The 72,089-nt window shown below is 33.3% G+C and overlaps 3 protein-coding genes across 3 annotated transcripts; 2 read left to right on the forward strand and 1 right to left on the reverse strand.

The window, feature by feature from the left end:
• The first annotated feature begins 922 nt into the window (after nt 1–922).
• On the forward strand, nt 923–5,764 carry LOC148623619 (uncharacterized). Its single transcript, XM_088565062.1, has 3 exons — nt 923–1,136; nt 4,279–4,431; nt 5,594–5,764. Exons 1-3 carry the CDS (start codon nt 1,011–1,013, stop codon nt 5,762–5,764), a joined length of 450 nt encoding a protein of 149 aa, XP_088421188.1. The 5' UTR covers nt 923–1,010.
• Nucleotides 5,765–9,305: 3,541 nt separating this feature from the next.
• Nucleotides 9,306–32,358, forward strand: LOC148623620 (uncharacterized). The gene is made up of 18 exons (XM_088565563.1): nt 9,306–9,585; nt 9,900–10,109; nt 11,045–11,092; nt 12,441–12,608; nt 12,849–13,007; nt 13,183–13,380; nt 14,298–14,497; nt 15,398–15,530; nt 15,695–15,885; nt 17,906–17,990; nt 18,278–18,476; nt 18,750–18,931; nt 20,980–21,132; nt 25,779–25,921; nt 26,401–26,540; nt 26,962–27,059; nt 27,209–27,368; nt 31,333–32,358. Exons 2-18 carry the CDS (start codon nt 9,921–9,923, stop codon nt 31,398–31,400), a joined length of 2,514 nt encoding a protein of 837 aa, XP_088421689.1. The 5' UTR covers nt 9,306–9,585; nt 9,900–9,920; the 3' UTR covers nt 31,401–32,358.
• A 15,382-nt stretch (nt 32,359–47,740) lies between these two features.
• LOC148623621 (uncharacterized) lies at nt 47,741–70,320 on the reverse strand. The gene is made up of 30 exons (XM_088565565.1): nt 70,240–70,320; nt 69,877–69,918; nt 69,511–69,671; nt 68,963–69,211; nt 68,468–68,620; nt 68,060–68,255; nt 67,664–67,910; nt 67,348–67,513; nt 66,992–67,165; nt 66,613–66,762; nt 65,667–66,242; nt 65,138–65,481; nt 64,736–64,918; nt 64,271–64,532; nt 63,980–64,127; nt 63,474–63,731; nt 62,989–63,246; nt 62,282–62,516; nt 61,555–61,771; nt 52,556–61,288; nt 51,965–52,297; nt 51,490–51,652; nt 51,122–51,306; nt 50,667–50,917; nt 50,396–50,489; nt 50,029–50,116; nt 49,632–49,822; nt 49,012–49,333; nt 48,377–48,576; nt 47,741–48,158 (listed from the first exon to the last, which is right to left on the reverse strand). The coding sequence occupies exons 1-30, from the start codon at nt 70,289–70,291 to the stop codon at nt 47,868–47,870; spliced, it is 14,922 nt and encodes a 4,973-aa protein (XP_088421691.1). The 5' UTR covers nt 70,292–70,320; the 3' UTR covers nt 47,741–47,867.
• Between the last annotated feature and the right edge of the window lie 1,769 nt (nt 70,321–72,089).

The raw sequence follows: 72,089 nt of genomic DNA on the forward strand, positions 1-72,089 counted from the left end.
TTTTAACCACTCAATTCAAAGACATGTCAGGAAAGTGTAAGTTATTGTGTAATTAATGCTTACATAGGGACTCTAGTTCTCCTCCTGTATTTTAATGCCTTGCTTTTTAAATAACCCGGTAAGTATTCTGTTTCAAAAGTTTAAAAATAAATCTGGATGAAGATCTTGTTTGATCAATTATTAGAAATCTTTTATCAATTAATTTTCATATTATATGAAAATGGTCGCATTATTGTTCCTTTATCCGGTAGAACTAATTTATCAACAAGGAACGGGTCGGTTTTGAATATACATTTTACAGGATGTAAGATACAATTGGCTCTTCACAAGGCTCGTGCCATATGCTATTTCTTCTTTCCAGAAAGTGTGATTCGGAATAGGCTAGTTCGTAAGGGATATAGTTATGATATGGTCAAATCGTTTAAGATAGTATTTTTTTGTATTGACATTGATTCGCACATAGGGTCTTTACAAAGAAACTGACCCACTGTAGTTAAAAGTAGTTTCCGGCATGGCACGAGTTGTGTCCTAAATATATGACTTATGATGTACCGTGGTTCTTCAATTCTGCATGGAAAGAACTGGGATTGATATAACATACTGTCAGGACATATGGTGCTTGACCTTTCTATAAAGTGTAGTTAATTTCGATCATGCAGTCTAGGTGTTGCGCTTACAGGGTGCGTGGAGAGACAGGCAGACAGACAAACAAGGTAATCCCATTTTGTTTGCGAAGGAAATGTCATTTCTAGGAGTGATTAGGGGGTAGATTTAATTCTAAAACATTTTGTATTCAAATTCAATAAAGTATGATGGTGCAATCGATTCTTCCTTATTATGGAAAAAAATGTACAAGAATTACAATGGTTGATGAGATTGTTGTTATTCATGCCATTCTTTTTAAAAGTGAAGTATAACTTTTTTACTGCTTTGTAGTCAATAAATAAAAATCGTACACTTCAGTTTTCAAAGTCTTTGATGGGACAGCCTCAGTATATGATGTCAAACAGATGATTACTTGTTTGATGGATTTAAGCATAACTAATATTCCAAAAGTTATCTCAGCCTTCACAGACACGTTTTACTTGCAACATTTGGAGTTTGTTAAATATGCTGACATCATACGAATTTTATCGGTGAGTGATGAAAAAAAGCCGACATTATGCGAAGTCTATCGGTGAGTAGATATGCCGACACTACATGGGAGTAAACATGCCAACATTGTTCAAGTCCTTTCGTTCAATAAATATTAAGTGTAGTGAGTATAAGTCTAAATACGAAATTTGTATTTATATGCCCTTTCTGGTTGAGAGAGTTAAACTTGTGTCTTGTTACCAATTAGTTTTTCTGAAGAATTATTCGTCATTTAAATCTCATCATAAGCGAGTACCGAACAAGGGATTTTGAGGTTTTAATGCACCCACCTCACACACGGCTATATTATATATCTTTGGAGAGGTCTTTTATCGTACTTTTAGAATTGCTTGGTCGTAAAAATAGGAAGTGGTCACTGTTTTTTTTAAAAACTGCAAAACGCACAAAAAATGAGTATTTCAAAATCATATAACATAAAAAAAACGTCATTTATAAAGAAGCCATGTTATAAAATTATATCAAAATTGTTATTCAATCAAGTTACAGCTAACCTTAAATCAATTTTACGGTTACCTTCCAGAAATTCTCTAAAATTTAAGAAAACGCACAATTTTGTAATAACAAACATTAATTTTGGGGGTTTCCATATCAATTTTTTTTCTTATCTTGTAAACATAAAAAAACTTATGTTTTCGTCATAAAACATATTTACTACTTTTTTTTTAAAACCGAAGATCGTGGTTGATCCATCCCTTTTTTGCTTGAAATGCTGTTTTTCAAAACGCAAAATAGAAAACAAAACGCGAAAAAGGGTATTAAAGAGTTAACTTTTACGTATTGCAATTAAAGAAACAGTTTATTATATCCATTGCAAAGTTGCAGAGCTTTAATGTTTTTGACCCATTCAAGTGTCAATCCGTACGTCCGTACCGGCGTCCGTCATAACCTCTTGTGGCCTAGGTAACGCCTCCCATCTTTACCGATTTATTTCAAACTTAAGTGAATGATTACTAGCATTAATATCTTAGACGTTTTTCCCACTCATCGGTCAATGGGCAACCCTTTATTTGGATACATACAGGGTTGATTTTTTCTAAAGTTTGTAAATCTTAATGCGTTGGGTATTGTGAGCGTGTTTAAGATGACCCCTTTTAGTTAGGCAAACATAAAACTACAAATTTCTTTGTCGGAAACTAAACCAACGCAGAAAAAAGAGAGGTCAAGGGCCACTGGCAACGTCAGTAGGCAGATTAAAGCATGTCACGCAAGACGACAGGGGTCCATCGGCGAGGGGGTGCATATTTTGTTGGAAAGAGAAAAGTAAGGTAACATCGAGAATAAGTAATGCAAATGTAGACCATATATATCTCTTTATCTTCACTCGGATATCAATTAGCAAAACTTTTAAGGCTTCAAGAAGTGAGAGGCAAATTTTGATTATTCATTCTTAGAAATCTTCATTCTTTACCCGTGGTTGCTTTTTGATGATCTTGATTTTAATGATTTCCCTATGCGAGAGAATGGCTTACGCAACTATCGAACGTGGTATGCGGCATGTCCAAGCACCTTCAAGTATTTCAAGACATTCTTGTTACTTAATACAATCTCCAAATAAGAGCTATGGGACAATTTGGCATATAATACAACGATGCCAATATATGGGCTTTCATATGCGTTTCGGAGGCGGGGGTATGATTCAACTGGACTGAAAACCGATCATTATACGCAAATATTATGCTTTAAGGAATATTCCAATTTACACAATGAATAAAACGAGGCCGGGATAAACACGAAAAAAATCCGGAAGACAGCACCACTGTCTTTTATTCTATCATGTAAAGGCTTACAAAAATATCAATTCGCATCATTGATTTTGATTTAGTAAATAAATCGCTTAAATGTATTCGAAATATGATAAACAAAGACTTATGAAAGTTCAAATAGATTATTTTTGTAGGTATCTAAAGCAATATAATGTTTTCGTGCTGTTTTAAGGGGGGGGGGGTTGACAATAATGTCGTTGCAATTGATTATTTATGTTATAATATTGTTTTATCAAGATTTTTCTCTTTTTATGGCAATGATTGATCTTTTCTTTTTCTCACTTGATAATTTCAAGCTTTTCGACTTGCCTTTGATATCGCGAGATTTTTAAGAAACGTGACCATGGGAAACTTTTACGACCAATCAAACCTTATGCTGTGAAAACTACTTTCAATCCAAGTATCAAATGATTTAATATTTAAAAGAAATCCCACCTACCAGAAATAACTTAAGATAAAGAATACTCCAGACACTACGATCAAAGTCTCATATCTTCACCTACTCTTATAGATCGACGAGAAGGGAACATTATGAAACTTACATGTATACAACGATCACGATGATTTATTGTCTTGTATCTTCAACTTTCCTTACATTCCTTCAAAAGTTTTCATATCACAATTTATATGCTATGTTTGAATTTGCCGAAACTACGCAGACCTCTGTACCTTGCTCAACTTCTTATAGTCATGCGTCTGGAACATGATTATATTGCTACAAGATTAAAGTCTTCAACACAAAAATGTTATGATCGTCATCATGAAAGCGTGAATCGTTATTGTGTATCGATCTGCACCATGTGCATGAATTTTCACATGTAAATTTCACACGAGAATCACATAAATTTAGATTAATGTGCATTTTATATGCAGCTTCATGCGTTTTTTGTTGTGTAAGATTGATTTATTTTTTGACGCATCTTCATTGAAAAAAAAACTTTCTATGTCCCCTACTGCAATTGGTTGGTCAATATTAGTTATATTGATTTTTCTGATGGATATCAGAAGCTCTCTTAAAAGGGCAAAGGTTTTAATCAGTTTTCATTGTCTGGACATATTTCGCGTATTTGACCATTGAAGCAAATTATTAAAATATAACCAGAATATACACAGCTACCTACTACAGAAAATGAAACTTCAACCTAGTCATACAATAAACACTGTTGTGTATTCTATAGAAAAGATATTTCACTTCTGTGATCTTAAATTATTTTAAACCAAAACCTCTAGTGTTTGCAAATACAATTGATTCTAGAGTTTAAAATTGTAACAAAATTAAAATAAACCCACTTTATTTCGATTGTTTGTATAATTGATAGTAAATATATTGCTTATGAATAAGACATTACTGTAATTTCAGACCGATAGTTTGTCAAAGCTTATAAACAATATAGAGACCAGTGTCGCCTTGGGAACAATCTGTAGAAAACTGATTCATCGTTTGCCTTGTAACTTAAAGTACACTGTCTTGAAAGAGTTGAAAAAATCTAACAAAACTTGTCTTAATATTGACGTAAGTAGGTGCTTTGGTAATAAAAGAAATTATTACCATTTATTATTTATCAATATATTCTTAGAAGAAATGAGTTGATATATGCCACATCTCGATATCTTTGAATCACATTTACAGGTAGTCGGAAATTAAAGAAATGTAAAGATTTCAAGATATGTTTATCATCTTATTATAGTGTTACATCTTATTTCATATCTGTTATTATCATACAATACAGGAGAAGGGTGTTTGCCTCTGATTCAACTGCTTGTAAGATAATAATTGCTTATATAAAAGAAAGAGTTCTATTGGAAATCACATAATGAATTTAATGATCATGTTCTTGGGCTTGACCGAAAAGTAATAAAGTTTGATGTCAAAATTTTGTAAACAACAAAATTCCTGTTTATTTTACTGTACCTTTTCCAATGGTAAACATTTGTCACATAATGGAAGTTTGATAGATTGGTTATTACTATCATTACTGTATATTCAGTGAACAGTTAAATTAAGCAAAAGTCAAATCATGGGATTCGAGAATACCGTTACTTATACTAAATAGAGATCCAGTAACGAACTTTGTAGCGAGCTCGGAATTACTTCATCACAATCACGTATCTGCTTCATACACATGTCCCTGCAGTCATGGTCTTTTGGCTTTGAGATAATTTTACGTTTCTGAGGCATCACTTCTCCACAGTTCGATATATGCAAACAATAAACTATACCTGAAGGATGTGTCCACTTTGATGGTTTCAAATTGTTGTATTGACATTATAAATTGTCCATAATTTATAAGATTAGTAAGAATATGACATCATCAATCAAGTTTTAAATTACAAACTCCATGTGCGACATAGACACATATCCCTTTTGATATTTTGAGAGATAATCTTTTCAGCCTGTATCTAGTACCTGTCAAGATGTAATTTTTCTGAAAAAAAAAAAATGATTGGGTGTTAACATATGAAAACTTAGCCTCTAGTGAATGTTATCTTAAAACATAACACGTTACGACAGTTGAAAAGTCTGTTCAATATAACGGTAACTTATTTTTAGGATTTATTCAGAATTTAAGCGGATAATTATTTTTTCCCAACTATGTTTAGTTTTTTTATTTGAAATTTCCTGTACGAATCTTACATCTTTTTGACTGTCTCGTGAGCAGTGACTATTTTTACAGGATGTTCATACAAAGACGAAACTTGCAAACCTGATTGTGGATACCAAGTCTGTACCACGTATGTGGGAGGACAAATTATGGGTTGACCTGATATCTCTTTACATGGATGTCTTCATTGCAGAACAACATCTGCTGTCAGTTATACCAAATCAAATTCTCCTCAGAATGTGAGTAAAGTTCTACACAAAAACTATAATTTTATGGTTGCTTTTAGGAAGCTCAAATAGCTGTGATGGCATTACACGGTACGAACTATTTGTTGGAGGATTTCGTCGGAACCTTTAGTTTACCACTTTGATTTAGTGTAGTTGTATTGTTCAAAAACTATATTATGTTTTGTTTTTAATCCCTCTCAGGTGGATGAATATTACAAACCACTGTAAGGAATTCAAGGAAGGACAGCATGTACTAATGAAAAGAATAGAAGACGCTTTCGAAATACTGGATGCCGATTCGAAGCAAAAGTTTAAACCTATAATGAAAGAAATTGCGAAAAACTGCAGTGGAGATGCATCAAAGTATTCTTCAAAGAAAGAAGTATATGAACTTAAGTTGATTTTAAAATTTCAATATTTTTATTCTTTGTTTTTGTAGTTGTTTTGTCTGTTCAGTTTATTGACAAAAGTTTTAGTTTTCTGTGGATTTTTTACCTAATTGGGTCTTGTTTGAATGCATTCTCAGTATCAAGTTAGATAAATGTATATTTCAAAAAGGTTTGTAAATAGCCTTAAAATGCGGAAGGGTGGAAAATAAGACTGATCAAGTAGGCCAAATTCAAGTATATGACTCGAACGGGAAAACAGGAAACAAAGACAATCTACATACACAATGTATAATAAAAACCATATAAAAAGATAACGCATAGAAACGGATGATAAGGAAAACAAAACGTAACACAAAAATATCTTAAGCACTAGCAATATGAGGTAAACCGGGAGTTACTTCAGGTGATCTAGAAGGGTTAACATGTCCTGCTCCACCAGCGGTACTTGTCACATTACAAGTAAGTATAATCCTGTGATAGTCTAGCAACAATAATGAAGCCCCCCCCTCCCCCGACACGAGCCACAAAGTGGTCACATCAAAAGGAATTCACACTTGGGCAATATTGGTCAATTGAACAAGGTATTGTGATTTAATTAATTTCGGGAATGGTGTAAAATTATCCCAAGTAGACAAATACAATTGAGATAATAAAGAATTACCATAAAACATCGATCAATACCAACCATATATGTATAAAGGTCAGAACATTTGCTCAATGTAGTCTAATTGTTTTTTGAGTCAACTGATTTTTACAGAACTTGTTATGCATTGTTTCGATTACTTATTCTTTCTAATTTGCACCTTCACCCATAAAAATGATATGTTTATTTGAGCGATAAAACAGTCACTTACATATCATGCATACTCAAAGACTTATTTATTTCAAATAAAGGTTTTCTTGCCTAATGCATATGTTTAAACGCCTAGGAGATTATTCAAAAGATGCGTTTCTTTTAATTTCGGTTAGATTCTAATTAAATAGGTATTGTTTTTGACACAGTTGCATTTTTCATATCCTCATTATGCAACATGAAGAGCACTATGTTTTTCTATGCACAATATATTCGTAATCTGGTTAAATATACAATCAATATTATTACAGCGCGTCGAGGAATATAAACACGGAAGAAGTCAAATGTCTCCGAAAGAAAAAGCTGAAATTGCTCGGGATTTACCTGCAGTTCTAAATAAAACAGCATCACAGTATACCAAGGACGAGATTGTACAGTAAGTTTTTATAAAAAAAAGAATACATGTCGTGCTTTGTTATGCCATAGGATCATCATTATATACTTAAATAAAAGATTCAAACTATGTTGTGAAAAATATTAACGGAATATATTTTTTCTAAGATGAATATTTCACAATATAACAAATTTTGTAAAAGGTAGTCATGATTTGATGTCAGAAAATTTATTAGGCCGCATCCTTACTGGCGTTGTTTTTGTTTTTGTTTTTGTTTATTTGTATTTCATTGTTTTGTTTCTCTCTGTCTTTTTTGTTTACCTAGTCATTTACCGATTTCCGAGAACGTGTGTCCAATGGTTTATTGTTATATTAAGTATAATATCAGCGGAGTTCTAGTTATTTAATTTCACAAGTTAGTTATGTGGTTACCTAGGTAGACAAAGAGGAATCATAAGGGTACTGTATGCACATTGACCTCGCTTCTTTGCTTGAAAACTGTATTGACTCTCTTCAATAAACTCTTAAAAAATATTAGACTCCACTGCTTCTTTCTTCGTCTGCAGTTTATATTCAGATTCTATATGAATCACGCAATGCATATTCACTCGAAATTTTTTGTTTTGAAATACTTAATTGTCTTTCCATTTTGTTAAAACCTTCTATCTAATGTTTTATTGTTTTATTACTTATTTGGTGGAAGACATGTGGTTCTTTTTATCGAAGTCATGATCAGTTATGGAACAGTTCCTTTTTATCTTTCCTTCTATATCCTGAATTATGTTTGACGTTCCAATGATATATATTTTTTCAAATGCAAGATTCAACAGGTTTATTATCTTTTCGGATGGATTGCCATAACTATCTATGCAGTTTTAGCTGTCATAGGGATTTTGGAGTCCAGTAAACATTAGAATGCGAGCCAACTTAACAGTCCAAATTTTTGGTCTGTGGATTAGGTCTCAATTATATCTACAAACATAACAGAACTGTAAGTGATAATTCTCTGTAAGAATTCCACTCCTACATGAAGAATTAGTATGTGAAATGAGTTTTGAATATTCCTTATATTTTACTTTCATTTCATCAGGAGAGCCTATTAATTAGCAAATATTTTGTCTTGATCTTGTACATCCTTCTTAACTTAAGACTTGTGAAGTTAGCTACACTGTTGTGAATTGGCCAATCTGATTGAAGGTCTGATCATAGCTTGTAATCAATTTCAGTCCCACTTCTTTCATTGACAACAGTTTTCATATTTTATAATGCTACTATCTCTTTCAGGAAATGTTCCAGTTCATAACTCCTTAGGATGCAATAGTTTTTTCCCTAAGAATATTCGCTGCTTTGATAAAAAAAAAATAACAAGGATTGCTCTGGATTTTCCATAGGTGTATTCATAGTGGGTTTTATCTTAAAACCCTGGAGAAATAACAAGATTTTCATAAAAAAAACTTGTTCAAATATTTTTTAAGGTAAAATTATAAAAAAGGAAAGTGGGGGTAACTGGGAAAAATATTTATGCTATGGAATGGATAAACCAGAGGAGTCCAAAAATCTGACAAAAATTACTGATCATGAAAAGCAAACATCCTTAGGTCATAAATATAGAATTATAGAAATCTTAACTACTTCATTATACCTTCGATAAACATTTCAACTCTTTGACTGTTTATAAATCAGGGCGTCTGACAATAAATAAATGTCTCTTGACCAATTATATATCCGTAAAGACACAAAATGTCACAATGTACAGGAATATGTGAGATTGAATATAAAGAGGGCATTTAAGAGTCATCAAGATCATATGGAAACCTCAAACTTTCAAAGGATCTTCTTAGGATTGCAAATTTAACTTTAAATTTATAAATTATTTCGCGGTTTTGAAAACTTACTATGGGATAAATCTTAATTTTACTTTGACTATGAGTTATGAAATGTTTTGCTTTGCTTTTATTTTGTTTTTTTTAGCATCATTTTATAATATACTATTTAGATATTTTTCATTAATTTGTAGGGATAATCAAGTATGAAAAAATGTTGCAAAACGTCTACATATTTTTGGAAGGGTTCAGTATGATGCTTCTAGACCTTGCTTATGTAGCATATCATGAAGACGACGTCTATAAGGAGTTTCTACCTTTTTCAGATATATTGAATTCCTAACTTTGAACAAACGATTTGTAAATGAACTGAATGTCGAAGAACTGGAAGATGCAATATGTGATATTGGACGATTGGAAGACTTAAGCTACCATGTTGTGAGTAAAATGTTGAATAAGTTTCCATCTTTATCATTTCAAACCGGCCGCTAATCGGCTTATTCGACACTAAATGTAATGCAAAGAAACTCATCACCAAAAATAATGCCTTGACAATAGATATACATCGCCAGATTTTCAATATACTGAAAGATATAAAAATGCTGACCTTTGAGTACATTTTTAGTACAAAACTGTCCTTTTTCATATTTTATTAAAACGAAATTTCTTTGAGTAAAATGGAAATAATTGAAGCCTAAAAAAACCATGATCTTGAAAACGTTTTTTGATCACGTATAAACACTCAATTTTAGCTGCGAACAGTGGCATGGGTTATGAAAATGAAGATAATGAAGTACAAAGGTCCTAACGCTTTTCAATCACTTGGAGTAGAAGATATAAAATGTCTTGGAAATTTACTTGGTGTATTGTCCAAGGATGACATCAGGAACATTAATCGTAATGAGTTACACAAAGCCATTTCTGGTGGACTACTAAAGTCAATAAATTTCCAATGCACAGTGGTAAGTTTACACAATACATACACTTATAGATCTCCTGCCAGATTATTCCTAGATTATTTGAAGAAAAAAATTGCACGTACGTTATTAATTTAAATGAATAGAAAAGGCCCACCTTGTCTCCTCATCGAATTTTGATCTACAGTATAACTTTTTATATGCACATTCTGCGACAATGAATTTGTTGTTTCGCGTCTCATGGGCATTTAAATAATCATGTATGTTTTTTTAAACAAAGATGACTATTTTAGAAAAAAAAGATATTGAGTTGTAGCGTTTACTTCGCTTAAATTGGCAAAATACATGCTCTTACAAGGCCTTATTTTTGTTTTTCCAAGGTCAAGATTAATTAACCTCTAAATATGTTTAACATCACCAAAAAAAATATTTCGGATAACTGATATCCTTCTTCAGCATAAAACTAAAGTTCAAGATCGAAACAGATTCAGAAGCTGAATCGTGTACGCTGTGGGTGATTGTACCTATATCAAAGGCACACATAAGCAAATTAAAGGGAACCTGAATGAAAATAACAAAGGGGGTCTTTTTATCAAAATTAAAAATAAAAATTAACTGTGGAAAACAATTAAAAAAAAGTCAAAATATTTTTCATTTATGCAATATTTGCAATATTTGGAGGACCCAAAACACGACGTCAAAGGAGAAATTTACATATTTTTTGCCTTACCTGAAGAAAATTCCATTCCATATCACAGAAAAAAGATTGTACCCCTATACAGTATTTTTATTTACTGTTATTTCTAGTGAATATACTGATAGTGTGTGTATTGTATACAATGATTCAAAAAAGATTCCATCCATTATTTATAAAAAAATAATGAAAATGTTGACGATTTTACGTGTATATGTGTGCGTCCGACATCTTGACTTCTTTTGAACCTCAATTATTGAACATTACATCTTTTTCCTTATTATAGGCTAGAATTATACTGGAAAAATACAAGCAGGCAACACAAAACACAGAGGTGAGAATTTTTGCTGGCTATTTAGTCGTATCTATTTTGTTTATGTTTGTTACTGTTTGTTTGTTTATTTGGGTTTTGTTCAAGCACTGTACGTTATTTGTTTTAATAACAGAGGTTATGAAGATGATAATACTCACACTTGTACCATGTCGTTTACATACCTCGGTTTATAGTTTTAATATTTCAACATTTATCGGAACAGAATAATAATACAAAGCTTCTTTAATGAGTACATACTACTGAATTGAACTGGTACCTCACACGAAAAGTATCATAACATTTTTTTATCTTATAAATTTTATTAGTCATTTAATACGATTTGATCAAAACAATAGACACCGAATAGTTTAATTTGCTGCTAAATATAGAGATTAAATATCGAAATTATTATCAAGCGTTCTGAATTATTTGAAGGCATACGAACGGAGATAATGTGAACATATGACTTATTTGTATTCAGTTTCTTTTTTTTAATGTGGCTGTTTTTACTTTTATATTAATCATATCTTCTGTACTGATTTGACTTCTGGTTTTACAAACTTTACCCGGTGTCAATTTTAAGCTGACTATTCATATTGTAAAATACCGGAAATAATGAACAGTAATATAAGCGGGTTATTTTCTTAGCATGCTATAAAACCTAGTTTAACCCAATATTTCCATCGAAATCTCTGTACCAAGTCAGGACTATTGTGTTGGTGTGCAACTTTCCTATTTTGACCTAGATATTGTCATCTGTTAAATGAACGCAACTGTTTGAACATTCCTGTTTAAATTTGTTTCCTTTCCTGGTTGTCTACCCCGGACTTGACTTTTTATGAGCAACTCGGCGGGTGTTTATAGAAAAGCAGAGGACGCTTACGCTACCGGTGCACCTGGTCCAAGCTCCCAGTTTTTAGCGGAGTCCGAGTTGCTCATTTACTTTTGTTACGTTGTATGTATGATTTTAGTTACTTTATGTTCTTTGTTGTGTATGTCTGTTTTCCGTGTCTGGTCTTTGTCCCTGGATTACATTCTTTTGGTTATCGCTATAACCTTGGTTGCCTTGATTACTTTTGCCTAGATTTTCAGTTCGGGCATTGTGTTATTACCCTTCATTCGTTTATTGTGTGTATGTTTTGAGGCGGTATATATCATATTATTTCTTTTGAAAGCAAGTGCACCTAATTTGCACTTTAAACGCTTTGTTGAAAAAATATGGAATTATAACCCCTCTCGGCCATTCGTTAATCTCCTTTATTCTGGCTTAATTTCTCATTATATATCATTTTCATCAGGTATTAAAACTGTCATATATTTTCATGTAAGAACTTTACTGCAATATTTATACATTGTTTACTGTAAACAGGGAAACTTCAAGGCAGGTGAATTAATGAACTTTGGTCCTATGCTGAAATGTTTTAATGCTTCCGACTGGAAACAGTGTGAAATTTCCGTTGATGTGATCGATGCGATTGGTTCTGTATCTAACGACAAGGATTTGCCTAAGACTGTCATTGCTTCCATTTTACGAAAGGTATATATAAACAAATCAATCTTTTCTTTTATTTGATCAATGTAAATCAAGGGTACTTGCCACAGTATACAACTATACGTTATTTATATTACAAATATAAATTGCAATCCATAATATAAGGCTTAATTTCCTTAATTTTTTTATTTATTTTATATATTGTTTTTTTTTCTTTCATTTTTCACAATGTATTTGTAAATCAGAGGAAGTCTGTCTTGTAACCTCAAACTTATATCACATCAGGTTGATCAACAAGAAAATAAAACAAAAGTGATGGATAGAATTGCTTACTCCAACCTTGGCAAATATCTTGAAAGTCACGAAAAAGGAGAAATTATAGCAAACAGATTAAAAACTGGCCATGAAGTACCCGAACAGTTTTTGGAATGTACATGCATTGAGGTTAGTGTGAAGCTATTTGTAGCATATTTCGAATATTTTTGTAAACGTCGTAAGGAAAACAACTTTACCGACCTTTACTTACATTTCAACCTATAGTTTTAATTCTTTAAACTTTATGAAATATGATGATGTCAATTTAAATATAACAAAAATAATAAGTTCATATTTTTCACAGGCAAAACGCTGTTTTAATGGCTTATTGGAAGTGCTTGGAAACTTTTCCACGTGGGAATTAGATTGGATAGAAAAGTTGAAAGGTTCAACGTTATGGCATGGTATTAATTCAAAAATGTTGGCAGATCTTCCAGAGTACTGGTTGGAAAATTATGAATTGAAATATTTCGAATCCCAAAATTGCAGTTCAGTTAAACAGGTACCTCCCTTAAAAACAAGATGAAAGGTTGCTGTCGGTTCAAAAATTATCGACTGTTGTACTTAAAAATGAAGTTATTTCCTTATTAAATTCAGCTTTTTTGATAGTTTGTTACTCTAATTCTAATTCTTTCAATTCTTTTTGTCACTTTTGTTATCAAAATTTGCTTTACTTATTGTTGTTGTAAAGGTTTGTCTTCAACGTTCGTTTTAACATATCAAACATAATTTCACAACAAACGAAGTCGTTGATTTACGAGTATCTAAAGCCCTTGAATGATACTTTCAACTGAAATTAAAACTGATTGCACCTTCAGCTATTTTAATTACGCGACGGAAAGTTCATATTTAACTCATAGAATAATGTGACATTGAATTATTTCAATCTTTTATGAGCTTTTGATAATAGATACAATTATACTGTTACTAATAGGAACTTCAGTATTATCGTTTGTATTGTTATATTTCTTATAGGGTTAAAATTCACCATTTCCATATTCATCATGATCAATACTAATTATAATTTTTTTATTAGCTTCCTTAACTTTTATTTGAAAAGAACTATATATATCAGCACTAATATATATTTATGCATCTCATGACCTTCAATATGGCGTATTGGGGTAGGTAGATTTCCTGTTGTTCACCAATGGCCATCGGAAGTGAAGGTTTAATAAAAAGCATTGAATATTCCCGTATTGTTTTTACAAATAAGGAGTATATTAAAAATTTCATGAAGAATAAATTTGGTAGCTAAGTGTGATGAGTGTAGTAAAGCGAGTTTTTGTTTACAGCATTTCATTGAAAAAGCTTTTTTATTCGTATAAGACTATTGCTCATGCGTTAAATTTGTAATATGTTATCTATAAACATCAATAATTTCTAAATTGTTTCAAGCTTTTAATAATCTAACTTTAGATGGAAAGTCTGCGGAAAAGATATAAAGAGGTCAAAAAGACAATAGATATGGAAATGTTAAAAGATGAAAAGTCTGATGTTGCTAACGACGAATATGATTCAGCTTTAAATCGAAATGATAATGGAGATGACACGACTAGTACAAAACTGGAGGAGGAGGATGTACTTTTGGAATCACCTGTTACTTTAATCTACCAACCGTAAGAAAAATACAACCAGCTTTACATTTTCTCACCCGTGGAAGGCAGTTCAGTTCCCTTGCTGTCTTTAGAACTGTAAATGAATTATGGAAATATATTCCTATCTGAAAACATGGTCTTTTCTTCGCCATCGTAGCTCAATTAAAGCTGTCAGCTGTTTTTTTTTTTAAATTGTTGTACCGGAATACTACATATAAACCACTGCACTGAGATTTCTTTAGTCTGCTTGTAGTGTTTTACTTTGAAAAAAACTTCGGAGAATTTGTTTTTATAGAGAAAAAGACACCAAACCACGTCAACCAAAGTTTAAATGCAATTTAACGTACGGACCTTTCACCGTAACACAATAATTGTTTCACTTATAAACGTATACAAACATGATAAAATTATACCAAAACCAAAACGAGCAATTTGCAAAGCATGTTTATCAGATCAGTTGAACTTTACAAAGCATGTTCGAAGTGAGATATTGCTGAATCATATTGTGCTTCAAAGCTTTTTCAGAAACCAAATGCACCTCGAGCTTGAGTATTTACATCCTCATTAATCAAATTCTGTATCTTCAGATCTAAATATCTTGTTCGTATACGAGAAAAATCGTCATATTTATATAGAGTAAATGTCACGGCAAATGTCACGGCGTGCCACTAAATATTACTACTGATTAGGAAAGGAATATTTACAATTATTGAAATGCATTGAAAAATTGGTATGTCACAAATGCATTACATAAAATTGTTTAACTCGAACCACATACTTTTAAACAAGGTAAATGTGACCGTTTTCCAACTGTTTTTTTTTTTATTTCAAGCGTTCCCAATACCATTCAGAAGTTTTTTAAACCTTTTTTTAAAAATTGAAAGCATTTTTAATAAAAAAAAAAACCACTTTTTGTCTTAGCGTGGAGAGGTTAACATCGTCTGACGAGAAATCTCTAGTGGCAGCATGTAAGAAAATGGGTGAAGTCGATAGTAATCGAGTACCAAATGCAATAATCAAGTCTAAATTGGAGGCATGCAAAGATGTTTGCACTGTAAGTGAGTAATTGAAAACACACACCAGTTTAAACTAAAAAAGATAATTGGTTGTCATAACAAAGTTTGTTACTTTCGTGTTTTTGTATTTAAATCTGAAATAATTTTCATTCAAGGCATGCTTTGTAATCTAATTTGACGAAGTACTAGCGTTTTATTACAGAATGTCACAACTACTTCTGAACACTATGACGAATGTGGATCATTGCTGTGTGGAATGAAACCGGACAAGATAGCAACGATGGACGTGACATTTATACAAAACCACGCCACTGATCTATGTGAAAAGTGTGAGTGGAATGATGCACAAAAGAAAGCACTGTTAAAAAGAGGGCAGGAAATTGCAGCTTTCCAGTAAGAAGTATTAGTGTACCGAAAAACGGTTGGCTATTGAATGAACATGTCCGAATGCGTGTTAATATATTGCTGCAAACAAACCCGATGATGATACATACAAAACAACTTTTTAGTATTATTTACATGTTTTAGATTGAAGGCAGAAAAACTGTAGTTTAAGAGTTTTTGACATGAGCTTGCCTTGTCTAAAATCAAAATGTAGTATCATGACATCACTGTTTTTTTCATTTGATACATCTGTACTGGATTCCTAAACTCCACAAGAATCCATACAAACAACGTTTCATAGCTGGATCTGCAAAATGTACCACCAAACCTCTTTCAAAACTTTTAACTTCTATACAACTGTCAAAGAGGGTCTACAGTCCTAACACAATACTTGTTACTCCCGTAGTGGTATTAATTCAATGTGGATCCTGAAAAATTCGAAAGATCTTTTGGAGACAAAAGAATATAATAGCATTAAAACCTATGATTTTTCAACACTGTATACTTCTATTCCCCATACTTAGTTAAAATCCCGACTTAAAAACATTATAAATCGTTGTTTTAGGAAAAAAGATGGTACACCTAGATACAAATATATAGTTCTTGGTCGAAATTCCTCATACTTTGTAAGAAATAATTCCAAATCATCTACCAAATATACAGAGGAAGATGTTGGATTATTTAATCGACAACATATTTGTCCAGTGTGGTGTACGTGTTTCTCAACAAACGGTCGGCATTCCAATTGGAACAAATTGTGCTCCTTTACTTGCTGACCTTTTCCTTCACTCTTATGAATTTATAGCTGATCTGATCCGAAAGAAAGAATATCGTTTAGCTAGATCCTTTAATCTCAGTTTCCGCTATATAGATGACGTATTATCTTTAAACAATCCTAATTTTGGGGCTTTGATACATGGCATCTACCCAAAAGAACTTGAGATAAAGGATAGTACAGACAATGTGAAGTCAGCCTCATATCTTGACCTACACTTAGAAATCGATGGTAAAGGAAACTATTGACCAAACTTTACAACAAACGTGATGACTTTTCATTCAAAATTGTCCACTTTCCTTTCATCTGTGGCAACATCCCTTCAGAACCTGCGTATGTAGTGTCCATATCACAACTCGTACGTTATGCCAGAGGTTGCTGAAACTACGCAGAATTTTTGTATCGCTTTAGAACTCCAACAAATAGGCTTCTGGAACAAAGTTATGTTGCTACAAGATTGAAGTCATCACTACTGAAGTTTTATGGTCGTCATCATGAACTCGTGAATCGTTATAGTGTATTCATCTGCACCATAAAACTAATTTATTCAACGGGTCATAGTTTTCCTTTCCTTGTTTGTCTACCCTGGACGACTTTTTATGAGCAACTCGGCGGGTATTTTTCGAAAAAACAGAGGACGCTTACCCTACTGGTGCATCTGGTCCATGCTCCCAGTTTTTAATAGAGTCCGAGTTGCTCATTTGCTTTTATTACTTTGTATGTATGATTTTAGTTACTTTTTGTTCTTTGTTGTGTATGTCTGTTTTCCGTGTCTGGTCTTTGTCCCTGGATTACATTCTTTTGATTACCGCTATAACCTTGGCTCCCTTGAGTATTCTTGTAGCAACAAAACGCTGTTCCAGAAGCCTATTTGTTGGAATTTTAGCGCGATACAAAAAGTCTGCGTAGTTTCGGCAAGCTTTGGCATAACGTATGAGTTGTGGTATGAACACTTCAAACGAAAGCATTATTTCGGAAAAAATCATAGTACAATTTGTTGTTAATAAACTTGAGGTAGAAAAAAACCTAAAATTTGATTCCAACATTTTCTCTTGATTTGTATGAGCTATATCTCTTGAATATTCTTTTTTCATTGGATGATCTTCAGAAGGATGATTTAAAAAATTCTCTGGAGCGTGTTTAAGTATATAGAAACTAATGTCTTTAAATGCAAAACTTAAAATTGGAAATAACTGATACATGTATTCTGATATAGTTTTGATGTTATGAAATATGTTAAAGTTATGATTACAGATTCAATATGGACGCTGTAGACGTTTGTGCTATCGGTGTTTGCATTAAAGCCTTGACTAAAAATCAATTGTACAGCACAGCTGCAGTAAGCATCGTAAATTCTTCATATCAAACGTTAGGGTGACACAAATTTTAAAAAAAGACATGACGTTTTTACACTCATTTCATTTCAATTATAAACTTATGGTATACAACTTTAACGAATACTTACAATTATAACGTATGTAATCATGATGAAAAATGTTATTGTGGAATGCAAGTCTGTGACATCGATAATTTTGAGCATCAGTATTACGATGTCTCTGACTGTCAGCAATTATTTTTTTAAGTGGTAAAGCAGAAACAATGTGTGAATAAAAAAGTGTGTTTCAGGACGTACTTCTGACATCTAAAAAATGTGTTAGTGACAGTACTGAAACGAAACAATTAGCAGAAGGGAAGAAAGAGGAATGGGGATACAGACCTTCTAATCAACAACTAAACGAGTCCTTAGAAGATGATACAAAATACGGTGATAGGATGCTTGGGATATTTGCAGAGAACAATAGGAGGAGAAGAAAGAGATCTGAAGGTCTATTACTATGTTCCTTTTAATAGTTTGCTATACTGTCTGGAGAAACACGAACTGGATTAAAAAATATTGATGATCAAAGAAATATGTATATGTTTGATGTTAATATCTATAGGTTAGATATTAATAAAAAGCATTCTAGCTTCACTTTTATATCATGGATTTTAGAGTGAATGCCAATGTTTCAAATCAATTAAGTTCAGTTTTTTATTATAACATATAAGAAATCATCTGAATTTACATATCTCTTCTTATGTGTTCATTTGTTTTCAGAATTAACAATCAGTTGTGATGATTTGTTGTCTCTCAAAACCGCCGTTGTTGCTCTTACTGCAAACGATATATCGCTTATGCCAAATCGAGAATTGGAGGATTGCTTGGAAATGATTGGAGAAATAACAACATGGAAGACAGAGCAAAAACAAGCTTTTGTTGAAAAATTAAAAGGAGAAACGGTTTGTATTCGTTTAGGTATATTTTAGTAAATACGTTGTGCATATATACTGTGAATAGAATTTATTCGTGATAATATGCTGTCGTACCAGTATAACGGTTTGTTTAAGTAAATTAAAATTTAAATAAAAATAGCGTTTTCCTACTGCTTCATATATTAATTGTAGACTATTCTATTTTGTACATTTGTGTAATTTCTGATAAATTCTGTTTTTCCCGTTGTGGCTTAGATCTTTTGAACTGATTTTTAGGTGTAATGAATTGTGTAATATTTTTTCCACAGTGTACAGTTTTGTTCTTAAAGGGGGTTGTGATCACGCCAACGTACTTTAACCCCGCCATATTTTTTGCGCATGTCCCAAGTCAGGAATTTTTTGGCCTCTGTATGTCTTGTTTCGTTTTCACCTTTAGTTTATTTTTTATATCACTTGTGTATATAGAAGCAACTCTTTCGCTGTACCTGTGTATAATGATGTTTAAGGTCAGCTGCAGTTTGCCCTGTAGTATTAGGGTTGCCTAGGGTTGACATTTTCATCCCGGTGGGGTTGTTGTCTCTTTGACATATACACCATACCTATTCTCGTTATAGTTCTGTGTATTTTGTATTGCTTTAGAAATAAAATAGTTTTGCAACAATGTTTTGCTTGTCGCTATCTATAAATTCTAGTTCCGTTTTAAAATGTATCGTTCCTATATGCTATTGCATTTTGTCCTTGCTAAGTCTTGGTTAACGACAGTACATGAAGCTAAGAAACTCATAAGTTTCTCATGATTTGCAACCTTGCATCAATTCCAGAGTCGGGTCACAGCGGTACAAGTTCGAGTCCCGCGTAGGGAACGACCAAAAACTTGCATCGAAAATTTGATAGTTCTAACATCGTTGGGAATTTTTCAGACCCTTCTTTAAGTTTACGTAATCTTCCCTGTATCAATTTGATCCGATGGAGCGGTGTAGCGAATAGAGTCGTCACATTCTGAGACGTTTGTATAATATTGATTTGTTGTGACATGCATCATTAATTTAATCCTATATCCTACATAATAACACCAAGATGAACTGTCCCCTACTACAATACATCGTGTACTAAGTTACAGCCCTAGATTAATCCTACGAGGAGGAATGACCCGGCCAGCAAAAGCTATATTTTTTTTATATAGCCTAGCTGGCCGAGTGGTCTAGGTCGCTGGCCTTTGTGCAGGCGATGTTGCCATAGATGTCACAGCGGTACGAGTTCGAGTCCCGCGGAGGGAATGACCAAAAATTTGCATCGCAAATTTGACAGTTCTAACATCGTTGGGAATTATTCAGACCCTTCTATAAGTTATCTTCCCTGTATCAATTTGATCCGATGGTGCAGTGTAGCGAATAGAGTCGTCACATTCTGAGACGTTTATCCTCGCCGTGCATGCCATGCATCTACATAGTAATGCACTAGTAAGTAAGATGGTAGAGTTCCGACATTCCATTAGATTTCTCTAATGGACCTGGTGTGTTTGTGTACTGTTGCATGTCTGCAGATCATCTACTGTCTTACCTGATACCATCAGAGGTTGTCCTGTTCAGTTACACCATGTGCTATTCTTCGCGTTCTAGATTTAATTAAGACGAAATATCAATATGTTAACGTAAACTATATTTCATATAACCCAGTTGGCCGAGTGGTCTTAGTTCAGGTGGTGTTGCCGTAGATGTCAGAGAAGAGAAAGTTTTTGAATCCTGATGAGGGAGGACCAAATTTCAAACCTCGCATCGATTTACGAGTTGGTGTGTAGCTTAAACTCTTACATCTCAGAATGTGACGATTAATTTCCCCACACTGCTACATCGAGTCTTGTTTGATACAGGGGAGATAACGTCTCAACTATGTCAAAGTAGCAAGGCAAAGCAATAATTTTCGTTGTTGGCCCCGAGGTACTCGAACTCAAACCGCAGTATCATCCATAGCATCACCGTCTGCTCTTAGTCCAGCAAATTTGAGAAGTGACAACCAAAAAAAAAATTCGTTGTAAAACGTAAAGAATATAAAAGTGCATTCTTTTTCACTTAAAGATGTTTGGACATATTGATACATGGTCAACAGAGACAATAATGCTAGCAGGCACTGTAATACAAGGACTGACTTTAGAGGAGATTGGAACACTACAGCTTGATTTAACTCTTATGGAGTCTCTCGGACAGCATGATGGTTGGACTGAAACGCAGGTACATGAGGGGTGTTGGATCATTGTAATAATTTTGTCGTCCTTTGAAGAAATGAAGAAACTTAATATTTGCAAAAAATACTAAAAGCGTCAGCAGTGAGATAATACCAATACGTCAAAATTAAAAAAAACGGCCTAAATGTGAACACATGAAACAGACGATTTATATACATAATGTAGCGAACCTAATAAAAAGATTACCCATAAAAACTTAATATATGGAAAACAAGACGTCCCACAAAAAAAACCAAAAAACAAAAACAAAAAACAAAAAACAACAAAAACAACAAAAACAAACCGAAAAACAAACAAAACAAAAAAACAAGAAAAAAAACAAAAAAACAAAAAACAAAAAAACAAAACAAAAACATACCAAAATTTGGAATGACATAAGGTGCTCCAGAAGGGTAACCATGTATTGGTCCGCCTGCAGCACCCGCAGTATTCCAAGTAAGTATAATCCGGTAATAAAGTAGGAACAATAATGAATTTCTTCGTCAAACACAATTGACATTATGACGTAATCATTCATATTAATAAGTATCATGTTGTAAGCGAAGTGGGTACCTTAGAAGTAGTTTACAAATATCCGAAATTGACAAAATTATATTAAGGTAAGATAAATCACGGAAAAACATGCGCCATTATCAATTATGTTTGAAATTTGAGAATTTGATCTTGAAATTGATACCACAAAGCAATAAATCATGCGATAAAATTATCATAGGGCCAAAAAATTAAAATTTGAAAAGAAATTAAATATATTCTCTCTGAACGCACTAACGCGATAGTTTCCAAATAATAAATAAAATGACTACAATAAAATGTAATCACAAATATAAACATTTAACTTAGCCTGACCTGTGTGTTGTTATTCGAATATAGGACATATTTTAAAAAAAAATATTTTATCAAATATAGAATAAAACTCAAAATTAAAAGGGTTTTAAAAATTCTAAGCCGTGGCATTCTAAGCCATTATCATATTGAATTGTGCTATGATTAGAAAAAAATCCAACATCCTGTAGAGGATAAAATAAATCTTATCTCTCCAGACATGGGCTTTGACAAACTTTGATAAAAACTTTGGTAATTTCAACGCCCTCTTAGCATACTAATCAAGGTAGTACACCTGGTTTAATGGAGGAGGTTATCAAAATAGAAAGGCTTTAAGGCACTAGAATGTTTGAATGAATCTTTATATTCAAGCATCAAGGTGATACTACTGTAAAAATGAAACAACTCCAAGCAAAGGTTCAACAGTCAGCTTCCGGGAACGTTGCTCTTTGTAAACTAAGAAATTGAAGTCTTGATTAAATGTTTCATGGGTGTAAATAAGGAATACATCTTTTATTAGACGGGAAAATGGTTAAAATGACGCAATCTACTACATACAAAGATTCTTTTTTATTGAAATATAAAATATGAAACGTCATGAATGACCCACTACTATTTACCAATAACCTTGCCTGTTTATAATTCCTTAACCTTTAAGAGCTGACAAAAGAAAATCATTTCAAATTCAATCTTTCTGCTTTCATTGTGAAGATGCGTTAAGCATATGACGACTGTCTCTGTCGTATGAATTTGTCCCATCATGTAGAAAATGAATATTTGTGCGACATTATTTTGCATCATTCTGTGCTCGGCAATGCTCTTCATACAATATAAGTTATCATAATTAGGTATTAGGTAACCTTCATATTGAATACATGCATGATTTTAGCAATTAATTCGACTGATAAAGAAATGTTTCTATTGCTGTACCTCAAGATCATATTTACATTTAGAATAAAACTACAGGTAGAACTTTTTAAAACTTTATTTACGGTTTTAGTTAAAACATATTTATTAAAAAAGAAACACACTATAATAAGAATAAAGAAATCTGACAGGATCTGGAGACAAGCGTTAAAGCCATTACAGGTCCATTTCTTGTACTAACGATAATAAGTCATTTTTAATCAATATTCTCTTAGATTTCCAGTACAATAATGAAAACAATGGTGTGTCTAAGTAAAAGAAAGAAAGTTAAATTTTGGTGAAGAATTTAAGTTTAAAAAGTATATAAAGTATGTATGAAATTGCTAATCAGTTGATAAATCGTTTGCTCTTGAGCATGAATTCTGTAATATGTAAAAATGAGGGTTTTTTTGTCATCATTAAGACGGTCTGATCCAAAAGGCTATTATTATTACTTGTAAATTTAATGAAAATAATGTCTTCACCCGAACTTCTCGATATCGGTCACAATGTACTGAAAAGTACTGAAAAGTGGACTCATAACTCATTACCAATACAATTCGGTGAGTCCACGAGATTCTGAAGAAATGTATGTTCGTTCAATAAACTACTGTTCATGCTCAATCTACTGTGTAAAATTCCAACCATTTTTAACCCCATATAATATGATGTTGGACGTTTTTTATTCTTTTTCTTCAACCGATTATATATGTCATTCGGTAGCTTATTCCATAATCTAATCGAAGCCGGTACAAATTAGTCTGCATAATTAATTGTTCGCGTGCGAATCTCAGAAATATTTTGAGACTGTCGGGTATTATGACTACGTTAATCTCCGGCTAAACTCGGAATGAGGCATCTGGAATGCGCCTGGGTACCATTTGACAAAATCTTTTGTAATAAAAATAATCGTTCCCTTCTTACAGAAAGCTTTTCACCCCGTTTCTTCACAAATTTTGACGATTCTTGTAGCATCAAGTTGAGCATGTTAAACCTTATCTACAAGCGACATATATGACAGCCTCAAATTACATCCCCGTACTCCAAAAAAGGGCTAATGAAACTGAGATATAATCTCTTTAAAATAAACCTGTCGACAACGTATTTAAGTTTCCTAATTATTTGATAAGCTTTTTAAACGATGTACCACGAATCATTGCTTGAAATGATAACTCCCAGATGATTATGACAACACTTCTTGTTTATCGTGTTGATTCATTGTAAGTGGTGCATTTGACGGTTTTTATTGTTTACATGAAATGAACATTCAGTAACCAAAATGATACGCACAAAGTAATAAATGCAAAGGAGCAACTCCATTAAAAACTGGGAGCAAGGACCAGGTGCACCGGTAGGGTAAGCGTCCCTACTTTCTAGAAACCACCACCAAGTTGCTCATAAAGAGTCCGGGATAAGCTCTGGCACAACGTATGAGTTTTGATATGAAAACTCCATACGCAGGTGCTGAAGGGATGTTGGCACAGAAGAAAGGAAAGTTGACGATTCTGAATGAAAAGTCATATCACGTTTGTCGTAAAGTTAGGTCAATAGTTTTCCTTTACCATCGATCTCTAAGTGTAGGTCAAGATATGAGGCTGATTTCACAGTGTCTGTGGTACCCTCTATCTCAAGATCTTTGCGATGTACGAAGTACCCGGAAACTGAGATTAAATGATCTAGCCAAATGATGTTCTTTCTTTTGGATCAGATCAGACATAAAGTCAGCATCATAAGAGTGTAGGAATAGGTCAGCAAGTAGAGGAGCACAATTTGTTGAAAAACGCGTCCACCGCACTGGACAAATATGTTGTCGATCAAAATTTCCAGAATTTTGAGAACATCTTTTGTATATTTGGAAGATGATTTGAAATTTTTTTTTTCAAAGTATGAGGAATCTCTACAAAGACCTATTTACCATTGAGCACTGGTGAATTTTATTGGTGTCTCTATTCAAAGTCTCCGCTGAATCCGCGGGATTGTCTATTGCCATAAACAAGCTCATATCATCAGCCAAGAGTTTAATAGATGCACCAATTTCCTCAACATTAGTCGTTAATTAAAATAAAAAAAGAGTAAGGGTCATAATATGGAACTTTGCGGAACATACGCCTTAATGTCCTTCCACGTCTATTTGTTTTCGTTTAGGACTACTCTCTGCTTCCTGTATGATGGATAATTTTGTCCAATTTAACAAATTTGCCTGATATACTTAGACCAAACACGATCGAAAGCTTTACTACACACGGATCTCCTTCCCATAATCATAACCTTTATGGTTTTGTTCATAAATGGTCTATTTCATATTATTTTTGTACGAAAAGTGAATGGGAGGTTATTGAAAAAGAGATACTTTTACATTGCCCCTTTTTATTTTGGTTATTTTAGTAAATTAAATTGGTTACTCTTCCACAACATAAATAAAATAACAATTTTATATTAAATCTGATATATTAATCCCTTTTAACGAATTTAACTTCATTTTCAGTTGTTTATTTAAATATTCTGTCAAAATAATTACCCTTAAATATCAGATATGGTGATTCAGATGTCTAAAAATAGCAATATTTTAGTTCTTATTGTTCAAAGTCTGCATGGTCAATTTTGTTAGAAGATATACGACTGTTAGTTTATTACTATGGACAAATTTATAGGAAATTGAATTATGGGAATTTTGTTTTTTTTTGTTTTTTTTGTTTTTTTTTTTTGGGGGGGGGGTGTGGTACCCAAGGTCTACTACTTTAATACTGTAGCATGAAGTATCCAAACTGTCTGTACTTAATTTACATTGATATTGTGTATTGAAAAAATGAGAACGTATATGATTAGTTTGATATACTTATTCTGATTCAAAGATACTTCTTTAAAAGCGTTGAATAGTTAAAACGAATCTGATGTTTGTTTTAGAAAAAAGAAATGATGCAGAGCTTTTTGAAAATGTTTGGAAAGGGTGTAGACGAATTGTCAGCCGATACAATGCGTGTTTTAGGTCACTTCATATGTGGAATGACAACTGATCAGATAGCATCAATTCACTTTGCAGTCTACAAGTTTGTAGTCTTTATTTTGAGTTTATAGTAATATTACGGGATTTTGGAACAGCTTGATGTATTAACAAAATGCGCATAATTACTGGATATATTTCATGACATAATTTGAAAAAAAAACAATCAACATCTTTCTATCGCTTTCATTGTGGTTTAATCAACAAATAATAGTTTGAGTTATTATCTATTTCGGAATTTAGGCCAATATTGTGACACGTGTTCCATTCTGCTCTGATTAATTTAATATGATATTGGTCTTCTAGTAATTCAAATATAAAATGTAATTTAAAGGCAAAATATAAAAATTGCTCAACTTAACGGGAGAAAACTACTGTATTATGTTTTAGTGTTTCATGTGACTAACCACCTAAATGTTCCATGATGATGTGTAAATGAATAACCAGTAGATTTTGTGTTATATTTGTATATTTTATTACGAGTGCTGTCATGAAATGAATAATGATATTTAAAAATGTATTTAGGAATGCATCAGAAAACATAGGGCAGGTCACAAGTTGTAATGAACTCCAATTAATAGAGTGGGCAAAGAAAGCAAAGATGGCATTTGGGGAAGTATCTACGTGGGATGACGCTACTGTTCAGCTTGTTGGCTCTGTAATTGGTAATGCGATCTTGATTTTTTTATCTTCGAAAGCAAATTTACAGATTTTGGCCAACCTTGACAAGTGATGGACCTTCATATCTTTCTCTGTACCATGTCATTGTTTTCCCGATACAAATGTAAAAAGACAAATAAGTCAAAATCTTATCCAAATGTAATACGAGTTTTACACCCTTCAACTTACCACCAGTATGCAAATGCAAATTCTACGCGGCACGAGATGAGAAATTGATTGATATCATGGGAGGTTTTCCATACTGTCAATTTTACTAATGATTGAATATCCCTTAAACCGTCTGGACGTATCCTCTCAATCACACACGACAGGAGGAACGGATTGATACTTTGAGGGGTTCTAGGGGAAGGGGACATACTTTGTTTTAGAGACATGACTTACTTATTATTAAATATATAATTGAAGGTGGCTTGATGGAAAAAGATCTTCTTAGTATGACTGAGGATCATATTGATAGTATCCAACCTGATATTGTTCCCTACATACCACCGTCCACACTAGAGGTAAATATCACACCCCGATAACCTTAAATATGAAATCAATTGTTTTCAATCAATAAAAATGTCATAACAATAATTGTTCTTCCTATATTCAAAATTTCAAGTTGAAAAACGTAATGATACATTATTCGACTGACAGTCTGCTTTTTCAGAAATTTTCATCTACGCAGTTGGATTTTTTCTCATCAAACCAAGTACAGTCCTTGACTAGCTCTCAGATGGAAGCTCTTGACGAAGATCAATTACAGGCAGTGAAACGTATCATGTCAACTATTACAGGAGGGCTTGATAACGGTGGGCAAATAATGATAAGTAAGTACACTGACAAGCAGTATATAATGAATGTTTTCGAAGGATGGTTGGAAATTAGAAAATCTTAAATACAAATGAACAAATGTTGCTAAGTGTTGCTGAATGGTTCGAATAATTTTTATGAAGCTTAAATCCTTGCCAGTTGTGATAAGTAGACATCAGTTTAAGGATATTCACCGGCCTACTTAAGAATAACAAGGATTTCAAAAGATTGTGAAATAGTGTAAGATCTTTCATGCTAGAACAATATAAGAACATAGATGGGTCAGTCCACTCATTTGTGAGATATAAACATTGATCTTTTGACGGGATAATAACTTCTCTAAGTTTTCCATAGGTTTTACCTATTAAATAACTAAAGAAATAGCAAGGATTTCATGAAGACTTCCTGAATAATATTTTAAGGCGTGTTTAATGAAATGTTGAAAAGACAAGTGGGGGTCACTAGGCAAAACATATCAATGCCGTGAAATGGATAAAATCAGGGGAGTTCGAAAATCTGACAAAAATGTCTGAACATGACCAGCGAACGTCCCTATATAAGGCTTTTTTTTATAGAAATATTAATCAGGAAGAAATTCATATGTCGGATTCAATTATGATCCCTTGTGCAAAATAAAACCATAATAGTGCATTTCTATGTACGTAGTGTGTAATATGTAATAAAAGTTGAGTTCAGTGAGAGTGTACATTTTCATCACATTTTATTCCAATACTTAAGACGAGAACGGTGTGTCAAAGAAAATGTATAGAATTTCGCTTAAAATACATTGTCCGTGTATATGTACCACTAATATTTATTTATTTAGTCATTCATTTATATCAGTTCATGGGAATGGGAATTTTTACCTTTTATTAATCTTTGTTTTACATGTGGAACAAGTTTTACCGTGCACAAGGACTGCTATAAATTTTCTTTTCTGTTGCGTAGGGGAATTATTAATACCATGCGAAGTTGAAATATGTTTAAAAGTAATGGTATTTATTGTTTACTTCAATAAAATAATTTTACATTTTTTCATTTCTTCGCCAGTAGGCAGAAAGAACATAAACACATATTAACTGCAAGACAGACAGGTTTATTAATGAAATGAAACCGCGACTTACGTCGCACATGCGCAATTACAAATATATCCCTTCTATTCTGGGGGAGAGAACTCACTGGCGCTTATTTTCCGACGTTAAGGTATAAGTTTCTAGGAATTTAATTTGTTATTGACACAAGTGGCGCAAGTATTCAAAGTCCTACTATTTTGTTCATTAGTATACAGTTGCTGATGTATACAAGTTCTAGTTAAATACATTGTAATCGTTAAATTTGTTCATTACATTACTAAGTCGCCGACCACAAAGTGGAGATGACTTATTGTTTTTACTGTGTTTCTTCTTCTTCTCCTTCTTCTTCTTCTTCTTCTTCTTCTTATTATTATTATTATTATTAAGTCGCCGACCACGAAGTGGCGGTGACTTATTGTTTTTACTGTGTTTCTTATTAAATCGCCAAAACGAAGTTTTGCGACTTACTGTCTTTGCTCCGTTTCTTCTTCTTCTTCTTCTTCTTCTTCTTCTTCTTCTTCTTCTTCTTATTATTATTATTAAATCGCCGACCACGAAGTGGTGATGACTTATTGTTTTTACTGTGTTTCCTATTATTATTATTATTATTGTTATTTTAATTCTCCTGTCATAAAGAATGGTGAAAGTGTCCGCCCTTTTTCTCAAAAGTGGCTGACCCAATTATGATGAAAGTTTACAAGATGTTAGAACTACTCTTCGAGGGATGCGGAAATTCATAAAAAAAATTTCCTGCTGCCGCCATTTTTTCAAATTTTTTTTCGGACTAATAGTACCCATTTTTTTTACACCGGAATTGGAACATCGTATATCTCAAAAACCGCTGATCAGAGTTTGACGAAACTTGGTGTATAAAATAAGCTCAATGGTCCAAACAAAATCCCGAAAAACATCGCGTGCGTCTCGGCCACCATTTTCAAATGCCGCCAACGCGGTCGAAAATTCCAATTTGTCAGATTTTGATGAAAATTTATATCTAGGTTCTTTGAGTCGTCCCGATTAAAAATCTGCGGCTCAATTGGCAAGCGGAGCTATGTGAAGGACACCATTTTCAAAATGGCCTACACTACGCGCGGAAATTCAAAGTTCTCCGATTTTGATGAAAATTGATATCTAGGTTCTTTAAGACATCCCGATTAAGAATCTGCGGCTCAATTAGAAATTTGAGCTACGTATCGACCGGCATTTTTAAAATGGCCGCCTCCACTGTCAAAAATTCAAACTTTTTCGGTTTCGTTGAAATTTCATATCCACGTTCATACGATGCCTCGATTAATAATAAGCAGTTCAATTGACAATATATTGCTCAAAAGACAGATCAAGAAACGGGAGGCGACTTTTACACGTTTCGTGGAAACGTAAATTTTAATTATCATTATTTTTATCTTAATTATCCTGTCATAAAAATTCTTCACAGTGTCCGCCCTTTTTCTCAAAAGGGGCTCATCAAATTAAGAAGAAACTTCACAAGATAAATTACTCTTCGAAGGATGCAGAATTCTAAAAATTTAATCCAATTGTCGCCGTTTTTTTTTCAAAATGGCCGCCGGACCCGACGTACCTATATTTTTATACCGGGAATTTGAATTTCATTTATCTCAAAAACTGCTAATCAGAATTTGACGAAACTTGATATATATATATTGAGTTCAACAGTCCAAACAATATCCCGAAAAAAAAAATCGTGTGCGTCTCGAACTGCCATTTTCAAAATGGCAGCCAACGTGGTCAAAAGGAAAATTTAAATTTGTCCGATTTTGATGGAAATTGATATCCAGGTTCTCTGAGCCGGTCCGATTAATAATCTGCGACTAAATTGCAATTCGAGCTGTGTATCGGCTGCCATTTTCAAAATAGCAGCCACTGCGTCAAAAAAATCAAAGTCGTCCGATTTAGCTGAAAATTGATATCTAGGTACTTTTAGTCGCCCCAATTAAAGATCTGGGGCTCAGTTGATAATTACGTACTGACTGCAATTTTCAAAATGGCCGCCAACGCGAACCAAAATTTAAAGTTGTTCGATTTCGATTAAATTTGATATCTAGGTTCTTTACGCTGCTCGATTAATTATAAGCAGTTCCATTGATGATATGTTTTTTCAAAAGATAGGTCAGAAAACGGGACGCGACTTCTACATGTTTCGTTAAAACGTAATTTTTTATTTTTGTTTTTCTAGACAAAGATCAAAAGCATAACATCTTTTATATTACTCGAAAAAAAAAGACTCGGTTTGTATAATCCGTGGGTGTGATGAACTTCCAATTTCTTAGTATATGGAGATGGGAATTAAGGTGAAATATGTTATTTCAAATGAGAAAAGGAATTTGGAATTCGAAAATGAAGATATATATTTTTTAAATAATATTTTTGTTTAATTGAATCAATTATCTTAACATTTTTTTATAAAGTTAAGGGTGTAGGTATAAATTAAATAACACGAAAACAACGGCTATTCAATGAAATGGAGAAAGGTGGGTTGATTTGGCAAAGAAGAATGGGGGTAGACTTTAGTGTGAAAGTAAATCTATACAAATAACTATTACCAGTAATATCAATAACACACATCACAATTACATGTAGTGTCGTTATTACAAATAACTATTACCAATAGTATCAATAACACACATCACAATTACATGTAGTGTCGTTTACACACATCACAATTACCTATTGTTTCTTTAACACGCATCACAATTTCTTGTGTCGTTTACATATACCACAAAAACCAGTAGTATCGTTAACACACAACATAATAAACAGTTGTATCGTTAACACACAACACAATAACCAGTAGTATCGTTAACACACAACGCAATAACTGTACTGTCGTTTACATTTCACTATTGCTTTTATATACAGTTTTTTGTATTGTTTGAACTTTTTCATACAGGTTCATCAATTTGTGATCTAACTAACACTGTAATGGCTTCTGTCATTGTGCTGATCATCTTCAATTAATGAAAACATTAGCGTAGAGCATACCCACAATTGATGATTTTCTGACGGAACTGCACTTGGACTAACATTACTTGCCTTTTGTGTTTGAAGTTGTGTTTTTTTTTAGTATTTATGCTGATGTTTTCAATCGTGTGTGTTTTTATGGTAATGGGTTGCTAATTGTCAAATTGCACTAATTGGAAATTTTGTTAACATTGCTACCATTTTGGTATCAAAGCTCATGGGGGTTGGTATGTCATTATCATATTTTTGTACAGTGAAGAACAATAACTGTCAATTATTCGGAAAAAGGGAAGAATTTAAAAGATTGAATCGCAGGAAAACAGAATTAAAGCCTGAAATTATTACATTACGGTTTGAGTTCAAATTTGCTTGAATGAAAAACTAACATCTCCTTTTGTTTCCTTGCTAGTTTTGATTTAGTATATCAAGCTTCCTACAGCTTATATTTTGACTTATAGTTTAAAAAAAACTTAACAGGTCCTCTACATGCAAACGTAGAAGGTGACATTAATTTTAGGTAATGCCTGTTTAATCGTACCATTCAATTTTATAGACTGAAGTAATTTCAGATATTGAATAAATATTCGATTTAAAGTCATTTTTAAATTCGTTTATTTTAATAATTGTAACAGACCTCTGCTTTGTTGGACTTGTTTTGTATTGTTATGTTCGAATGTAAATTTTCAATTACGAATGTTTCTAAATTTATTACGTAAACAAGTATAAAAATGAGTAAATGAAAAAATGGCAATTTGAATAATTTGTTTAAACTAAAGTTTCCTTGTGCACACGGCTTGCTTTGGAAACGGAACAGTTGTATTGATGCCCAAAACAGTCAGTAAAAGGTTTTGTGAATCCTTCTGAAATCTAACGCCTGAACACTAAACTTTGTTCACTTTTGTTGAATGTTGTTAGTTTTGTTGTATTTATTGAGTGCCTTGTAGATTAAAATAAATGTTGCATCATGAAATAGAGTTTTTATTAAAATCCACCTCCATTATAATGTGACCTTATGATTTCTTAACTATTGAAACTTTGTCAGAGTACACACCTCTTCACAGGTTGGTCTAATGATTGTTATATGCATATACCAGTAGTTTTAAATGTTCTAAAATGCATAACTAAAATAATTCAGAATAAACCAATTTTTGTACCATATTTGTCATATTAAAAAGATATAACTCCTTCCGGGGTAGATTTGTACCCATTTTAACATGGGTTTGGCATTTATATTCTCATTTAACACCTTGCTGTCGCTCGGTGTTAAATAATCGAATATAAATGCCGTATCAAAGGTTAAAAGGAGTACAAATCTACCCCCTCCACGAATTATTTCTTAATTCGCTCATTTGAAATACCAACTTCAAAAGCATTATACTGAAGATGTTGTCAAAATATTGTTCTCACTACTAAAACTTTGTCACAGAACACATCTCTTCAAAACTTGGTCTAATGAATGTCATATGCACAAAACATTATGCTTTAAATGTTCTGAAATGCATAACTAAAAATAATTCATAATAAACAGATATTGTACAAATGACAATCAAATTGCAGTTGTCCCTTTTCCACTCAGTTTATAGACTTTAAAATAAAGTTATCAAATTCGCCTTATATTTAAAATATAATATTTTGTGAAGTGTGTAATATGTTTGCGCCTTTATCTGGTCTAATGCTCAAACGCTGGCCTAACTCGTGTTTTATCCAAGTTAATTTTTGACAAACTTGAACCGGAATTATAATGGCATCTACGGAAATGGGAGATTTGGATATCCATCAAGTTATTCACTTTGAAATGCCTGTAACAAATCAGGAACATAGTGACTAATTCCATTTTCCGGTTTTTCCTAGAATTCAGCAGTTCATATTATATTTAATATATCCCTGTCCGATTCATGATAATGAGTCTAATTATTTTGCGCTTCTACCAAATCTATGTCTTCTCATTCTAGTGATTCAACATGTCTTACGTCTGTTGATAAAATAACTACTGGTTTTATTTGCATATTGTATGTATATATGCAATGAAAGATTCATTTTATTTGAAAGATTATGAACCCTTGTTCATTTGATCTCTTTAAACTTAATCAAAGGGGTTTGAAATTGGTTCCAGAATATGTTTCCTTTTTTCATATGCAAAACAATTCTTCAGTCATGAGATTTGTCTATTAAAACCAAATGGCTGGACTTCTCCATTCCATCCCGGGGGTATACAGTTACATAGATATTCATGCACCCGTCCTTTGATAATTCATTTCTACTATGTATATCATTGACTAATCCTTAACTGCTTTATTGGTCTTTATACGATACTTGAAAATGACACTGTTATAACGATTTTTTATCGAAATAGGTGCCAGTTTTGCTTTACCATTATTTCTTAAGCTGACTGAAATGAGGAACCCATTCTGTATCTGGGAAATATTTATATATGAGGATAACAACAAAATTACCGAGAATTTATTCGATCCATAATCAAGTCAAGGCAAAAATAAATCTGGCAAAACAGATATCATACCACCAGAGCAGCTGGTACCGCAACGGTCCTGACGAAATGGTAGGTTAAAAACTTTTGTGCAATCTTATATTTCAACATTAATTTGAATGAGTTTTGATGTTATTTTACATGAAAATTCGGGAAAAAAGTAAATGTGTGCATTAGTGACATACTTGTGTATGGTATCCATATGTTGGATGCGCTACCTGTAGTTATAGTTTTCTTTAAAATAAGTTTAGACTTTTGACTTTTTATGAGCAACTCGGCGGGTGTTTCTAGAAAAGCAGAGGACGCTTACCATACCGGTGCACCTGGTCCATGCTCCCAGTTTTTAGTGGAGTCCGAGTTGCTCATTTACTTTTGTTACTTTGTATGTATGATTTTAGTTACTTTATGTTCTTTGTTGTGTATGTCTGTTTTCCATGTCTGGTCTTTGTTCCTGGATTACATTCTTTTGATTACCTCTATAACCTTGGTTCTCTTGATTACTCTTTATGTGATTATTACTTTTTTCACGAAAAGCTAAGAACATTTAACCCTTTCATGAATTTAATGACGTCGATTTTGGTCATTTAATGTCAGTTTATAATTGTTTGTTTTAAAAAAATATCTTTGTTCCTGAGTACTCTAGACGTTAAGAAAGTGAATTCGTTGAAAACAAAGGTAAAGGCTTTTCTCCCAACAAATTCAGTTTTTTTTAAACACAGACAGTCTTAAGCTACCAGTCACTATTCTTTGTAGATCACCAAACATTCAATGTTTTGGTGTAAACTATTATACTATAGTAAAAACAAGTACATTTTTTCTCACTGTTTCTATATATTATTTTGGACAAGAGTTATATAACTTTGCATTTGTCGTTATTTTTTACCTCATGTTTAAATTGACAAGTCCACTTTATTAAATTCTCAGAACTCCACAAATTTTATAATTCCCCACTCGTAAGATCGAGTCTTTACTCCGATCGCATTTTGGGTATGAACGATTACGAACCATAGTGGGGAGAATACTAGAAGTATACAATGAAAACATCAAACTTAAAAGAGATTCGGAAGATATCTGAATTGAATTTAAGGTAGCTAGGAATGAGCTACATTGTCACATTCTACACAGGATACGTGGTTCACGGGCATACAACACCCTTACTAACCGATTTAAGAATCTGACAAGAGAATGGCCAGTGTCGGAGAACAAACCCTGTTACTGATAAACTTGTCTTCTTGTGGTCACTCATCGAAGATGGTAACTCATGACATAAATTATTATATTCTTTTGTTTTTCATATGACATACAGACCATGATTGATACTATCTGTGTCTGTCATGGGTACAATAGCCAATCGCAAAGCGCAAAGTAAAATTAGTCTAGTAAAGTTCAATAGTTAACTTCATAAATTAATTAGTATCAAAAATTGAAAATGTAGTTTTAGCCATCCTCATACACAAACATTTTACAGGTAAATATTAGCTCCTTTTTCAAAATGTTTTACCATATAAAATCTATTATCGATAATTTTTTGTCCCACAGTTTATTTTGTTGGTTTAACTAAAGTCGTTCAAATGTTTAAATGGTTTAATTTTCAAAGTTAGAATTGATTTAAATGAAAAAAAAATGTTGCACAAAAAATTGGTATATAAAATACGTAAATAAGAATATTTGAATATTTATCAATAAATATAAGCCAATTATCTAATGATGGCGATCACCCTACAGTATATCAATTTTAATTGATCTAAAAAATTCTACATGATTTTAATTCTTAATCAAAAAACATCATTTTGAAGTTATTTGCCATAAAAAAGAAAGTGTTTATATTTCTTTGAAGATTCTGTATGGTCATTTCTGTCAAATACTATATTTTCATCAATAAATCAAATACCAGCATAAATGACATTAGCGTCGTCAGATCGGAAGAATATCATTTTGACCAACGGATTTACGGTACCCCAGTTTATATACTGCCAGTACAACTATAACACAAATCATAAATTGGTATAAAAAATCAGTCCTTTCAGAAGTCACAATTAATATTTGCTGCACTCTTACATGTACATGTAAATCGTCTGCACTCGCACTGAAGGAGAATGATGTGGAAAAACCATGATGCTCTTACGAGTTATGTAGCTGGTGTTTATCTTGTCCGGCCTGTAAACTAGTAATATAAAGTACTATTTTAAAATAAAATATAGCACTTGAATGGTAACTAGATAAATGACAATGTTAATCATTGGACCTCAAGTAAATCACGGGATTGACCTTATATTCAGGAGAACTGGCAAAATCGTAACTTACTATACATGACAAATATGTTGTCGTACCAGAAGACAAAGCCCACAACAACATTGTTTTTGTCTACAAAACGTTTTACATCCAATTTATTATTAGATGTAGACGTAGAAATAATATCAGTGATAAGACCTATACTTCTACCACACTCTCCAAAGAAGACATTGTGGAAAACCATAACTCTGTGTTATCATCTTTTAGTCTCTCTACCAAGGACGATGACTGTGATTTACCGTCTATATATTGTATTCCTAAACTCCACAAGAATCCATACAAACAACGTTACATAGCTGGATCTGCAAAACTTTTAACTTCTATACTCAAAGCTATCAAAGAGGGTCTGCAGTCCTACCACAACACTTGTTACTCCCGTAGTGGTATTAATTCAATGTAGATCCTGAAAAAAGACGTATTCGCCAATTTCCTAAAATCCTTTGGCGAATACGTCTTTCATCACGGTAGCCTCTTCAGCGGCGTCTTTTTATTTTTTTTTATTTACTTCCTCAAAAGCCTTGTCAACAAGTGTTTTGCTGTTTTCCTCAAATACCCAGTATTTATAAGCTGAAGAGCCCTAAAAATTAAGGATTGAAAATACATACGAGTTGTATGGAAGTATATAGATATCAAATATTTGACATTTTCCTGGTTCATTTTTTACTCCCTCTCCCCCATCCACCATTTTTATGTACAAAGGTGTAAGAATGTACCATGATACGCTTCCTCATAATAATGTTACATTCCGTCTTTAAGCTGAGTTCGTACCTTAGATATTGTTTGAAAGAGTGATCAAGGGAATCAAGGTTATATTGATAATCAAAAGAATGTAATTCAGAGACATAGACCAGACATGGAAAACAGACATGCACAACAAAGAACATAAAGTAACTAAAATCATACATAAAAAGTAACAAAAGCAAATGAACAACTCAGACTCCATTAAAACTTGGAGCATGGACCAGGCGCACCGGTAGGGTAGTGTATAAAAGTACTATGATTCTTGCCAAAATAAAAAAAATGTAACCCAAGGACAAAGACTAGACATGGAAAGCAAGCACACACAACAGAGAACATAAAATAACCAAAATAATACGTATAAAGCACCAAAATTAAATGACCAAACGAAAGGAGTAAACGTTTGAAAATTTTACCATGTTATATACTGGAGTAGGATGGGTGTTAATCAGGCCTCTGTTATGTTTTATGTAACCTTATATATAGCAGACGTGTACTGGTTTGCAATGTTATTCATATGATCTTCCACCTTTGAAGGTAAAGCGCTGTGTTTACTTTTCTAATTATTCCTTCTCCGAGATGATCTTATACGGTAATCCTCCGGGCCCCTCTCTTTGAAACATCCTGTATAAAGCAAACGATAAATGTATAGAATTTACTTTTTCATGGTTATATTTTTTGTATTTTCAAAAAATATATCCGTTTAGAATAATACATCTAATGAAAATTATCTATAGCCTAAGTATGTGAAACAGATGAAAACAAAATATGAATAAAATTTAATCGCAGTTTTTTATCAACTGTTTTCTTGTACCTTAAGGTATGTTAGAAGTGTTTGACGCCAGTTGACGCGGGTATGGAGTATTCTACAGGGTTTTAGTCGGAGCTGTCGACTGTTTTCTTGTCATCATTTCTGTATAGTTATAATCCTTTAACATCATAACATAACTGTGACTTCACGTGAAGTGTATTCTTAGGGTTATCTGTCAGAAACAAACATCAGTTATTATATAAATGTTAAATTACATTTCAAATAAGAAGTATGAATTTCAAACACCACGTTACGACTAGCCAAAATATTTTTAATTTGTTTCATACGTTAAACAATTTCTGTCTCGGAATGGTAAGATGATTTGATTAAACAAATAAATACCATTTCCAAAACAAAGGATGAAGGTACATAAGGCGTTGTAGCGCCTACTAGAAGAAATGAAATTATCTCCCTTTAATAAACTCAAACTTGTTCAATTTTTTAAAATTAAAACTATTTATTTCACCTTAGTTTTTAACAAAATCAAAAGAAAAAAATTATTATGTTTATAAACGAAATAAACAAAGTTATATGCATATTCAATTAGCATATGTTGAATAAAGTAAAATAAAATTACACCTTAGTGCTGTGTTTTACGCAATCTGTTAGACATTAATATTTACAAGATGTGGAGGAAGATCTGGTCATAGAGGCATACAAGTATTTCTCTTTTAATGTTGATTTGTTGCCTGTGTTTTCATTTAATAAACGCAATATGTTACTATATCATACATGTAATGTTAATATTTTATAGTTTTGGGTTCTAGAATCAGCCAGAAAAATGTTTCATGTAACGTTTTTTTCTGCGCGTGAATTAATCTTTGAAGTTTCAAATTAAGAAGGCATATATATTAATTTATCTTCGGTGCCCGATGTAACAATTCGTTGGGTAGTTTCGAATTGGTGCAGTCGCGCACTTAGCCCTATAATTTCTACGTTTTATAAAGCTTTAGGCAATTAATCATTTTTGTCTCCCCTTCCGTAAAATATCGTTTTACTTGAATCAAACTTGTATGAAGTTAAAAAAAAATCATCGAGTATCAGAGTATGTTCAAGAAAACAACCTCTGGGATAGTAGATCATTGGAAGTTAAAGTGAAGGTTATTTAGGTCATTTAAAGATGAAGTTATCTGATGTGGTTCGAATACTGTGAATGAGTTTCGATATTTGCATTTAAAGATGTAGGAGTCATTTCGCCAGTCAGAATGATACTATCATTCCTCGGGCGATATTACGTTTTACACTCACATTTTCACCACCGATGTTAAGTTTTTTTATTTATTTCAAGCTCTCTGGTCAATAATGGCTTACTGTAGTGAAAATTACATTGCGGATTTAAGGTTCAAATCCCTATAGTCATGATTGTATCTGCAGAGGACATGTTAAGCTGTTCTTGAAGGAATCAGTAAATTTCCATTCAGGTTAATATCGGTAAGTTGATTAAACCTCAATGTTACTTTTCCTTCAAATTTATTGTCTGGTGCATACTCAAAGTGTCCCGATGTAGTGAACGATCGCAGGGTTTCAGCATGTTCAAGATTCCCTCTGATATCCCAAAATGGTGTTTGGGTCCGAATGATCCTGGAATGATTGGCTTGACATGAAAACATGCGCGTGTTTTAATTTCTTTTTCATCCAATTTCGCAAGGATTGATGTTCTGAAATTTGATATTTCCCATCATGTTCTACTTTACGTTGTGAAATTCTTGTGGTTTCTGTAATTTTAGACGTGACTTTACTATCGACGGACAAGGACAAACCTCGTAGATTGACTGTAGTTTCTTCCTTTATTTCGTTCATATTTCCTACAGATGCTTTTGTATTTCATGCAAACGAATTCGTATCAAAAAGGATATCGTATTTCATATTGATATCTTCTAGCACCGGTATTTGATGGCTCAACTTAACTGGTTAAGTCTTCCATGTCCGCTTATAATAACTTCGAAGTATTTGGTGAATGGTGTTTTGTCACAAAGTTCAAACATTAGACCGTCCTTTGATTTAACTTATTCTGTGCTTTGTATTCACCATTTTGTATATCCCACTTACCGAAAAGTATAGACTCATTTTTTATTTAACTGGTTTTTGTGGAATTTGTTTGGAATCCAGTTATTGGGGTCTGAATTGTAAGCTCAAGCCCTCTTTTTAGATTGAAAGAACCGTCGGAAGAAACAGCCTTACGGTTGTATGTCAGCAGTGAAAAGGATTTGAAATTACATAGATCACCCGTGTGTTTTATGATTATGGAAAATTCATGCTGCATTACACCATGATAAGATACTTCTGCTCGCCCATCAAAGCAGTTTTACTTAAAATTTTCCATCAATTCCATTTGTAAAGCCAAGTTCTAAGTCGACTGACATTTCCTGATCGTTCATCGAGACAAATCCCACAGAGGAGAAGTCCTTAAGGAAACCAGAAAGGGAGAATTTTTCTTTTATATTATATTGTTGTTTTTCAGCGTATGATGTTGTAAGTTGTATTTCAATGTTCTTCAATTCACCATAATGCTAGAGAGATATTGTTATATCTTCAGTGAAAGGTGACTTTGATTAGCCTGAACATCAATGTATTTACTTGTATCAGCAAAAATCTCCGAAGATATTGTTTTGTCGTTGTAAGTCGTTTTTTCCTCCAGTGCAAACTTCATTATTTTACCTTTTAGTTTAAAATTCGCTGTCAATAAGTGTTGAATTTTACCAGAGTACTACAGCTGACCTCAAGAGAAGAAATATTTCAATGTACCTTCGGCAGTAACTTCAAGTCGTAAGTCGGAATATTTCCGTGACCTATGAACAAAAGCAATATCCATTCTCGATAGTGTGTCAATGTCTATTCAACGATATTGTTTTATTGTTGTAAACTTTCTCAAATTTCATTCGTGGTTAAATGTGATAAGAATTTCATGCTTATTCTCTTTTAAAATAATTATGCTCTAGATTGCAAGTCCCTTGAAAACCCCAGATGATCAATGAGCTGTTGGACCAGATGGGTGATTTAAGGACAAATTAAACGTATATTCTAGATTCTCTATCTGCGTCGACTGACAGTGACGCAAGTTTCCTATTCTTCTGAATGTTACCATTCGTTGCAAGGTTTTTTACTTGTATCTTGAATCATGTACTTTGAGTTTTCCTGGCAACTCCAAACGGGACGGCGTCCTCCATTTCAGGCGACAAAAATATGAAAATATTGGAGAGCGAAAGTACAAGGGAGACAATGTTTGGCACTGAGAATTCGCATTGTTAAGGTATCTCATTAAAGCAATTATACGGAGGTCAAGGACAAGTTTATTTATATGTCATAAAACAAAACCAAACTTTTTGAATAAATCTAAAATTCTAGTAGGCATTATATTATATCTTAATACATTAGGAGGCAAAACATTGCTTATATATTTGTTTTGTTAATCATATCATCGCGTGATGTTATTTATCTAGAACGCGTCTTGTTCGATAGGTTTAATTGTTATTTTTGTACTTATAGACCAACTTTACAACTTAATTATAAATCAAATCCCGATTGAGTAATAATAACGTGGAACTTATATAACGGTTTTGGTATTTTTTTCCGAATTTATCTACATTCGGGCAAAACAAATGTGGCAGGAAATAACGAGACCACTCATACGGTTTAAAATTGATAAATTTATTAATTTGATTGAATATCAACATATACAAGCATATCGAAGCACATTAAAATATCACAGATTTATGATATATACATATTCGATTAATAGTTAATAGACTTACTGTATCATATATGTTAAATATGATAATGATAATTATACAGAAAATCTTTTTAAATAATGTAATAATGACTAAAATAGCTAAACAAAGACGTTGATACCAAATCGGGATAATCCATGAAAGCCACATATTTTATTTCCAATGGGGTCCCCGTATGTCATACATCTTACTCAACTAGATAAACAGTAAATAAATTATCTTATGATTTAGACAGGTTTATATGAAATATATCAATACCTAATACAATTGATTTGATCTGTTTTCCATGTCTCTTCTTTGTCCCTGGATTACATTCTTGTGGTTACTGTTGTAACCTTAGTTCCCTTGATTACCCCTTCTTCTAAATATTCCTTAACATTGTTTTTGAATCATTAATATTTTTTTTATATTCTTCATATGATTTTGTAATGAATTCCAATCAATAATACCATTATAAAAAAATGTCATTTTTGTTGACCTTTGATAGGTGGTACCCAAAATTTAAACTCCCTTGATCCTGTAAAATGCTGATGACAATCTCTGACTTTAGTAATGTTATCCTTCATATAAGGTGTACTTTTATTATAAAATGGTTTTTCAATTTGGTATAATTTTGATTGAAGTGCCTAGAGTTTTCTTAAATAAAATACCCCATGTTGTTCAATTAAGAAATTGTTCAATTTTAATCTGACAGTATCTTTTGTCAGTCCATAACAACCGTGTGAACTGACTTGTGTCCTTTTTCTACCTTTCATATAAGATGGTTCCATTTCTTTTGCTTTCTAAGATCCGGTCCGCCGACTGATTTTTTTTATCATTACTAGTTACGCTAGCTTGGGCAATGACGTTAAAATCGATTTGTTCATTTAAATGTCCATTATTGATGGTTGTTTCATATCAGTGGAAAATCAGTTATTTCAATTGGATAAAATCTTTTCACGTGGTATTAATTAATGTAAATGAAGTCTTATAAATTAATATTTTTGATATTATTAAATCTAAAGTCGTAGCAAAACAAGTATGGCTTTCGCCGTTCAAATAATTTTTATTAATGATGCATGTCGTACCTAAAATTCTTGTCCAAAACTAAGAAAGAAAAGAAAAAAACAAGACTACATTTTTTTTTAAAATTTACATGTGGCACATGTCGCACACCCCTCAGTAAGGCGTCCTTCCCGCAGTACCAATTGAGATTTCGGTGCTACGCATCTAATTAAATGGGAAATAATTAAAGATAGGTACTTTAATTTTTAATAAGCGTAATTTTAACTAAATATTTTTACCGTATTTACTCTTCTTTTTAATTGTGATAGTCATGAATGGATATTACATGTCAGGAATGTCATCTCTATCAATAAAATTGGAATACTAACTCTAAATTTAGTTATTCTTTGAAAGTGCCATTTAAATAACTCCAGAAACAGTGGCTCCCTCATAGTTGATTTAGGATCCTCGATGACGGAGTAACCTCCATTTCCATGGATGGACATTATTTCAGCTATACCGGACGTGGAAGTGTACACGGTACGGACCGAGATCACATTTAGCGTCCCTTGCAGCCAAGCATTAAAGTATCTGCGTGACCCCGAAATCCAATGATCCAATCTGCACTGATCTATTAGCAGATAACTCCAAATGTTGGCGCTTTAAATACTGCGCGAAATATTTCAGTCTCTTATGCCTCAGAAAATCATTTGTAGTATTAATAATTTCATAACTTAAACGGTTATTTCAAATAAAATGTATGATTAGAATGGTTGATGTTTGTTTTTGGAGTGAATTCTTTGGACCAATAAGAGATGAGATCAAAATGAAATTTCCCACTCGGAAAACGGGATTTCCCCTGTTTACTTTATTAAAGCTGGCAGAATCGCATTTAACACGTCATAATTAAAGATAGAGGGGTTTTCTCTGTAGATTGACCAATGATCTTTGGTCATCTTAGGGAAGTTAATGTTTCAAAGTTGGAATCGATCACCGTTTCTTTGGAAACTTTTGAGACCACCCAAATGACATGTACTTGTCGCTGTCAGTGACAAATTCAAGCACAAACTCGCCGAAATTCTTCTTGATGCGTACTTGATACGTACAGTAAATGGTTAAATTGGGACAACAACGTGTTCAGTCAAGTTGGTTATGCTAGCCAAAAGTATTTTGTGCATTTTTTTTTATGGAATTAGACATGAACTAGTTCAAGCCCTCCCCCTTTTCCAAGCGTATGAAAGAAACTTATCTCGGATTAAATAAAACACAATCTACGTTGAAACAGCGAACATTGTGTTCAACATGATATACACACTCATTCTTATCAGTATACACCATGTATACACATATATATCCCTAAAATGCAACCTATGGTGCCCCCATTCCCATCCAAGTCAGAATGGTCCATAATTTTAGTGTCTTTATTTTTCTGTTTACATACATCAAGAGTTTAAAATATACAATGAAACTCCTTGCATGCATTATTTTGAATGAATAAATAATGAATTTCTAAAAATGTTAAGGGTCGATATCTATAAAAAAAAATGAAAACAGTTTTTTGTTTTTTGCTTTTTGTTTTGCTTAATCTTCATTGAATGAAAACATAAAAAACATATTTCAGTCTTTCAAAATGCATTCTAATTCTTAATCTTTCAATAATGCTTGATTTCTACAAAATCTTGACTGGTACATGTATTTACACTCAGTGAGCGATTGATATTTTAATTATTTTTTTTTTATTGAAAATGTACTAAATGAAATAATTTTAGACGTCATGTTATGAAAATAAATGTTAACTTACACGTGGACCCCTTAACAAACCTTGTACAAGAAAATAGTTACCATTATTCAGTGCATGGCTTTTACTAAGGTAGGTTATTGATCAAGTCTTGTATGAAATTTATGGAGATACATATTTGGTTGAACACCGAAATTAGTACGTTTTGCTGGAAAAATTCTTTCTAAGCACCAAAATCAAGTCATTTTCAAATGATAGACTCTTGAAATGAAATTAGGTGTACAGGTGAAAATAAAGTGTGTTATGCCTATTGGTAATGTAAATTATAATTCCTCTTCTGAAAAGGAAGATTATCTGCTTGTACAATTTTTTGCTTTAAATCCTATAAATTATGACAAACGCTTTTTTGTGGAGGATAAATCTTACTATTAAGATAAAGAAATAGTGTAATAGTCAGCCTCATATCTTGACTTACACTTAGAAATCGACAGTAAAGGAAAACTATTGACCAAACTTTACGACAAACGTGATGCCTTTTCATTCAGAATTGTCAACTTTCCTTTTCATCTGTGGCAACATCCCTTCGGCTCCTGCGTATGGAGTGTTCATATCACAACTCATACGTTATGCCAGAGCTTGTCGAAACTACGCAGACTTTTTGTATCGCGCTAGAACTCTAACAAATAGGCTTCTGGAACAGGGTTATGTTGCTACAAGATTGAAGTCATCACTACAGAAGTTTTATGGTCGTTTTCATGAACTCGTGGATCGTTATGGTGTATCGATCAGCACCATGAAAACTGATTTATTCAACGGGCCATAGTTTTCCTTCCCTCTTTGTCTACCCCGGACTTGACTTTTTATGAGCAACTCGGCGGGTATTTCTAGAAAAGCAGAGGACGCTTACCCTAGCGGTGCACCTGGTCCATGCTCCCAGTTTTTAGTGGAGTCCGAGTTGCTCATTTACTTTTGTTACTTTGTATGTATGATTTTAGTTACTTTATGTTCTTTGTTGTGTATGTCTGTTTTCCATGTCTGGTCTTTGTCCCTGGATTACATTATTTTGATTACCGCTATAACCTTGGTTCCCTTAATTACTCATTTATATTAAAATTAAATTTATAAAAAGAACAAAGTATTTCACTTAATATATTAAAGGAAACAAGGGTTTTAAAATCAATCGGGAAAGAGAAATGAACACTTGTTACTTCATACTACTTTTTTAAAGTTTATATATTTATTAGATGGTAGTTTACAATTTTTAATAGCTAATTTTTTTTTATTTAGCAGATATCAAATTATTTACTTACCCAGTTTCGAAAATGTATCAAATCTATCAGACTGAAACCTGACAATATTTCAGCAACAAGTCAGTAGAACTATAGATTCATATACTTATTTCTAGTTTAAAAAATAATTTCAAATGCATGCACAGTACATGTATTTTCCAATGTTTTTTTTTCCAATTTGACAACCATATCAGTATTTCACCAAGATTTGCAGTATTAGTAGATAAAGCTACCATGAAAATGGCATCCGATTCTTTTATTATGGTTTGCATGAGTTTTTTGATTACGTTTTGTATGAAAAATCTAAGTTTTTCAAAACCTAGAACTTGAGATATTGTTATTTTTATTTCGCAAGCAAGGCAGCGCATTTTTGACAAGGGGTTGGTCTAGAAAAAAATGGCAGAATCTTTTCTGTGTGATATTTTGGCTTCTTTATTGCTATATTTTAATGATAAAATTAACAAAGATTCGCAGCAGTGTATTTTGCCGATGTAATCGAGGAAATTGAAACGAGTCGATTTTTCAGTGCATCTTCTTGCAGTGAAAAGTATCGCCATTCTGGGATCATTGGTCACGTGACAATTGCAGATTGGCGTTCGTTGCCATTTTATTGACTTTGCATTTCAGCTGTTGAGTTCCTTTATATCTCACCTGCCAAAAGACCATGGGAGCTCTTGTCCATCACTATGTGCCCGTCGTCCGTCGTCGTCCGTTAATTTTTTGAAACGTCTTCTCTGAGGAAACTACTTAATGGGATTTTTAATCTGGCAGAAAGGTCCGTTGACGAATGAATGAGTTGTGGGTCCTGCATTATTTTCCTCCAAATTTTGCATGTCAAACTTTGTAAATCTTCTCGTCTGAAACTACCAAATGAATTGAAACAAATTTAACATGAATGCTATTTAGAACATCTTTGACTACCTTTCCTTTGGGTTTTTTTTTGCTGGCGAAAAAATGGTTGCTGTTGCTAAAAGTAGACCATAGGGGAAAAAATGAAGAATGTTTCACATAACTCTAAAACAGTTGGGTTAAGCTCCAGTCTGGCAGGGAATTAAATTTGTGAAGCTAATGATGGACTTATGCCGAAATTTTCAGAAAGTTTCGTTGACGGATGAAAAAGTTATGGGTTCTGAAACGGATTTTTTTTAACAGTATTTTGTACTTTCAACTTTCAAAAGCTCCTCCTCCTAAACTACTGCTAGAATGTAAAAAAAAACTTGGCATAAATGTACCTTACCATACCCTTAACAATCTTTTTTTTTTTTTTTTTTTTTGATTTGGCAAAAACCATGGTCAATGTTATTAAAAATAGGCCATATGGGGTCAAATGGATGATTTTTGGAAGTAACTCGTGAAGAAATGACTTGAACTAAATTCTGACTTGGTAAAATTAATCAGCGTAGTGAGAACGAACTATGCTGAAATTTTCCATTACCTTTACCAGTTTGGTGTTACTGTTGATGTTTCACTTTTATATCTTCCGAATTGTTTGAATATCATTCAATTCAGACTCATATTAGTTAATAAACATTTCATATTGATAGTAATCTACGTGCAATGAAATATTAAGTATCAAAACTTGTTTATGGTTAGTTCGTGATTGTTATAGTAGTAAAACTACTCCCAGTTTTTTGTCCAAATTGTTCATTTACTCTGGTTGCTTTGTACGTATTATTTGTTATGTTCTTTGTTGTGTTTGTTTTCCCGTCTGGTCTTAGTCCCTGGATTGCATTCTTTTGATTTCCGTTACAATCTTGGTTCTCTTGATTACTCTTTTCTTTACTCTTATCAACCAACTGATTTTAATCAAAATATGTAGATTTATGCGTATCATTTTCACATAATTAGTTCGAATCCCATGGGCTTAATTCGTGAACCTCTGCGCATTGTTTTCATTTCCATATTTATCTGTAATTTAAATATATGTTTTTCTGTATCTAATGTGGTCGGAGTGTATTTTCATTATTTAATGGACATGTTAGTCTTTTAGTAAGCTTTGTTTGTTTTTGTTTGCATGTTTGTTTTGTTTTGTTTTATTTGCTTTTTTGTTGTTGGTTGACATTTTCAAAATATTTATTTCTTGTCGTTATATTTGCTGCTTTTACAAGTGGGGTATAGTAAGCACAACAGCTCTTCATTTTCATAATAACATGCACCCCTTTTAAGTCTGTTTTGCTTTATTCTGCATTTTTAGTGTTACCTCTATGAATAGTGTGTTAGCTATAAGAGACTGGACACATAAGTTGGGTTTGGAGAGAAACAACAATGTTAGTTTTTTTTCTGCTCTACTTGTTTAATTATGTATAAAATCTAATAAAACCGTCAACAATGCAAAAAAAATTAAAACAAATCAAATGTCAATTACAGTTTGTTTCAATGTCCATTTTAGAATTAGAAAGTTAACGACATTTTTCTTCGACTTGCCAAGCATTTCCCAACGCAAATGCGTCAGATGTAATTTGGTGGTTGGGCATTAGCATGTCATCATAACGTTCGTGATTTAGGGTACCGAGGAGTCCTCCAGTTTTACCGAAGTACCATTTGCTTAGATCAATGTCTATCTTATCAACATTGTCATCAGTTGAGATTTGGAATCCGTTTCCTTCAACAAACACCTTCCCTTCGTCAGCGAAAACTGTAAAATCTGGCGATTTGTAAGGTAATTTTGTCAAGGCTCCATCAATCCTTACCTGTAATATACAGCAAACAAAGCTAAGGTGAGGACAGATTTATAAAAAAAATATATTTGTCTTAGATATTAAATTGGAATCATATATCAAGCAAAGAAAGGACAAAGAATGTTTAATTACTAGATTTCACTAAATTGTCATATCGTATAAGAAATTGTGAAAGACATTCTCTACAGCTAAGTCTATGATTAAAAGAATTTCGTGTAAAAATAGCTTACCTTCCCATCAGGTAATAGTTGAACGTTTTGTCTGTGAGCTGTTACAATCAACTTTTTCTTTTGTCTTGCAATGAAATTCAGGATCATGCTGAAATTTCCATCAATGTAATCTTTTGCAAGTACATAACTACATCGTCCACTAAAGTCATACTCTTGTCCATCAAATGTGGTAAATCGGGCACCATCGATTGAGGCATGTCCTAAAACCAATAAGAAATGGAGTAACAATAAAAAGAGAACGGATATGGTAACACGAAATAAATGCCCTGGCGTATAACCTAAATACGAAGAAGTAAATACTTTCCGAGATCTCCAAAAGGTCTTCAAAGTAAGCTCTGAAAGGGCACGAAAACAAACATAATAAAATCCATGATAACAAATCGAAGACACTTCTAAAAAGTAAAATTTTCAAGTAAAATAACAACTCAAAGAAAATGACTGTTTTCCACCTACTCCATAGTCAGGGAGTAAATTACAAGTTATCTTTATATCTAAAAATACAAATATTGTGTGGTGTTTAATAGTAAAAACATATAACTAGTTCAATGTACGAACATGATAGAACTATCCAAACCAAAATTTACATTTCACAGTATACATACACACTTCAAAAAGAAAGTAAGTAAACAACTGACCTTCCCAGCTTAAATGAGGTATGTAGTCCTCAAGAGAACCCAGCTTCACGTCGGGGATATTTGGAATTCTTGGCAGATACTTCCGTAGAGAAATATCAGATACAGATGTCAGGGATTTGACATCTACAGGAAGATAAAGATCGATTTCTATTTTTCCATTAGCTATATCGTACATGATGATTTTAGATTTGAGGAGATTGGCGAGTATGTCTTTGATCATGGTAGCCTCTTTAGTGGCGTCTTTTTTAACTTCCTCAACAGCCTTGTTAACAAGTGCGTTCAGGTTTTCCTCAAATTCCCAGTATTTATAAGCTGAAGAACCCTATAAATTAAGGATTAAAAATACAAGTGTATTAGAGAGTATATGAAGTATGTAGATGAAAATATTATGTACTTGATATTTTTCCTTATGATCCAATACCCCTCTTCCAATTTGATGTAGAATGGTGTAAGGCACAGCCATGATACGTTTCCTCATAATAATGTCAAATTCCGTACAAAGATATAACCGTCTTCTTTCAATGTTTTTTTTCCCTCTTCATCATATCATACTTCGCGTTCGCATCTTAGAGTTATTTGAAGGCAATTTAAAAAGGGAGTCAACATTTCAATATATTTACCATGTTATAAACTGGAGTAGGAAGTGTGTTAATAAGGCCTCTGTTTATGTTTTCTCTAACGTTGTATATAGCAGACGTGTACTGGTTTGCAATATTATTCATATGGTCTTCCATGTTCATATTTTGAAGTTTTTTCGTGTAAGGTTGCAACCTTTGAACGTAAAGCGCTGTGTTTACTTTTCCAATCATTCCTTCAAAAGACAAAAAACTACAGCTATAAAAAAATTCTAATACTAACAATCAATTAAAAAGCAGTTGATCACGTAAAAACTTTCTCAAAAGATTTGTTTAACAAATGGAATCTGATCTTTGTAAGTTTAATTCCCGCTGGTATACCTATAGTAGATTCCGCGTTATGAAGAAATGTGTCTTAAATTTACGTAAACTCTTGTAGTACCTTGAATTTTATTGACAGTATTGTAATTAATGCCATTCAACATTTGTCTAGATGAACCATACAACTCGGAAGAGTAGTCTCCAAATCTCTAAAATATAAAAAAATATTTTTATTGCAATTTTCATTTACGTTGTATTTGATTTAAATGATTTAATACAGTAGGTTTACAAAATGTGTCATTTTCATCATGCATTATATTGATAATAGTCAGTTTACTATTACCCGTGCGGTCCATTTGAACATAACCTATTTGCAGGTTTTTAAAGTACACCATGTTAACGGATTATTTCTCTATGGACAGAAAAAAGTATAACAGTCATTTCTAAGTTGTTAAGATTTGTACATACGACTTCTGAACATCTCTTACCTGTTGTAGTCCTTGTATACTGTTAATATATTCATCAAGTCTGTTTTTCATTTGGCAACTTCTCCATGATTCCAACATTTTATGTTTTGTCTCACTTTAAAACATTGAAAACATAATTAACATAATGCTAAAAAAAGAAAAGATAGAAATTAATTATATAATTGATGAAATGCACTAAAATCATTTTATTTCAGGGGTAAGTTGAATGTTTTTATAATTCTTACTTTATATGATACCAAACTGCTATTTGTAACTTTATAATATATCATACCTTCCTTTTGTCATGGCTGTTTGTAGACTGTCAGAAACATCTCTTAAATAATATGCGTTTCTATCTCTCAAGGAGATAATATCGGACATGATTTCATGAGCAGCTTGGGTGTATGGTTTAATACTTTCTTTACAGGCTGCTCGGATGAGCTGTTTTTTGTAATTGATTTCTCTTCTAATTTCATCGTGGCTGATTTTCAACGATCTAGATGATCTTATAAGGTAATCCTCTGTTCTTCTCTTTAAAACATCCTGTATGAAGTATGAAATTTACTCTTTTCACAGTTAAATATATATTTTTCTGTATTCTCAAAGAACTGAATATTCGTGAAGAATTATAAATATAATGAATATCATCTCTAGTCTAAGTGTGTGAAACAGATGAAAACAAAATATAGATCCTATTTAATCGCAGTTTGTTTTTTAAAATTATTATTATTAATTGTAATGTTTTACCTTAAGGTCTGTTAGAAGAGTTGGACGCCAGTTAACACGGGTATGTAGTATTCTAGATGTTTTTAGTCGAAGGTTCACTAAACTGTCGACCATTTTCCTGTCATTATCATTTCTGTATAGTTCAGCTAATAATCCTTTAACATCATTAAACTCTGTCTTCACATGAAGTGTATTCTTAGGGTTATCTGTCAGAAACAAATACCAGTAATTACATAAATGCTAAAATTACATTTTAAATTGCCCAGTATGAATATCGAACACCATGTAATGGCAATCTGAAATAGTTCTAAACAATTTATGTATCGGAAAGATAATACGATTTGAGTTAAACAAAGGTGAAACTAATATGGACATGAAGCATAATTTACCAATGTCATAGTTCATGTTGAAGTCCAAACTAACATCTTCTGGATCAACTGTTAGTTCTGTATTGATTGGTTTCGAATCATCATATAAGTTCTTGAAAGACAGTCGATAAGGTTTGGTATCAAATGATGCCTCCATTGACATGGATTTTACTGGAGATCTAACCTGAATGTGAAAACAATTATTTCTAAGCTTTATTAAACACCATTTCAGAAAGTAAAGTTTCATTATATGGCAAGTTTTATAATATATCAAAAACTGTAGTGATCCAACGAAAAATTTGTTTAAACAAATGAAGTTAATTCTATACAAGCATAAAAAATAAATTAAAAAAATTGAAAATTTACCTCGATTTAATTGTTGATTCATTTTCGGTAAAAGACGACTTTATAGTAAAAAAAAGTGAAAGCCAATCTGTATTAATTATGTGCACTTGTATGCGTAAAGGAAAGTACGTGTTCGATGATGGGAATGTACCTTTAGGTTAAGTTGCCTTCTGATTTTATCAATTTCTGTCATCAAAGCAATGTTCATTGTCTGTCGTTTTGCAGTTAAATATTTGATGTCAATATCAGCGGCCAGTTTGTCACTTCCCTTTGTTATCTGAGCCTGTGTCTGAAAATCAACTGTGGTGTATGGGTGGCTAATTCCAAGCTGTAGTTTATACTGATCACCACGGCCAGAGATATCTTCAAGTTTAGAACTAAGCGTTAGAGTTTTGCGTGAATCTGTGGAATATTTGAAAGCTGTATGTCCGTCATATATAACATTTCCACTGTTGACTAGCATTCTTGTGTCAAACTGTACAGACTGGAAAAAAATTAAATTAACTTTAAAAAAAATATATAGAAAAAACTTTAAAAAAATTAATGATGAATTCGTTTAATAAAGGATGACATGCGTTAAATAATCTAACTGAAACTATAGTTTTTGTCCGTAAATATATATGCTTTCAAGGTTATAGTTTCAAAATATAAGTATAATTTACATACATTCAATGTTAAAGCCATGATTTAAGAATTATAGTCTACTACCATCCAAGAATGAATACGTTATAGATAACCATACCTCTCCAAGACTTGGCAATTCCAGTGCCAAACTGACTTCATTGCCGTCACCTCTTTTCTTGTCTATTTTCTTGACAACAAAGCGCTTATTTTGATCTCTTTCTACATCCCAAGAAAATGACGTTTCAAAAGTGTCCAAACCATAAGAACTTCTTTTGAAACGGGATGCTTCGATTTTCCTTGACGGGATGATCAATGTGACTTTTTCCGTGTTTGACCTGTAGTCAAATTCCAGTCCATACGTCTCTCTGTCATCTTTCAAGAAATGCAGTGCTACTTGGTTGTAATCACTTCTTTTTTTGGAACTTGCCCGTATTTCATATATTTTTCCAACACAGTTGCCTTTGTAACTTATAACTTGTGTATTGTCAGACCAATCTTCGTTGTATGTCATATCAAGTCTACATTGGCTATCACGTTCAAGTTTGTTCCAGTTGACAAGAATATGTGATTTCGGACTAAATATATTCTGTATTTCAAATTGCATTGGTCGTGGTTCATTAATGCCAACCTTTAAATGAATTTCTTTACCTTGTTGTCTTCCTTCAATCTCAATATCATACACAGTATTTTGGTTGATCTTCATATTGGCTAAAGCTACAATGATGTCACGGTTTTTTGGCATGTCTATTTTGAATTTACCGTCAAGGTTGCGGAGTGCATCACATGGGGAAGATAGCAAGAATGTGACTTCCGTTTCATATATTGAAGCATCAAATGTAATACCTTTTGGCGAATTAAAGAATCCATCTGCATGTACAGTTAAAACATCCCGGCTTCTATCGATATTCATGGACAACCGGATATCTTTAATTCTCTGAATGCCGGATTGTATCCGTGCTAAACCCTGAATGCTGTTTTTAGTCTTTTTAAAATTGGTCTCGACGTCAACCTCTGGAATAGCAGATCCTTGCAAGTTAAAGCGGAGGTTATTTGGGTCATTAATAGATGAAGTGATTTGATGTCGTTCGTATCCTGTAAATGGAGTTTCGATATTAGCATTTAAAGAGGTAGGAGTCATTTCGCCAGTCAGAATGATCCTATCACTTCCACGGGCAATATTGCTTTCCACAATCACATTTTGACCATCGATGTTAAGTTTATAGAACGCAGAGTATCTATTTTTAGGTGTAACTATGAATGCATCGACTAATTTCTTATTCATTTTAAGCTCTCCGTTCAGTAATGGCTTATTGTCCTCTAATGAAAAGTACATTGCAGATTTAAGGTTGTCATCTCTATAGTCATGGCTGTATCTGCAGAGGACATGTGGAGCTGTTCTTGAAGGAATCAGTAAATCTGCATTCAGATAAATATCTGTAAGTTGATTAAACCTCAATGTTACTTTTCCTTCAAATTTATTGTCTGGTGCATATTCAATGTGTCCCGATGTTGTAAACGATCGCAGGGTTCCAGCATGTTCAAGATTCCCTCTGATATTATGAAATGGTGTTTGAAGTCCGAATGATCCTGAAATAGTTGGCTTGACATGAAAAGATGCACTTGCTTTTATTTCTTTTTCATCCAATTTTGCAAGGAGTGATGTTCTGAAATTTGATATTTCCCCATCATGTTCTACTTTAAGTTGTGAAATTCTGGTAGTTCCTGCAATTTTAGACGAGATTTTACTATCGATGGACAATGACGAACCTCGTAGATTGACTGTAGTTTCTTCCTTTATTTCGTTCATATTTCCTACAGATGCTTTTGTATTTGAAGCAAACGACTTCGTGTCAAAACGGATATCGTATTCCATATTGATATCTTCTAGCATCGGTGTTTCCAGAAGCATACTTCCTTTCATAGATTGGTATCTAAATTCATGATTAGCTACTCCTCTCACCTTGTTTTTCCCATAACCAATTGATGACTCAACTTTAAACTGGTTAAGTCTTCCATCTCCGCTTACAATAACTTCAAAGTCTTTGGTGAATGGTGTTTTGACACAAAGTTCAAACAGGAGACCGTCCTTTGATTCAACTTTACTGTTAATCTGTGCTTTGTATTTTCCACTTTGTATCTCCCATTTACCGAAAAGCATAGACTCATTTTTTATATAAGTGGCTTTTGCGGAATTTGTTTCGAACCCAATTATTGGAGTCTGAATTGTAAGCTCAAGCCCTCTGTTAAGATTGAAAGAAACGTCGGAAGAAACAGCCTTACGGTTGTATGTCAGCAGTGAAAAGGATCTGAAATTATGTAGATCACCCGAGTGTTTCATGCTTATCGACAATTCATGCTGCATTGCACCATTGTAAGATATTTCGGCTCGCCCATTAAAGTTCATGATCTCAGCATTTTGTTTAAGGACGACAGTTATGTCATTGGTGCTGGGCAAATTCAGTTTGAGTTTTCCATCAATTCCATTTGTAAAGTCAAGTTTCAAGTCGACTGACATTTCCTGATCGTTCACCGAGACAAGTCCCACAGAGGAGAAGTCCTTCTGGAAACCAGAAATGGAGAATTTTGCTTTAATACTATATTGCTGTTTTCCAGCATATGATGTTGTAAGTTGTGATTCAAAGTTCTTCAATTCACCATGATGCTGGAGAGATATTGTTATATCTTCAGTAAAAGGTGACTTGAGATTAGCCTGAACATCAATGTTTTTACTTGTATCAGCAAAAATCTCCGAAGATATTGTTTTGTCATTGTAAGTCACTTTTCCCTCCAGTGTAAACTTCCTTAGTGTACCTTTTAGTTCAAAATTCGTTGTCAATGAGTGTTGCATTTTACCAGAGTATTCCAGCTGACCACGAGAGGAGAAATCTTTCAATGTACCTTCGGTAGTAACTTCAAGTCGTAAGTCGGAATACTTCGGTGTCCTAAGAACAAAAGCAATATCCATTTTTGATAGTGTGTCAACATCTAAACTCAACGATGTTATCTTATTGTTGAACTTAAAGTTGCCTTTGGTTGTAAACTTTCTCAAATTTCCTTCATGTTTAAATGTCACAAGAATTTCATGCTTATTCTCTTTAAAAATTAATTCTGCTCTAGATTGCAAGTCCCTTGAAAAACCTGGATGATCAACAACAAGCTGAATGTCTGACCACACGGGTGTTTTCAAAGTTGTCTTCCCACTTAGTCCAGAGGTTGTGTCAACATCAAGAGACAATGAAGACTGTTTGTTGTTGTAGTTTATTGTACCTAAAATATGAAACTTATCTAGAGTTCCATCAAGTCTGAAGGTTACCAATAAGTCATGCTGTTTTGTGCCACTGTATGTAACTTCGGCTTTTGATCGTATATTTCTACTGTTTCCTTGGTGCTCGAAGGAAATAATGATATCATTGGTAAACGGGGTTTCGATGCGACCATTTAATTTTATTCCGTTTGTCATATCCGATAATACTGCTACTGAAACTTTTTGTTTGTTATATTGGCCGTTTCCAGCGATGTCAAATTTTTTTAAAGACCCGGTGCTTTGAATCAAAAGACCAAAGTCATGCTGTTTTGCTCCGCTATAAGAAATATCTGCACTGCTTTTGAATTTCTTTAGTGAACCTGAATGTTCAAATGATATTTCAATGTCACTGGTAAATGGTGTTCTAAGTATCCCTCGTCCTTTTACATCACGAATGGCATCGAATTCTATCTCAATGGAGAACCGTTTTTTGTTATATGCTACTGAACCAGATGTCCTAAAATTTTTATGGTCACCTATATGTTCAAATAAAAACTCAACGGAATGTTGTATTCTGCCGCTGTACGTTAAATCGCCATTTGTATGAAAATTGAGTAAATCTCCGTTGAATTCTCCGTTTGCAATCAGGTCATCAGTAAAAGGAGTTTTTAAGACAACTTTTCCACTATATCCGTTGGATCTTTCAAGTGCTGCCTCGAGAGATATTTTTTTTCCATTGTACAATCCTTCAACAAAAGCACGCTGTTTACGTAACTGAACGACAACGTTTATTTCATGCTGTTGTTTTCCATTGTATATTATTTCCCCATGGCTTATAAAGTCATTCAGATCTCCTTGATGGGAGATTGACATCCTTATATCTTTCGTGTTTGGTGTTTGTAGTGTCAAAGTAAGAATGATGTCTCTGGTAGTGTCCAATATAATGTTCAAGGATGCTGACTTGCTGTTGTGTGCTGCTGATGCAGACAATTTGAATTTTCTTAAATCTCCCTCAAGTTTGAAGGCTGACGATAAATAATTTCTGGATCTTCCATAGCTAAGATGGGCGCTGTTTGTAAAGTCAAATAAGTTTCCTCGGTGTTCTACGACAATTTCAATGTCATGGAAAAACGTTGATTTTAATGTAACAGTACTTTGCACGCCGTTAGTAATATCAAACATGACGTCGCTAGTTACTTTCTGTCTATTGTATTCAGCATTTGCTTTTGATGAAAACTTTTTGATATTACCGGTATGTTCCAATTCTACTAACATTTTGTGTTGTTTCCGTCCACTGTATGTTATATCACCCGTTGTTCTGAATCCATACCGCCCTTTTCTTGTGTGGATGAGTTCGAGTGACATTGGCAGAGAAATTGGTGTTTCTAATTGTCCTGTCATTTCAATATTTCCGAGGAGTCCTTCGCTTGCTCTTACTTTACTTGAAGCGGACACTTTGTTTTTATTGTATTCGCCATTTGCCGACATTCTCCAAGATTTAAGGTTACCTTCAAGATTAAATGATATTGCAAATTCATGCAGTTTCTGTCCATCAAATGAAATGTAGGATTTTGATGTCATTCTGAGCATGGAACCACTTGAGTCAGAACTGAATGATATGTCCCTTGTAAATGGACTTTTTATGTAACCGCTGACTTGTAAGTTTTCTGGCCTCATATCAACTGAAAACTGAGCTGATGCTGATTTGTATCCGTACTTGATTTCTCCATTAGACAGAAATTTCTTTAAAGACCCAACATGGTTTACTTTCAATGATAAATCTTTTGTGTAAGGTGTTTTGAGGTTGGCATTTAAATCAATACCGTTAAGCGAAGAAAATTGAACATTTCCACTTCCTGTCATGTCATCTATGTTAATGTAAGCACTGGTTTGGAAGTTTTGTCTTTGACCTCTATGATTTAATGACATTCTTCCGGACTGTAATATTCTGAAAGGAGATTTTAGAGTCATTTCAACGGAGGCATCGTTCTCAAAGTCTATATTCATCATCATTTCTCCACTCTCAGTCCCGAGGCTGCATTTGAATGTAGACGCAAATCTATTCCAGTTTCCTGTAGTTTCCATTGATGCGGTCAGGTCTTGGGTATATTTTGATCTGAAAGACAACTCTCCTTTCATTGTTGGTTGTTTCGTTAGTGTTAGTTTTCCATTTACTAATGTCTCTCTTCCATACATGGCTACAATTTGACTTTCATGAGAAATCTCGTCCTGTAAAAATGAAACTTTTATAGGCCTGTAATTTGGTGTGACAACCGTTAATTTTCCTTCAACTGGACCAAGTGTTGTAAAAGATACATCTATTTGGCTTCTACTCTTTTGGTACAAGGTTTCGAATCTTGAGACAAAGTTGTTTGAAGTTCCAGAATGGGACAATTTAGCAGTCATATCTTCCATTGTCTTAAAAGGTGTCTTTACATTGACTGAAGCTTGTAGTCCAGATTCTAAATTGAGGGAAGTTACAAGGCTAATTGTATTTGAATCTGAATAGGTGATTGTACCTTTTGTCTCTAAGGTCAATTTGTCTGCAATATGGCTTAGCTGTGCCTTCAAATTACGGTAACCTCTGAAAGGGGTTTGAAGACTACCAGATACATGGACTGGAGACGATTTAAATAGAAGATCACCAATAATAGTATCCTTATTCTTTGACATTTCAATATGGCATTTGAAATCTTCAATCTTTCCATCGTGAGTGATTAAAGCCTTTATAGCTTCGTAGCCTTTATGTGGTGTCCTGATGATCATTTCTGCTGAAACAATTGGGTTCAATTTTGATTTAATATTTGCTGTCCAAATATTTTTACCGACTTTAACTTCTGTTTGGCATTTGAAATTTCTAACATCCCCTTCATGAGATATGCGGCTTGATATCTTTCTAAGATTTCTGAATGGTGTTGAAATTGATATTTCAATGTCAAGGTTTTTCACAAAGTTGAAAGACAGTTCGCCGTCAATTTCTTGCTTCTTTCCCCATTCAGCTTTTGTCTTTGTTCTAAAATTTGATAATCCACCTTTATGAGAGACAGAAAAGGCAATATCATCCATCCATGGAGATGACAGCTTAATGGATCCTTTTATTCTTTTTCCAGATGTTCCATCGAAATCAAGTTTTATAGGTTTCCTTTGACCGTAGTTTATCATTGCAGCAGATTTTAAATCTTTCTTATTCCTTAAGTGCGAGAAGGAGGCAGATATGTCATTCATTGACGGTGATTTAATGTCAATCGACCCCTGAATCTTCTTCCCATTTGTGAATTTTACATCCAAAGAGTGTTTTTCTTTTTTAGTTAGCTGTAACTCTGCTCCAGATGAGAAACGTTCCCACGACCCTTTATGACCTATTCGTAAAAAAATAGGATCGTCGTCAGGAAGGTTCAACTTTGCACTTATACTGTGATCATTTTGGAATTCAGTTTTCAGTTCGGACGAATAAACTATTCCCTTTGGGTACTCAATCTTTAGTTTTGTAATATAGCCCTCTGTAGTCGCCTTGTTCGATGCAGATGCGGTAAAACGTCTAAGCCGTTCAAATGGTGTCACAATGCTGAGGTCAGCATCTAATGTCTTGTCAACCAACAAAATCCTTGAAGTAAATCCAATCACTCTTCTGGGAAGGTATTCAAGCTTAATGTCTGTCCTTGTCTTTTCATTCTCTGGTCGGTTGGAAAAAGTAATTTCACTATAGGGTATTTGATGGAAAGGTGATTCAAGTCGAACATTTCCAGAAATCCCACCTATTCTGTTCAGGGTTGACATAATCCTTATGTTTCCGAAAAAAGGCTGCATTTCAATGGAAGCTGAAGAAGTCATAGACTTTATGTCACCTTTAAATTCTATTTCGGTGTTAAAACGTTTGAAGCTTTCTGAAGGTGTTGAGACAGTTAGCGAAACGTATTTTGTGATGCCAGTCTTTAATTTTCCCTCAGTTGCCATGATCTCTCTGTCATGATACAAAAAGCGACCAGTCGCTATCAACTCCCCATCTTGAGTTTTCAGGTGAGACTCCGTTGTGAAAACATTTTTACTGTCTTTACTCATTGTTACAATTGTATCCAAACTTCCATAGCTGTGTGAGTGACTCACTGATATTTGCCCAGCTGAAGATGGTGTTAATCCTTTCACAGTGTATTTAGCAAAAGCTTCTCTCCATTTCAGATTGTGCCTTCCTTTGACTTCTGCATTATAAATGTTCTTGTTCAAGTTGAGACTAATGACTGATGACATGTCATTAAGAGTGTTTTTGTGTTCCCATTTTGCAATGTATTGCCTCTTCCTTATACCGATTAAAACATTTCCACTTTGTTGAACCATAAGACCTGCTCTGTCGTGTGTCAATCGTCCTTCGTAATTGTATTTTTTGCCATTGAGATCAAGTGATAAGCTGTTTTTCATGGTGTTGTCCTTGTGCTGGTGGCTTACGGCAACAGAGACACTTCTTACAGAAGGAATATTAGACTTCACTCCCAGATGACCTCGGTATACATCGTTTTCCTTCTTAGCAGATCCATGAAATTGTATTGACTTTTCAGCGGTCTGAATTTTCACAAGAGATTTTATCTCGTTTGTAACATCATGGGATAATTCTAAAGAAGTTGATTGGAAACTCTTAAATGGAGTTTTCAGGTTCATTGTTGCATGTATACTGTGAAAACTTATTGGTCTTTGTAAAACCAGCATATATGAAACCCGGTTGTCAGGTTTCCAACTGACTTCAAAGTTAGTTTCATACTGGCTAGTTGCTGAGACATGATCGAGGTCGATTTTTACATATTGCAATGGTTTGTATACTGAATTGACAGTCAAGCTGCATTGTGTCTTTTCGTTCTTCTGTATAAAAGAACCATCAAGAGAAAGTTGTTTTGCACCATTGGTCACCAGATCAAAATGGGCGCTATCGACGTTTCTGTTCATGTCCATCTTACTGTTTTGAAAAGGTGTCTTAATTCTCATAAAAGCACTTAAATCTTTCTTGCTCCTGACATCTACTTGGGTATCAATAAGGACTTGTTTAGACTTGTCATTGCTTACATCCCATTGAATATCAAACAAACTGAAGTAAGATGAACCTTTTTTCTTGGCTTCTACGTGCCCTTTGACACGTCTAGATGGAACGGTGAAATCTCCAGATAGTCGTAGGAGTACAGATTTTTTATATTGAGTGTTTATTTCTGCTAGGTAGTCATTGTTCAGTTGTGAGCGAATTCTGAAGTTTCTTGGGTCAAGACTGATCATTCCTTCAACATGAACGGGATCCCTGCCGTCCATTTTGACGTCAGTACTGACGTCATATTCGTCGTTTCCAATTTTCATTTCACTTACAATCTTACTTTTATGACCAGCAATGATTGCAGTTAATTCGTTGCTGTACCGTTTGTTATTTTTCTGTTCCATGTTATTACTAATAGAAAAGTCTTTTTCATTCCATTTTAAATTAGCTTCTCCGATATAGGACAAGAGTTTTCTTGACTTGTCTTTTAGTTTTAATGTTGCAGATGCTGATTTCTTTTTACCATAGACGACTCCTATATTGCTTTCAAGATTTTTAGGAGTGTGTCTGTGACCACCTTTGATCTTAAGATCTACTCCCTACAAAATGAATTGACACATTTTACTTTGCAGATCACGATGAAAAATTTAAGCCAATTACCAGATTCCTTTTAACTTTTCCATTTAATATTGAAATATTAAAAGTAACTAAGATTGCCTAATCGGGAGATTAGTTGCGATGAAATATTTTATTGATGACGTTTAGTCAATTCTTTGATTCTTTTCTCAACTTTTTCCGAAAAAAAAGCTCGAATAAAACATTTTCTTATGTATACTGTTTGTGAATATTACACTCAATCAATTACCATAGCCAAGTGTTTAATATCAGCAGTGACGTCCAGGTCTGATTTCTTCCATCCAAGTTCATGACGTACTAAAGATGACACAATAATTCTCTTATTTTCATCTTTTTTCTTTGCTCCGTATTTCAGATCAAAGTCGACTTTAGAAAGTCTTCCTTTGTTACTCATATCGGTTGAAAAAGACACGTCATAGTCACTGTTCCTTTTGAATGTGATTTGTCTATAATAATATAGTAAGTTACAGTTAGTCCTAGTAATTAGGTTCTTACACTGGTTTCTACAGAATATTCGTTTTAAAAGAATGGTAAAAATGTATGAAAGGGTTTTTAACGGTGGGGACGGCTGGGGTACAATGGATCGAATGGAAACTCGATAAATGTAGGCAGGGAAAATCTAAACATTTAAAAAAAATGTTTACAAGTATTAGAACATTTTGATTTGACAGTAGTGGGTTTGTTGAGCGACAACGAATAGGATGTGTTTCATTTTCTATGTTAAATACTAATATTAACAATTGAAACCAATGTACTTACTTCCTAAAGTATGACAAATAATTAAGGTGGCATATATATGTCTGCCGCAAAAAAAAACAGTCATTTATGGAAAAGTCAAATATTGTAACTTAGTATTGAAATTATGAAGGTCATATAAAATATACTTAGAAGAAACATGACCACTTAGTACCTGAGAGTAATTTTAAATAGACAAACTTAAGAGATTTTTTACTTACCCATTCCCGTTTACTGACCAGACACTTTTGGTAAACCGGTAGCTAACTTTACTGTTGCCAGTGATTCTGTCTCGGCTGACCTTAGGAATAACGTAGTCCATGTTTACTCTCGAAATCAATGAGGACTTCTGGAGAACGAAGTTTGTATTGCCTTTCAGTCTAAGCACCGGAGTAGTAACATCCACTTTAGACTGGTACCTTGTACCAGACTTTTTCACAGATCTGACAATTTTTGCTGTAATAAAGGTATGTTGTTTTTAACATTGAATCCAGATATCTTTGATTTTGTTGGTTGTCTAAGCGGATCCATTCTACAAGTTAAGATTACAAAGGGCAAGTATAAAAGAAGAGTCCCACTCTTTAACATTACCTTTAGGAAGAGTAATCAAGGGAACCAAGGTTCTAGTGGTAATCAAAAGAATGTAATCGAGGGACAAAGACCAGACATGAAAAACAGACATACACAACAAAAAACATAATGTAACTAAAATGATACATACAAAGTAGCAAAAGCAAATGAGCAACTCGGACTCCACTAAAAATATTGAATTTTAATTTTAGGAAGTGAATTTTAATATTGTTTTTGTTTTCATTATTCCACAGCAATATTAAATTAAAAATTTAATCGTAGTTAAATCATAATCTAAAATACTTAATCTTTAAGAAATATATTTAAAAAATATATAAAATTATTTGTCTTAACTTACTATATAGTTTGATTTTCTGATCTAAGAGTCTGTCTACAATAAGATCAACTAAGATCAGCGATCCAGTTTTGTATTCCAAAGATCCTCCAAATGCTACCTTTTCTTCTTTTGGGGTTCGTACAGAAAGGAATGGCATGAATTTTATGGCTTTTTTGGTTTGTGTTTTCTGATACCTGGTTTCGAAACTGTAGTCTTTCCCGGGTTCAAAAGAGATAGAAGTCTTAATCGACTGCATTGCCTTCTTTGAAATCAGGCTCACTGAAATATCAAATATAAACATGGGAAACTGACGGAGATATTACTTTACTACTAGGTAGTGTGAATTAAAGTTTGTGTTGTCATATTATGTCTATTTAATTTTATACTGTTTATTGTGAAGGGTTATTCAATTGGCACTTTTCTGCTTGCAGTAACATTTAAATGGGAAAAGAACTATATGATTCCCTTTACTTCTGTCCGTCAAATTATCAATCTTACAATTTTACCTTTAGTGTGGATTGGTTGTTTAGATAAACCACTTAGGGTAATCTCGCCATCAAAGTTTTTACCAGCAACAAATTCCACCTTACTACTGAGTTTAATGTTCTCCGTGTTAGGTACAATAATTTCTACATATGGATTGTATGTGAATAGTTGTCCTTTCCTGGATTTAATCCATTCCCCAGTGATGGAATATTCGTTTTCGTTGTCAATTACGATTCTTCCAGTCAGTTGCTTCTGTTTACCATCACCTACAAGGGCCCCTGTGAAATAAACACAACAGATATTTTATGCTTTTGTTTTGTTTTGTTTTGTTTTTGTTTTTTGTTTTGTTTTTGTTTTTTTGTTTTTTGTTTTGTTTGTTTGTTTGTTTGTTTGTTTTTTTTTTTGTTTCCTGTATCGATACTCTTTGTTGAATAAAGAGTTGTATTATTAAATAAGATCAAGTACAATAATATAAATTTGAATTTTCAAGCTTAAGTGTAAAATATTCGGCAGTTTTTTTCTGTACCTCTAACCGAAGCTTGTTTCCATGGTGATATTAATGTGACTTCAATTACTGGATCTGGTCTAAACAAAACATCAAAAATCATCTGACGATTGACCTTCGTAGATCTTGGTGTGTTGAAAGCTGCTCTGATTCTTGATTCACCTTTTGACTAAAATAAAACAATATAAATAATGTTTGATTAAATACTAGTTAACAAAGTCAAATATTCTAATTTAAATGTGATAGTTTGATTTTATTAAAATGGTAACAAGAGACTATTTTATCGTAAAAAATATGAATACATGAGTCTACCTTGACAAGTTTGTATTCCAAGTTATAGCTGGTGTGAGTGTCACGTTTATGGAGAGTTATCCCGGCATTGATTGGTCCAGTCAATGGGAAGTATGGCGCGTCAGCTTTTAGTGAAGCATTAGGATATTGAATTTCAGCACATAGTTCAAGTCCTGTTATCTTGGAAAGTTTGTCACCTGAACAGACTTTCTTTGTCTGCCTATTCTTTGTTATCATTTTCTGTTCTCGCTCCACTTCGCGATTAACAGTGAAAAAAGCAGTTCTGTAAAGTAAATAAAAGATACAAAGACAGACGAATAAAATCCATAGAATATTGTATTATATCGGCGTTAATGCACCAAACATGGAAATATAATTCCTGAGCACTAAACAAAACAATAAAAGTCATCTTCATCTTATGATAATATTACTTCAATACAATTGGAAATCAAAAGATATTTTTAGAAAGTTTCAGTGATAACATACTTGACGTTAAAAACTTCAACTTTGTCGAAAGGTGTTTTCAGCTGTCCACTTAGGATTTTTCCCTCATGCAATTCAATCTGTCCTTCAACTGAAGAAACGGAGTGCATTGTTGAAACCATTTTCATTCCACTTTTAGTGACGAAGGCATCAATACTCATCATGCTGTTGATTTGGACAGAACCACTAGAATATAAAATATTGACCACCATTTATTGTTTTGATACTATACTGGAACATATGTTTTACGGTTAATATAGCTGTTGAATGGTGCATAGTAAAGTTGAATTTCAAGTTCGATTCAATTAAAAACTCTAGTGACATATCACATAACCTTTGAAAGGAAAATAATTTTGTCTAATTTATTAACTTTGCCTTAATAGAGATGCATACTTGACTCCTTACCTTGGTTTCAATGACCCTTCAATAGACAGACTTGGTGTCTTGGTTGTCAGTCTGCGGATGTCGAATTTACCAGATGCCGTTAGATCAATAGTAGCTGATCCTTCAATTGTCAAATTGAGTGGTAGACCAGCAATAGTTGGAATGATCATACTACTGTCCATAAACATGAAGTTCTGTGTAAAAGTATAGTCCTTCCTGTTGGCTAGAGCATTAACAATGTCCATAATATTAATAGATTTTCCATTCGTTATGTCATCAAGTCCGGCCAGTCTGGTGTACATTAGTTCATTTCCAAATACTCTCAAGTAGATTTCCCCCTTTAATGCATCCATTTCAGAACCATACTACAACAAATTTATTACAGACATATCATATGGGACTAAAATTGAAATTTCAAAATAATAAAATGCATTTAAGATAAGGAATATAAAAATCAAAATATCAGTCACTTTTACATTGTTATGTTTTTAATATATCTAAATAATTGACGCATTTTTATGATAGGTAGAAAGAAAAGATACAATGATACCTGTTTATTAATAGATTCCATTTTTCTGTCGCTTATTCCGCGAATTGACTGCTTTGAAACGTCCTTCATATCGTCTGACCGGAAGTTTCCATTTGGTCCGAAGTAGGATTCTAAGAAGTACTCTAAACCTTCAATTCGTCCACCTATCTCTAGAAGATTGACTGAGTGTCCGAAGAGGTCAAAAGTTATGTTTGTCATGGCAGATCTTGGCAAGAATGACTTTGAAGACCAGATTACATTACTATCAATAGACGCCCCTGCATTAAGCTTTTCCAAAAACAAGGAACCTTCATAATTTCTGGAATATTTCAGTTTTTCTAGATCAAAATGCTTCTTAAGTTCCCTGTCATTAATTATGCGTTTGATTTCCTGTTTGAGGGGATTAGAGGTCTCTGCCAGATTAGTAAGATGTGACCATACAAAAGATCCGACTTGGTTCACCTCTTCTCTTTCCAACAGATATCGGACTCTAGAAAGTACAATGTCGGACGGACATTTCATGATAGCAAGGTAAGCAGCAATTCTTAGCTCAGAGTCTTCATCTCTGTTTCTAACCAACGCCATAATGTCATCACGCTGTAAAATAACAAAGTTCTCTTAATCGTTAAGATAACGTGATCATATAGAAAAATTGTGAACCACATAACCTTCTAGCTGTAAAATTAAATTAACACACTTTTAATATGGGATTAAAACTGAAGTTTCTTTTATCAAAATAATAAAATGCATTTAAGATAAAAATCAAAATACCAAATACTTCTACAGTTTTTATGTAATGATTTTTTACATATATCTAAATAATTGACCTGGTCTGGACCAAGTCCCTGGATTACAATTATTTGATTTACGCTTGAATCTTGGTTCCCTTTAGTAATCTTTAGACTATACAATTACCAGTTTGTTGACCATTTAACACTTAGCAAGTATTTCTTTTTTTTATACTTACCTCGACAGAACATGGCATACGCCTGAAAGCTTGGATGGCTGCTAAACGAATCTCCGTTGGATTGTCTTTCCTCGACATGCACTTGGTAATTGAGCTGACAGCGTTCTGGACATAACCAGCATTACCAAGGGATTTCAGACTCATAAGAACCTGTAATTGTAAATGCAAGAGTACATTATAATTGGCAATAGAAGTAGAGATTATAGTACTTGAAAAATTCACGGAAAATGCCATCTTCCCAATGTCAGGGCTGCTGTGTCCACTTGTGTTCGTTGGAATGTTACATTGAGAGGATAGAAAAGTGCAAGTGTTCAGAACTTGAGTGAATAATTCCTTTTTAATATTACAATACAAATCATTGTCGTAATTTATTGTTTACCTTGTTGGTGTTGTCTTTGTCAACATAGCATCCAACTCCGATTTTATTTTCAATAGCAGAGACCATTGATACAATGTCAATGTCATTCTCGCAAGATTCCCTTCTACAGTAGGAATGGATAAGTGACGATATACCAAGCATCGCCTTGTCGTTACCTTCAGATGACAAAAGAGGCTGAAAATGTAAAGATAATGGTTATTATGATACACGAGAATACGAGAATACCGTATTCCATAATGCTTTGTTAAATTAGGTGGATATCAAACTTTTGCATTCTGAGCAACTTCAATGATTATATTCACATTAATTTAGCTTTAATTTTAAGAATCTATTTAGATGAACATTTGATTACTTACTTTGACTTCAATGAGCATGTCTTTGGTGGGATCTTTGATGAATGCCAGTGTTGTTAACCACATGTTAGCTTCAATTCCTGTCACTTCCTTATTCCCAATAAGTGTTGCGATCATTCTCAGTGACGCTTGTGTTCCTAACATTGGGATGGCGTCCAGGAAAAATTTCCTTTAAAGTTAACAAAACATAATCAATCCACTTTCCGCAATAACAACAGATTGAGATGTTGTTTAAAAATTCAAACAAATAGGCAAGCTTACTAATATAGTTGTTCAATGTACAGTTCTAGTCACCATATCTATCCTGTTTAATACTTACTCTACTCTTTTCTGGTTCGATTTACAGAAACTAGCCCCCTTGACGATTCTGAATACTTGTTCTAGATCAGTACTGTCTAATGCCTTCATCAGTCGTACCAGGCTTACAAATAGTTTTGGTGTATCTGGCTTCACACTGTCGGAAGTCGATGAACAGACCTCTCTCAATTGTCTGATGACGTCATCTTTACTTCCTCTATTCCCATTCGAATGAGCAAATATCAGAGGTTGGCGTTCTTCAATAGGAACTGTCAAGAAAAAAAATAAAAATATTCAGTCAGCTTTTTCTTTTGGAAATACCGATTTATCGCATTACTTTCTTTTGTGAATGTGGTTCAAAATAAAACTAAAAAGGAAGTTTAGAATGATACAGCAGCCATATTCTACTGTAATTTACCTTGATCGGCTGAAGATGATCGCTCAGTCAAGTATTTCAATGTCTGGGTCGTTTTTGTGACAGCACCGCTTGAGTCACGTGAGAATGGTCTTAACACATGCTCCTCTACACATACACTAGTCTGTATGATGCCTGCTTTACTTATGTCCTGTGTACATTCATGGCTACCTTTCACCAGAGGCAACGACTGGATTTCCTGTTGAATAAAATCAATCATTTGTATCTTTGATTTTACTTTAAAAAAAAAACGTTTTGATTGTTTTATTCGTTTAAATATATTCTAGTGCTTGAAATACATTAATTTTAATGAGCAGAATTGAAGAAATTAAACAATTCAATTAAAAAAAAATGTTTATTATACCACCAAGTGATCAAAGATGAACAAGATCAGATACGTAAAGCACTTACAGATTGGACCCTGTAAGGAGTGCCTTGCATCAGAGTGTTGTAGCCGTTTCTTTTCACACAACCAAGAAGGTTTTTACTCTTCTTGATAGTTGTGGTGTACCATCCATTATTGACCAGTTTGTATTCGGCACTACATTCTCCAGCAACGTCGGTCTGAAAACACCAAACATCAATTAATAATACAATCTGCACTGTGAAACAAGTTTAAACAGTCATCCAATTAACATAAGTCCTGAAATAATTAGTCCTACGATCAAGCGGTGACTTAGGCATAACTGATGAATGTCTTTTCACTTTCTATCTCTGTAAACCTTTCTCATGAGTAAAATTACTGAAGTCTGTGATAAATGAGGTTACTGAAAGATTTCATTTCATACCATTTCTTTATTAATACTGGACATTCAATTTAAAATAAATCTAAGAATCATCTGATGCTATAAACATTACGCCATTCAATAAGGTTATAACATATATAAACTTTGGTATTTGACCCACCTCCATTATGGTTTGGTCTGTTTTGAGATCATCCATGGAGTTCTGGAGAGCCGACAGGATACCACGCTTGACGTTGAGTACCCATGTCTTCTCTTGCTTAGAGGTACAAAGTTCAGCCACTACACCATCTTGAAATGAAAACGCCAGGGGTAATGCTTCAAGACTCCTCTTGAATTCACCAGTTGAATCGGCGTCAATTTGGTTTTTTGGTGCATTCTGGTCGGTCTCATGTAGACGAACATCTTTGAGCTAATAAACCAAAAGGAATATAATTCTATACTGGGCAAGAATAGAATGTTTGCGCATTTGTATTATTCTTTAAAGAAATTGATATTTTAAATTCATTTTAGTACAAAGTTAAAACGGTGACCAAGGCAGATAATTCTGGAAACTTATCTTTTTGTTCCGCCTTCTTTCGACGTTTCAAGCTATGAAACTTTACATTTGACTGTGTAGAATAGTGTAGATTGAATATAAAAAAGACTATTAATGGTTGTTAATTTACTTAATCAACAAATCATTCCCCTAAGTTGAGCGCTATTATTTACCCTCATGCTGAATTCACATTTAGACAAAACGTTGATGTTGACTTTAGTTGTCAGTTTGAATCCGGCTTTGTCCTCGGCTGCCCCTTGCATTGTAGTGTCAATGTCAGCAGTGTAGTCATATTCGTAGGTCGTTCCTGGTTTGTATCCAAATTTCTGTGTTCCTGTTTTTTACCAAACAAATTCCTTGACAAGTCATTCGGTTTCGTTTATTAAGCGACGAGGGGACACAAATCATTCAGAAAAGTGTTTGAAGGTTAATGGTTTTGTTCTAAGTAATAATTATTATTATTGTTATTGTAATCATTTTTTATCATTTCTCTTGTTAAAATATAAACGAGTCATCATTTATCGTTATACGTTACCTACCTGTACAACGTGTTGAGCATCTTTCTGAGTTAATAATAGGTCCTAAAATTATACAAAATTAAATGAATTTTCTTTGATTATTTAGCTGTATTCACAATTTTTACTTCTGAAGAAAAAATAGCGTATCCCGTTACAACAAAAACAAATATGGTAATACACTACAAAATATTTTATGAATATGTTAGTGCAACCTCTCCATTTTCGGGGACTTAACACTTTCATTTTGTATTGTTAAAATAAAATATTGTCATAAAACAAATACACGACACAACACGACAACATAATGGGTTGCATTATAGTGGCAAAACAATTACTTTCTAACCGCACTTTTGTGAGTAACTGATACCTAGAAAAACAACTTACCCGCCAATGTTGAAAACACAAAAGTCAATAACAATAAAAATTTGAGCTCCATAATGGAGCCTGGTAGTTATGTTGCTCGCAGTTTTCTGAAGATGACTGTGGATACTGGTCGATTTATATAATACTTGAAAGTACAAAGTGGCATTGCTATTTTTGTATTGTGACCCGTAATTAACGCTGTCATTACTAGGACTTTGTAACAATGTCATCTGTGATGTATCTTTTATCTTTTGATATTAACGCAATCAGCATATGAAATCATATGGTCGTTGTACTTTTTAGTTTTTGTGGGTAATGATAACTTTCTGTAGTATATCTGGGACTTCATTTTTATTGCGCAATGTTGATTGGACCCGTTACAAATTCTATTTTTTCATGTGTTAATTTTTTTAATGTATGTACTTTATTTTTTGTAGCAGTCTTCATGAATATAAGACAAGTAATGATTCAAAAACTGACTCAATTACTTTTGTTTCTTATTCAATTTGTCAATGAGTTATCAAGGGAACCAAAATTATATCGGAAAGCCAGGGATAAATACCAGACATTGAAAACAGATACACAGAACAAAGAATATAAAATGATCAAAATAATACGTACAAAGCAACAAAGGTAAATGAGCACTCCACTATAAAATGGGAGCATGGACCAGGTGCACTGGTAGGGTAAGCGTCTTCTGCTTTTCTATAAACACCCACTGAGTTGCACATAAAAATTCAAGTCCATTGTAGACGAAAGGGTAAGAATAACTATGACACGTTGAACAGATTTGTTCTCGTGGTGCAGATAGATACACTGTAACGATGCACGAGTGCATAATGACCATCATAAAAATTCTGACATAAGGTATGAGTAGTGATATGAAAACGACATACGCTGGTGCTGAAGGGATATTGCAACAGACGAAAGGAAAGTTGACAATACGGAATGAAAAGTCATCGCGTTTAACGAATAGTGTGATCAATAGTTTTCCTTTACCATCGCTGGCTACGTGTAGGACAAGATACGAGACTGAGTGCACAGTGTCTGTAGTATCCTTTAACTCAAGTTCTTTGGGGGTAAATGCTATGTATAAAATCCACGAAACTAGGATTGTTTAACGATAATATGTCATCTATATAGCGGATATGGAGATTTAAGGATCTAGCTAAACGATGTTCCTTTCTTTTGAATCAGATTAGTTATAAAGACAGCTTCACAAATGTGAAGGAAATGGTCAGGGAGTAAAGGAGCACATTTTGTTCCCATTGAATGCGATGCTTTGGTGAAAAATGGACAAATCGTATTCCTTCCGTTGTACAGCCAAAATCTGTGCAATTACAACGAAGGTCAATGAGTAATTTGCATAAAATATAAATGTCGTATTACATGGTGTTGATTAACCACGTGCGATTAACAGTAATCACCCCAAAAATTCCGATATATATTAATTAATTCTTCAGTTGTTTGTATACTTTGAATATATTAATATATGTTTTCATACAAAAATGTGGACCTGCGTAAAAAAAGTTGAATTGATTTACTCATTGACCCTCCAAACTTTACTGAACTATTTTCCTTTGCGTATTGCGATTGGTTATTTTAGCAATGACAGACACGGTCGCGTGCATTTCTTGTCAAAGCTGTCTGTCATACAAAACAACGAAAACGGAAGAACTGCATATCTGTATCTAGGTGTACCGTCTTTTTTTTTTAGTAACAACGATATATACTGTTTTTTGAGGCGGGATTTTAACTGAACAAGTATCGTGGTAGGACTGACAATCTCCATTGACAGCTGTGAGTATAGAAGTTTAAAGTTTTGAAAGAGGTATGGTGGTACTTGTTGCAGATCCAGCTATGTCAATCAG

The sequence above is a fragment of the Perna viridis genome, chromosome 2, assembly GCF_037379345.1.
Source record: "Perna viridis isolate PV_CMFRI_1.1 ecotype Kerala chromosome 2, ASM3737934v1, whole genome shotgun sequence".
NCBI classification, from domain to species: domain Eukaryota; kingdom Metazoa; phylum Mollusca; class Bivalvia; order Mytilida; family Mytilidae; genus Perna; species Perna viridis.

Excerpts from the sequence above, each read along its gene's own strand:
- LOC148623619 (XM_088565062.1), top strand. The coding sequence starts at position 1,011 with ATGATTACTTGTTTGATGGATTTAAGCATAACTAATATTCCAAAAGTT. Across the intron at positions 1,137-4,278 it reads ACATCATACGAATTTTATCG|ACCGATAGTTTGTCAAAGCT; the intron begins GTGAGTGATGAA and ends CTGTAATTTCAG. Across the intron at positions 4,432-5,593 it reads AAACTTGTCTTAATATTGAC|GATGTTCATACAAAGACGAA; the intron begins GTAAGTAGGTGC and ends CTATTTTTACAG.
- LOC148623620 (XM_088565563.1), top strand. The coding sequence starts at position 9,921 with ATGAAAATGAAGATAATGAAGTACAAAGGTCCTAACGCTTTTCAATCA. Across the intron at positions 15,531-15,694 it reads CATGCAAAGATGTTTGCACT|AATGTCACAACTACTTCTGA; the intron begins GTAAGTGAGTAA and ends GTTTTATTACAG. Across the intron at positions 25,922-26,400 it reads ATTCACTTTGCAGTCTACAA|GAATGCATCAGAAAACATAG; the intron begins GTTTGTAGTCTT and ends AAATGTATTTAG.
- LOC148623621 (XM_088565565.1), bottom strand. The coding sequence starts at position 70,291 with ATGGAGCTCAAATTTTTATTGTTATTGACTTTTGTGTTTTCAACATTG. Across the intron at positions 64,533-64,735 it reads GTTGAAGTTTTTAACGTCAA|AACTGCTTTTTTCACTGTTA; the intron begins GTATGTTATCAC and ends TTTACTTTACAG. Across the intron at positions 64,128-64,270 it reads TGGAATACAAACTTGTCAAG|TCAAAAGGTGAATCAAGAAT; the intron begins GTAGACTCATGT and ends GTTTTATTTTAG.